We start from the raw sequence: 69,930 nt of genomic DNA on the forward strand, positions 1-69,930 counted from the left end.
CCTCCACGGTGGCTGATCGCCGGTAATATGTTTGGCCAAAGCATCTGTTGAATTGATCGTTGTCCACTGCACCGTGACTGCCTCCGTGATTTCGGGCTCTTCCGGCTTCGCGAAAGGACCAAGATGTTGCCTGCTACAGGCCTGAAGAACTTCACCATTCTGTGTTTAGTTAAGGGCAGCCACGACCACCGCAGGCAGCGAGGACCCGCAGGCAGCGAGGACGTTAATGAATGCTCGTTATGTTGAATGACAGCGATATGGTTACCACCTTGACATCATGGCATAATCCGTTGAACACGTGGGGCTGTTCTTTATGGACGGTTGGAAGTCTATTCACTACTTCGGGAAAGCCGGTCCGATTATTGACGTAGCTACCTGACTTACTAGTTACGTTACTGCCGAAACGCATTCCTCACTTGGCCGAGAGGCGAAAAGTGCGGTGAGTTGCAGTTGTTTACATGGCCGGGCCCAGCGGCGGCCAACGCGTGCTGACGGTCGTGGATGTCGGACAAATGGGCAACGCTCGGCCGGATGGGGATGGCGTGATAGACGACCATGTTGTGGCCGCATAACATGTCAATAAATGTCCAGTGGAACGGGTATGACCATGGCCAAATGCGTCATTCCTATGCTGTACGTGCCACCCAGAGCTAAATCGCCCCGTTCCCCCTTTTGTTCGTCAGGGCTTACCGGCGCGCTTCACAGTGCGTCTGACGCACTGTCCGTGACGTCTCATGCTGTTACTCATGACGTCACATGTGACGTCACTTATCCGCGGCGCCAATGTTGCTACTCATGTTGCGAGTGACGAATAGATCCGTGTTGACATGTTGGCGGTGGTACTCGTAAAGGCCCCCAAAAAGGCCCCCTTCGCTCCCCCTCCACACACACACTTTCGTTTGTTTCAGCGGTGTCAGAATGATTTGAGGGTACCCCGGCGTTGGGGAGGGTCTTTAAGAAGAGGGTCTTAACGCGCATGCACGCATTGACCGCGAACCCCAAACGTCGTCTTTTGCGTCGGCGCGCCCCAAGCCACAGCCGCCGCCACCCATTATGGCCCCGCGCTGTCACACCGCCAGCGGCCGTCACGAGACGCGCGTGCTGTGTCGGCACCGCGCGAGATCTGCGCAGGGCACCTCGGCTCAGGAGACGCGGCCCGTGACGGCCGGGGGCGCCTCGGGCCCGCGGGGTTGGAGGGTCGGCGGAGCGCGGCCGCGGCGGGGCGGGTCGCCGCCGGGACCGCCCCGCCGCTACCCACCTGTGAAGACGGCCGGGCCGCCATTCAGCGGCCGCTTTGGGGCGCCGTCGACCGGAAAACGGCGACCTCGCCCCCGCCCCGTTCTTCATTATCCCGCCCCGAGATTCTCTAATTGCCGGACACGGTCCGTTTCGAAAAGGTGTGCAGTCGGTGGAAAATTGGGGCCCCCGGCGGTGCGCGCCGCGGCCGGCGGACATGAGGCGGCGGGTTTTAGCGCCACTCCCGGCGTCGGCGGCATTAGCGAGCTGCCGTGTCGACGGCCGGTGCGGCGCTCCGGCGCGCGGCTCATCCCATATTGATCCTCCCCTGGTGCGGGTCTGATCCGCGCTGTGGCGATGTCTCATCCGCTGCAGTCCGAGCCGGCGGAGCCCCCATCCCCCCGGCCTCCTGCCCGCCGGCCCTCCACGTGAGTTTGGCCCGGCCGGCGTGGCACCGCCCCGTCTGCCGTAGCCAATTCGCCCCCTGCCGGGCGCGCCCCATACCTGGGCCGGGTCTGCTCAGCGGGTAATTCGTCATCCGACTCCCAGGTGGCGGGCCGCGCCTTCTCCGCCGCCCGCTTTTGTTTCACGCATAATCGCGGCCATCTCCGACCGCGATTGGTCGTGATTGCAGGCGGTCGCAGCTGATTGGCCGGCGCGGCGGCGGCCGCCGCGCGCGCCCAGATGTCACCGGGGTCGCGCGGTCGGCGCGGCGCTGGCCTCAGCTGACCCGTGGGTCGCGCGCCCGCCGCCACGGCAGGCGCCGGTCGTAATGGCGCGCCGAATTCTCAGCCGTACGGTCCCAGTCAATAAACCGAAATTAGACGGAAAGTTATGGTCGGCTTTTGTCCGCTCAAAATCGCTGCCCCAGTAATGACGGCGACTCTTCCGGAGATGGCCCCGGAGCGGGCGCATCGGCCGGCGGGCGGCGGCGGCGGCGGCGGCGGCGGCGGCGGCGGCGGCTCTGCAAGGAAGAGTGGCGCCGTTTTTGCTCGCCGCGCGCCGCCGACAGTTGCCGGCCCTTCAGCGCGGTCCGGCCGCCGAGTCATCGCAGATAATTTCCCCTCGGAGCTGTCAACAATGCGCGCGGCCAGTTCCTCATGACATTTGCATGTTCGCCTAATTGCCGGCACCCTTTAACGAGATTACAATTTCAACGCCCCGCATTGAAGCCTTGCCGTATTGGTTAATGATTTTCCGTCGGGATTTTATGCGCGAAAGTGTCTGTCATCGCGGTTCGATGCGACGCGGCCGGCCGCTAGCCCGCCCGCCTGCCGCCTGCCGCCTGCCGCGCGCCTGCCGCCGGCTCGGCCCCGCCCGTCCGTCTGTGCGCCGTGCGACCAAGGTGGGCCGCCACGTGTCAAGATATGGATTATTCGCGGCGCGCTGAATGCTGCCGGCGGCTGACTCGAATCCTGCGGTAATTAATGTCCGACGGCAGCTGCGCGGCGCCCGCGGCTGCCGGCGGCCGTCCAAAGGCCGCACAAAAGACGCCGCCGGCGGCGAGCGGCGACGCCGCGCCGGCCTTCGTCGCGCGCCCGTTGCCATTGGCCGCCGGCGGCCGCCGACATGGCGTCGCCGTAAAGTTTTATGGGGTCGGCGGCGCTGCCTCCTCCCATAGGCAGCAGCCGGTTTTATGCGGCGGGTTCTAACCGGGCGGGCAAAACAGACGGCCGGGCGCCGGTGCCGCCGCGCTCCCGGCCGGGGAGGACGGCGCGCCGGCGTCGGCCGGCCGGCCGGCGCGCCGCGGCCAGCTGCACCCTGAGGTCGCAGCGGCGCGGCGGGGCAGGTGTCCGCTGCGGGCACGGCGGCAGGGCAGCTGACGCGAGGGGCCTGCTACGGCCGGACAGCGGTCCTAAACTGGGGTTTACGGGGGACAGTTTTACTGAGCCGGGGTGGTAAACAGGGGGCGTGTATGTGCAGACAGGGGTAGATCGTGCGAGATGTGAAGAAGCTTGTCTAGTAGTTATTCGCCACAGTGAATTTGGTTTAGGCTGCACATGGATCAGGCCTTCGCCTGTTCTTAGTTGTGCTTTAATTAACTGCACCGCAGTGGAATAGAACACAATATTTGACCTTTCACTCTTACTACCACTCTCATGCCTAGTGCTAACAGTGTCTGTTTTGTTTGACTCGAACACGTCTGCGTTTCTACCAGTGAGATTTGTATGGTTTCCATATTACTCGTTTTACGATATATTTAAAAGGCGAACTGCAGCAGCAAAGTTCCCTCTGTTGAAAAGAGTTTCACGCCTTGCGTGCTTGTTCCCTAAGTTACATTATCATGCGGAGCTTCTTGTATGTGTCAGACTTGCATTTATCGCATTATCGGCCACTAGATGCATGCGTTAAATTGTGCAGTGTTATGTTAAGCTAAGTTAAAACGCCAAGTACATAGCCTTCAACATTGTTTGTACCCTTTAAGTCGTGGCACCGCCTTTTCTTACACGTTTTGCTGCCACTCCGTAGAGGCTGGAGCTCAGAGCCCAATGACGTCACAGTACCACCCTCTCCCTGGCCTGACCGCGACCGCCGCCCGCTTCTCCGGCAGCACGTACGGCGAGGGCGTGTTCCTGATCCTGCAGACGGCGCTGATCGCCGCCATGGTGCTGCACTTCAGCGGCCAGCGCCTGCTGACGCTGCTGTTCACGCTGCTGTACCCGGCCGCGCTGTACGTGCTGCTGGCCGGCTTGACGCCGCTGCACGTGCTCTGGACGCTGCAGTCAGCCAACGTGCCCATCATCGTGGCGGCGAAGGTGAGCCGCCGCTGTGCCGCGCTCGGCCGTGTATGGGGGTCCGGACGGGAGAGGGAGGGGGGGGGGGGGGGCGACCGGTTCGGCCGAGTGAGGCGAGCTGATCTTCCAGAGCTTGAGACGTCTCTGCCAAAACGTGATGTTTTGGTTATTTTGTGTGAGCTTTTTAGGACGTTCGCTTAAGGCATTCTGAAAGGGAATATTCTTCGCCTTGATGTCCTCTGTCACGAACGTGGCAAGTGATCAGCTGAGCCGGCCTTTCACGTCCTGTTAACATGCTCAACAACATGCCATGCCAAACAGGCTCATGTCCACGCGTCTTCCACGTGCAGGTCTTCTCAAAGGTCATCACCCTCGTCCCAAGCGATGATTTCACCAAGCTTGTACTTGTTTTCAAGACGATTGCCCTACGCTCGTGGCGCCCATAACACGATTCATTTCCGGCCGTGAGACTGCCGCTACTAAAACCACGCGCACTGTGCCGATGGCTTTGCGACTGCGAAGCCCCGTGCTCCGCGCCGCCAGCAGTGGCCGGCCGGCGGTGGCCACAGTCACGCTCTGTCAGCGGCCCTCCCCGCGCCCTCAGTGCCCCTAGTCTGGTCAGAGCATGGTGTTGACACGGCTCACTGCGCTGCTGCCCGGCGCCCTCGACGCAGCGCCGTCGTCCCGGCGACCGCACGCCGCCGCCAAGGGCCCAATTAGCCGCGTCTGCACGCGCCGCGGCGTGTCACGAAGGGGTCTCCCTCGCTGTTGTCGCTGCTGCAGGCGCGCCTCTGGCGGCGCCGTCGGTGGCCGCCTTGTTACGGCGCGCGGCGCGGCCGGCGGCGGTGCCCCGTGGGGCGTGCTTTATAGCGGCCGAACACCTCTGTGTTGGAGACTCGTGGCGGCTCGACATCAATTGGGCGATAAAACCGCGGCGTTGTTGTCATGACAACCGGAGATGTTACGGCCGCCGGTGTCGGCCGTGAGCAATTTGTTCCATCGGTCATGCCTGGCGGAGTGGGGGAATCCGACGTCATCAAAGACGTCCGGTTTTTCTAATGAGCCCGTGATTCGGTTGCATGCATTCGAACCGAGTGGTGCTCATGAGCACCGGTTAGCAGGAGATGAAGGCCGGTAAATTGCTGGGCTTCACCGCCCGGTCCTCAGCGACGAGCTGCAGCATCCCGATGCCAAATCAGCATTACTTGCACGAACAGCGGCGCGGGTCTGATCAATCTGGCAAGGTCAGGCTGCAGCGCTGCATGTGCCGCATGGAATGTTGCAAAGCTTCCGCAAGTGACAGTGGCTGCCCACTGCCGCTGATGTGACTGAGGCGATAAGATCATAGTGGTGGGGGCACACATCGACACTGAGCACGAGTGAGAGAACAAACTGTTGGACCCGACCTCGATACAGGGCAGCTAAGCGTCATTGCATTAGGTGTAATGATACATCTGACGCCCTGAATATTACAGCCCATCTTCAAAAATCAGCAGCCGGCTGAACGAATTACACGAAAATGCCGGCTCAGTAGGGAAAATACGAGCTCAATCCAGTTACGCTAAGCACAGTCCTGGCTGGGAGGCCATACCAACGTGAGCTGCTCCGTCAGCTACCAAACTACCACATGGACACGTTTTAAATCAAAACCCGTCCGAATGCCGCGGCGCGCTGCCCCGGCCGCCGCCGCCGCTACGCCGTATCCTGCCCTGCCCTGCCGAGCATCCGCGACCGGTGCCCCCGTGAGCCGGCGGCGCCCCCGCGCGGCACGCGCCGGTCAGCCCGGCAAACAAACCGCCGGACCGAGCGCGGCACGCCGCCAGAACGGGCCGACATGATTGGCCGCTTTCAATGGGCCACGCTCCATATTTCACCGCTTCCGTCAATGACAAAACATTTCACTCTCGAATTCAAAGGCTTGTTACACATCGCGTGTCGCCGCTACAATTACGGTTCCGAAGTATCCGACATAAATTACAGGCCGGCGATGGCGCGTATTTAGAGCGCGTTTCAGACCGGAACCGGGTCCGGATTTCGGCCCGGAACCGGGTCCGGATTTCGGCCTGGCACCGGAGCGTCGCCGCCCCCGTCCCCTCTCCCCGCGGGGGAGAGATGGACCGCCACGGGTCACCGTGGGAGCCACTCATCTGGGCTTCCCCGCGCGCGGCCGGGCGGCGGGGGCGGCGGCGACCGGCGCACCGCCGGCGCGGGCTGGTCAGCAGGCACATGAGGGCTGCCGTGTGGAGTCGCCACCCGTGGGGAGGGCTGCCGCCGGCGTCGGTCCTCGGCCCGTGTGAGGCTACCGGCGGTCCTGTCCGCTGCAGCTGATGCTGTACGAAGGGGTCGGTCCGGCCGCGTGCTGCCGGCAGACGGCCGGTCGCTGCCGGAACGACCTTTGTCTATCAGCTGTTCAGTACGTCAAGCCCCGACACCGTGGCCCCACATCGTCGCCCACGAGTGCGCCCAACGTGCCTGTTCTTCGGCTTCGTCCGAGATGCGACGGTGAACTGGCTCAGCGGCGGCTGACTGTGCCAACGTCAGTCGTGTGGCCCGTCCCCGTCCGCGTCCACTCGACACAAACAGCCGTTTTGTGGCATTTGCCGACGCTGAGTGTGACCGTTTGGTCGTTTTCCCTGCGGCGCTGTCGTTTGCTCCACTTAATAGAGCGTGGCATGCCACTGCGCCAAATGGTGATGATAATGTATATTTGATAAGGTGTTGCGGTTTGCGGCATGATGCGCGCTTTTCGCGGCCTGCTGGCTCGATAAACAGTCGATGCCGACCATTAGCGCACCCCTCCGTGCTCTCGCATATTCAGGGGGAGGGCGGCGCCGAGCGGCGGCGCGCTGTCCCGCTGTGTCGCCCTGCCCGGCGCTGGGCGGCGCCACTCCGACAAATGACCCCCGGGCAACCCCGCGCATGGCGACGCCGCGGTTGACGGCCCGGCGCCGTGGTCGCCCATTCAACAGGCGCTGCGACGTCGGCGATTACTTGCTGGGAACTGGGACGGCACTTGTAGTTGGAGCTGCTTGTGTTTTCGTTTCCTGAGTAGCCTCGATAAGTGCAGACCGGTCAGTCCGGCTGCGGATCATGCCATAGACCGGAGGGCCAGCTTCACTCCTACCCAGAGTGGCGCGGCGCGTGGTGCATGCATGCAGTCTATCACGAATCTCTCCGTTCGATGGTTGAGTCCCTTTTCATCAGCTGCGCCCTGGTCGGCGGAGGAAAGTTTCTTGTGTGCCTTCTGGGCCACCGGTGTCGACCCATGCCCGCAGGTCTTCTCTCAGAATGTAGGACCCAAAGCTCCCGAGCCCCCGAGGCCAACTGCGCAGTTCCCAAGCTGTAATTCCGAAGCTCCTGGGGCGTTCATGCTTCATCTCTTGGGGCCGGCTGCCGATCTCCCGGGCCCACGTCCCCATGCTCCAAGCATCACCTCTACGGCTCCAGATTCTAGCGTCCCGCTGCTTAGCACCAACTCTCCAGCTCTCTAGCACCAGCTCCCCTGCTCTCTAGCACCAACTCCCCTGCTCTCTAGCACCAGCTCCCCAGCCGCCGAGCTCCGGGTCCCAGCCGCTGAGCCCCGCCCCAGAGCTGCGCCTCCGTGGCCCCCGCCGTCGTGCCCCCAGCCGCGCCCGTCCGTCGGCCGGCCGCCGCCCGGATGCCGGGCATGCCCTGCCGTCAGTGCGCCGTGAGGCGATGGCCGGCATTTAATTAAAGCCTCTCGGCCGCGCCGCTCGCCGACGGCTGGTCGGCCGTCCGTCTAATGTCTGTTTTTACCGGCGCCGACTGCTACCTGCGACGGCGCCGGGCACGCTTAATGATTTAATGCCGCGCACAATGGACGCCCGTCACCACCCATACGGCAATTTGTCAATCACCCGGCAGGGCTGTCACTCAGCGGCGGCGGCCGCCGGCGGAACTGGACCGCTTCCGGCCGGCCGCTCGGCCGCGCGCCGCCGTCGCCGCGCCGAGGCTGCGGCGAGCGCGGCGCAGATGGCGGCCCGCGCCGCGCGACCGTGGCGGATTGCAACGCCGCGACATGTGGAGACGGAAAAACGCTCGTCCGCGCGGCCGGCGGCGGCTGGCGCGGTTTGGCGGCCTGCGGAGCGCCGCTGAAAACGGCGGCACAGCTGCGCGTTGCACGGTTTTATGTGCTAAGTGGACTGCGCGGCCTGCTTTGTAGTGTTTGGCGGCGCCAGTTGTGTGCGGCGGCGCGGGGATGGGTCCGATTCTCGGCCACATGTGGACAGGTGACAGCTGGGTGGCAGCGGGACGTCAAGACGCCGTATTTCCCCCAGCGGCATCCGAGCTGTTTATCGGCCGCGGCCTCGTTCACGCAGTCGTGGCGAGATGCACGCAAGGACGGGCTGTATTTTTAGTGCGGTCCCGCGCGCTTGTGCAAGGACGAGAAGAACGCACTCATTTGTGCCAAATTAGGGTCGGAAATGAGACAAAATTTAGCCATGGAGTTTCATAGACAAGTTCCATGTGCAGACAACGCAGGCCGATAGCATATGTTTTGAGAGGAAAGCACGTATTCAGAGATGCCTACATGAGGCTGTTCTTCATTGCGTGTACGCCCAGGAGAGTTTTGATACCATTATGATCTTGCCTGCTAGCTCACACGAAACAAAAATTCACCGTTCGGAGTGTGTGGAACCGAGGAGCATTGCCCCTTGTGGGGGCCACACAGAGTTGGCTCAGTTTCGGGAACATTTCATGCGTGCCACTCGGTGGCGTGGCATAGAAACTGTAGATTCTTGCGCTCTGTCTGGTAAAGGATGGCCTCTCGGGCCGCATGGTAGAGGCGGCGCTGGTGACTCGCTGTACCTCCGTGGGGATGTAAGGTCGACCCCATACTTGTGCTGGACGCTGGACGGGGTCGGAGTGCGCTCCTGAGTCTACCAAGTGCTGTGGAGGCAAGGTGGATTCGATTCCTTCCCAAGTGTGTATGGGAGTCGGACGTCGGTCAATCGTTTCGGCATGGATCGGCGCTGCGTCTACGTAAGAGGAGATGCAAGTGACAGGAGATGTCGTCCTGGCAGCTTGTTCGTGCACGTACAAGAAGCGGAACGCTGGGTGTATTTCTGGCCTAATGGCAGCTATGTCTCCTATGCAGTACTTCGTATAGCTCATGTACGGTTTAGTTGCTAAACTGCTGTCACTAGAAACGACTGATCGGAATCGGGTCGTAGACGGGCTTTCAGACAAAAAAGGAGTGGATTCCGGTGATGTGGAATCGAGCGCAGTTCTGATCTACGCTGAGGCGAATAGATCACGCTACATCAAACTTTACTCGTCTGCCTCTTCCCTGCGGAGACTTCGGTAAAAGTCTGCGCAGCTCCGTGTCTGCTGATGAATGTCAGCTGAAGGACAGTGACGCGGTGCCCGCCGTGTCTGTCATAATGCAGCCTTCAGGCGAAGTTCGAGGCCTCGGCGCCGTGTTGACAGGGTCACTGACCGTGAAATATGAGCCTAGGTCGCAGACTCAGACTCCCTGGACTCAGATTACATGATGCGTGCATGGCATTACTTTTTTGCAGAAGATAAATGTTGTTACCCCTCTGTAGCAGCGTCTATTTTCTCTGTAACGGCGTTGGGCAGATGTTGTGACAAGTGGATTACCTTCGTAACCTAGGGTTCCCACGGTGGCTGTCAGCAAGGGGGTTGAATTTAACTGCCTCATCTCCCGTCATGTCCTACGGGCAGCGGCTATCGCTCGACTCGCGCTTCGCTTCGCTGAACTAGCGCTTTCTGTCTTGTCCGCTCGTGACCCATGCTGACCTTGACCGCCGTCGGTGTCGGGCAGTGACCGGCGGCCGGGAGCGCCGGCTCCGGCCGCGCCGCCGCCGCCGCCGCCACCACCACGGTAGCGTCTCGGCGCGGCGTTAATCACCGCCGGCCGCATTAATCTGAATGGGCCGGGCGGCACCGGCGCCGGACAGTTTATTAATTACCCGGCGCGCCGGTCAGAAGCGGCCGCCCCGATTACCGGCAGCTGCTGCGGGCGCGCCCCGTCTCGGCTCCGAATGAATCAATCGGCGCAGCGGTGAGGCGCTGCTGCGGAGCTCGCAGTGCCGAAGAGGTGCTGCGGAGCCCGCAGTGCCGGAGAGGTGCTGCAGACTCGCCGCCGGCGACGCTGGTGGCGGGGTCGGCGGGCTCGGCCGCGCCCTCGTCGCCCTCCGCGGCCGCGCATAACCCGGTAGCTCGGCGGGTTGAACCCCGTCGCCGGCGCGCTTTCTGATGGTAAACACCCCCTGCCGGCGCGTCAAATTTGTCTCGCTATCGCGGCCCATCGGGGCCAGCTAATATCGGAAGCCAAGGATTCTCAGCGGCCGGCTTTTACCGGCCGGCGCGTCAAAGCGCCGGCCGCCGCGGCGCCGCTCCCGAGCGCAGATTATGAGCCCGATTGGGATTTTATGTATTGCGGTCGAGATGAGCGCGGCCCATGGGAACGGCCGGCGCCGCGTCGGCATTCCGCCGACAGGTGTCGGTGGCGGCGGCGGACCGCGCGTCCGGTACCGGGCCTGGGACGCGCCGCGTCCCGAGAGGTCCCGGTCCCGGCGGGACGGGTCCTCCCGCGGTTTCCGCCAGCACCGGCAGCACCCACAGCGTCGCCGCTGCCGCCGCTCCTGCCGCGTGACGGGAGTCAGCTCTCCGCTGGCTCCATCCGCCCTGTCGCGACCGTGCCGACGCACCGCCCGCTGGGATCATCTCCGGCCACGCCGAGAGGCTCGACCGCGCCGTGTCGCGTCGCGTCGTGACCACCCCCGCCCGCGCGCGCGCCCGCCGCTCCGCGCCCGGTCGTGCGCCGCCATCAGAGCCAGCGGTTCCCGCTGCCAGCGCGGTCGCCTCTGCCCGGCCGTCGCCGCCGACGCGTCGGCCGAGTCGGGCTGGCCGGCGGTCAATTTGTCGCGTCGCGTCAGACGCGTCCGTGTCCGAGTCCGGCTCGGCCCTATTATAAATGACCACCGGCTGCCATTTATCTTGCTCCGAGTCAATTACGCCGGCTTTAATACGGCCGGCAGAAGTAATGGAGGGATCGGCGCCCGCTCGGCCCGGCCGGTCCGTCATTAGGCCGGACGCCGTCAGCCGGAGTCAGCCTCTGTCAGCTGACCGTGCCGGAGTCAGCCTCCGTCAGCTGACCGTGCCAGAGTCAGCCTCTGTCAGCTGACCGTGCCGGAATCAGCCTCCGTCAGCTGACCGTGCCTCTGTCACCGTGACTCTGACCGTGACCGTCAGCCTCTGTCAGCTGACCGTGCCGGAGTCAGCCTCCGTCAGCTGACGGCGCCGGAGCCAGTGGGAGTCAGCCTCCGTCAGCCTGACTGAGTCTCCCCCAGCCACGCTGGCTCGCTGTCAGCTTAACAGCGCCGGCGTTAGCTGGGATCAGCCTCGTTCAGCCTGATTGGGTGCGTCAGCCGGGCTCATGGTCTTCCGCCTTGCCTGCAGACCGGGCCTCTGTCAGTGAGGTTTGCCCGGCTGTCAGTCCCGGGCCCGACCTTCTGTCAGTCTGGTTTAGCCTCCGTCAGCCCGGCTCGTCCTCGGCGTCCGCTTCGCTCGGTCATCACCAGCCGGCGGCGTCACGTCGATGCGACCCATCCTCGTCCGTCCACCTCTGTCGCCGTCACTCCGCCTCAGCTTCCAAGGCCTGTCCTAGTCAGTCTGCGCCATAGAGCGGTGGCATCGGTGCTTTATCTTCGGCTGGTCTCTCCCGGCAGGCTTGGATCCGTTTCAGGCGCTGGCTTTGTGATGCTTTGCCTTCGCCATCTTCCTTTAAAGTCCGAATGTTTTACGAAAATATGGCACTTGGCAGCGAAATTGGACAGATTCAGATTGGAAACATGCGGGCTTCTCGACAAAAGACCGGATGTTGGATAGAATTTATGACCTTCATTGTACAAGATTGAAGCATTTAATCTTCGACCCACGGCGTGCCGTCGTAATGTCGCCGGTACAGACCGTCTACGGCCATGGCCCGCTCATTAAAGTGATGGAAGCTGTAGTAAATTCATCGCCGCCAAGCGTGGACACGCTAATTTGGCCTTCCGTCTTCTGATTGCCCGGCCACAGATGCGCGCATTTTCCAGTCCTCACCTACCTTTCGTGGTAGATGGAATCGGACTGTGGTTTCCTCCTCCCCTTCCTCCTCCCCCTTCGCCAACTCTTGGTATGTTCCCTTTCGCGGCGGGTGTGCCAATTGGTAGTGGTCCTGGCGCTCGGCAGAGCCTTCGAGGTGAAGGGAGATCATGGCTCACGACGTTGTTCGAATTCACTGACGAGCTCGTGGTCCGCTGGCCTCGTGACCACGCCGCCGCGCGGCGCTCGGCATCGGGTTGCGACCGACGGCGGGGCTGTCCCACGGCTCCCCTGGCGAGCGGTGCTGGGCGCGCCCCTGCAGCGGCGCCTGCACGCGTCCGCGCCGGAAGCGGCACGGGCCGGGAGCGGGCCGTCACGCGCCCGGCCGGCGCGATGGGGCCGATAGGCGACCGCGCCGCACTGGAGGGTGCTCTCGAGCGTCCGCCCGGCGCGGCTCGGTCAGCGGCGTCACCGGCAGCGGGGACAGGAACTGTAGGGGGATGATCACCGCCTCTGAAATTACGTCGGAAAGTGGAACAGAATGGCTCCAAGCCAGTTCCAATGGCAAAAAACGCGCTGACAACATGTGTAGATGAGATGCGGCGTTGAGATGTGTAAAAGAGATGCGGCGTGCCGCGCACGTAAAGCACGTTTTCGCTGAGCACGACGTGTCATTAAGGCACGACCGCCGGGCGGGCGAGCCGCTGCCGCGTGCACAGGATGATTAAACGTCGCCCCGCCCCTGCAAGACCGTCCCCTCCTCACCGGGCAGGGGGATCGTCGGGCGGCGTGGCGTTGCCCGGTGTCACAATCGATGCCGGTCGTGGCGGGCGGCAATGGCGCCGCTGACTGTGCAACAAGTCGGGCCGGCGGCGGCCGGCGGGATGGCGGCTCGACAGCAGCGGGCGCGCCGGGGAGAGCGGAGCCGGCGCCGTCGGCCGGCGGGGTCGGGGAGACGTGCTGGGCCCCCGTGCGGCGTGGGAGTGGCTCGTGGCAGGTACTCTGTGTGTGCAATATGACGGCCGTGACCCCGTGCGGTGTTCAGACTAGAGCGGCCCTCACAGGTTTCTTTCGCTGCCTTTCATCTGACACTATTTTCTCTCCTTTTGAGGACTCCGTGGTCACTGGTTTTGCGTTTTTCTCACGCAATGTCGATTTCAAACAAAGAAGCCGACGTTCAGAAAGGTGACCCCTACGGCGCGCCTGTGCCCTCTCCGCACCAGTGCCGAGCTGTCGCCACCACGTCCGCAAACGGGGGGGGGGGGAGGGGGGGGGGGGTCTCCGACCGGCGCCGCTCATCGCCGCAGCCCCGCCCGGCCACCGCCGGCGTCAGTTATGCGTGCTGCGCGCGAGAGAGGCGGCCGCTGCCGCGCGGCCCGGCGCGACACCGGTCGGGGGGCGGCGGCGCGGGCCGGCGTGACGGCGCTAAACGCCGGGTGGCGGCCGCCGCCGGCGCGTGAGGTCGCCGTGATTGCCGCCCGCCGCCGCTAACGGTTCCACGCCCGCCCGGACGCCGCTGATGATGTATGGCCGAGCGGGTGGGCCGCGCCCCGCCGGCCCCTCCGCTGGAGAGTCGGCGGACTGACTCGTCCGCGAGGGACAGAGCGACTCACTTGCGGGCGACTCGGACCTCTGCAGCCTCCCAACATGGCCCGCGTGTGCCTCTGATGACGGTGCCTGTAACCCTCCTGTATTTGTTGTGGGGTCTCTTTTCCTACGGTATGGGTAGTGAGCCACTTCGTCCCGCTGTTCGGCGGTCTAAGCCGGACTCTGTCCTGCCGCGTGGTGCCTGGCAGTATCGTGCGGCCCCCAGCACGCGTGTCACCCGCGGATGACCTGAGTCCACCGGTGGCGCGCCTTCCTCTTGTGAGTCACTGATCGGTCACGGCCGCTGAGCACACCCCCTCTTCCTTCCTGCTGCTCACCTGCTGTGAGTCCTCGCCAGTGAGTCCTCAAAGTCCTCGAGTGAGTCCTTGCCGAGCCGTGTGCCTCAGAAGCTGGACTTTTGGTGAGTGCGGACGCCCATTGATCCCCGCCCTCCAGAAGCCCCCGCTCCGAACCAGAGTTAACCGGGGTTAACAGAGTTGTAGCCCGCCTCCCCTCGTTGAGCCCGAGGGCCGATCCATTGGTGGCACGCTCTCCGCTGATTGAATCGGAATCAAATGCTCAATTTAACTCGCTGCAGTTTTTCGCGCACCAGTTTAAACGATAGATTAGGATTACGGCCGAATGATGGCGCCCCCCGCCGTTTGCCATGCAGATCGACGCCGGCATTGTAGCCGGGCGGCGATTCTGCGTCGTTGTCGCCTGTCGATGGCCTGATGGGCCGTATTTTACTCGACTCGATGGCGCTGATTGCGGATCGAACCGCCATCGGCTACCCCTCGCCGGCGTCACCTCGAGCGTCGACGCCGTCGGCCGCGTCGGCGCCGACGCCACCCGGCCGTCGGCCGGACGTCCCGCCGGCGCCGCCTCTAATGAAATCGGACGCTCCCGCATGCATAAAACATCGGTTCCGCGTCAATTGCGCGCCGTGCGACGCGCCGTCTCGCTCGGACGACGCGACGCCGCCGACGCGGCCGACGGCGTCAGGACGCTCAGGCACCTCCGGCGGCAGCGCGCCGCGCGCCCGCCGCCTTATGGGATTTCTATTAGGTGGAGGGATTTACTGGCGCGCGGTCGACCGGTCACGGCGCCGCCGAGCGGGGTAACGCTCGCTGCGCGGGCGTGCCAAGCCGGCGCACGCCGCCGGGTCCAGCAGAAGGAGACGGGCAGACGCCGCCGCGCTCACCCGCGCCGCCCGCTCGAAGCGGCCGCTGAGCGCTGCAACAGCGCGCCGGCGCGGCGGGTTTAAGAGCGCGGTAGGACCCCGGGGCAGCGGCCGGTGCCGGAGCCGGAGCCGGAGCCGGAGCCGGAGCCGGTGCCGGGAGGGAGCCCGCCCCCGCGGACAGCGGGCCGCGCCGCCGCACGCCCCGCCGTTCCCGCGCGCCGCCGCCTCCAAATTAGCACGTATTTACCGGTGACAGTAATCAGTCAGTTCCGGCGGCGTTGCCGTGGCAACGCATGGCGATGGTGACGCGGCAGATTCGGCGCGCCGAAGCCGACGCGCGCCTCGCCGACTGCGACGGTGACCGGCGGCGAAGGGTGCGCCGGGGCTGTCGCGCGCGGCGCGGCGGGGCGGGCCCGCCGGGGATGGAGGAGATGAATGGTGTGGGTGACCCGAAGCCAGGTGATAACGCCGGTGGGCGGGTGTTGCGGTCGTGAGCGGGCTCGCTATCATTGTGATCTCCTCGAAAGCGTGCGGGGAGGTGACGCAGCGTAAGAGGTCCCATGCCCAGGCTGCAAATGGCTGCGATGACCGATGTGTGGTAAATATCTGAATTTCGCCGCCACGGCCATTGGCTACATGGAATTAGCGCCTGTTTCTCGTCCCGGGTGCGTCGAAAATAACCTGATTTGCATTTGAAGCGGGGCATTAATATCTGGAAGAAGGCTGTGCCCGACCTTCTTCAAATTCCTGACACGTCGGCAGGGTTGCTCAAATTGCGAAGTAACGCGGGATTTTGAACCCGGGTTGCAAGTAACCCTGCCTCGTTGGCAGTAAGCTGGACGCCCCGGAACTGAAATTTTCGCGCCTTTGATTTTTGCCTACATTTATGCAAAGTTACCAATGTTGCAGAAGCGTGCAGTTGGCACGAATGACTAGAATATAAATGATGATCTATTTATTTGCCAATTGAGGGTTACGATAAAGCTGGTATAATCACTAAGGTTGTTTCTTTCTCTTGTCATGGTTTGTCGTTCACGTAAATCTCTCCGTAATTTTAATGGTCTGTCTCTGAAGTTTTATTGTGTGCAATAATGACCGCTGTTTTAAAGTAGCAGGCGGCGTAACTCACTGGGAGCCTACAGACCACCTGTAGTTTGCAAGCCCAATTACATCAATACTCTGCTTTTCGAAATGTTGCAGTCGGAACTTCTCCCAAGCTTAAGATGTGTGCTTGAAGTTAAAGCTGTACATCGTCAAAGCTACTTGACTGTCAACAGACGGAAGGTCCTCGTCTCAACGCTCGTGTACGACTCGGCGTCGGCTCGGCGGTGTTTCAAGCCGTTTTAGGGCTAACACCGGGAGCTCCGTCAGCTCCCTCGGTCTGCTGGCCGTAGCGACTGGCAACGAAAGGCTAACGGCGGCCTGAACGTCGCAACAGTGTTGTTGACCTCGGGAAGTTGTGTTGACCTCGGGAAATGTTGACCTCGGGAAGGCGACAGTGTTGACCTCGGGAAGGCGACAGCCATGCTGTGTAGATCGACGCCCGGCGGGACGAGGAAGTGAGATGTTCCGCTAACGACTGACGTAGCTGCGCGATGCGCGCGGCGAACTCGAGCCGAGTGGACGCGCAGTCGCTATAGTACGAGATGTTACGCGTCCCGTTGTGACGTCACGCCGGATCTCTGCGACTCCGCGCCACTTGACACGTGCTCCGCTTGGGGCCCGGCTGCTGCTGTTTGGCGCACGTCGGTCATTACGCCGTCTCGCATTTGTGAGTGTTTGGCTATGGGGAGGCGGGCGCGCCGCCGCCGGTGGCCGATGCTTAACACTGGCGGCGTCTAACAAACAGCGCCCGATGTCGCGATCGCGCCTGTTTGCCCGGCTTTAAAGCGGGCGACGGCGGGTCGCCCGCCGCCGGCCAGCCACCCCGTCGTTCGGGACGCGGGGCCGCTGACTCGGGTTCCGAAGCACGTGCTGTGACCGCACCACCGCCCGCGTTGGTGTCCGGCCGTTAGTACATGGCTGAGCCGTCGGGCACTCTGTGGCGACAGCCGGGTGGCCGGCCGTGACCCGCGGGTCGCGCCACCCCCGCGCACGGCGTGTCTGTCGGTGTGCCGGGCGCCCCCCGGCCACCGCCCGGTGACCCGGCCGGGTCGCGCCGCTGCCCCGCAGGAGGTGTCCTCCGCCGGTGTGCCGTGCGCCCCCAGTCATCGCCTGGTGACCCGGCGGGGTCGCCCCGCTCCCCCGGGGCGGGGGGCGGGCCGCCGGCACGGAAGCGTCACGGCTGTCGGCCGCGCGCTGCGTGGGGCGTCGTGTTTATGATTCGCCGCGCGGCGGGGCGCCGGGCGGACCTCCTACGTGGCGGTCGCGCCGACGGCGTGTCGCGCCGCCGCCATTGGTCGCGCGCCGCGCCAGCTGACTGTCGCGCGCGGACAAAGGCGCGCCCGCGCGCAGTCCGACTGCGCCGCGCCCGCGCCGAATTCGCCATCCGCGCCGAATCGCGGCAGCGGCGGCGCGCGGCGGCTCGCTGCCGGTCGCGTTTGGACGGCGTCCGGGCGGAGAGTGGGCGGAGAGCGTCGGGCTGTGCCGACCAGCTGGTCCGCGACGGATCGCGGCGGGCTCGGCTCCGGGTGCGGCCGGTTTGGTTTGCTCGCCGGTTGGTCGGCTGCCGCTGCTCGCCGGCTGGTCGGCGCTCAGCGGCTGGCCGCTGCCGGCGGGCCTTTGCATTGGTCGGACGCGCCGTGACGCACCGGTGGCGGCGTTCCGCCGTCGTCTCAGAAAGTTCACAGTCATAGCAGCAGTCTTGGGAGTCACGAGTCATCACCATCCCTACTGCAGATGGGTCGGTTTTCCCGAACCTAGGATCAGATGCTGTCGACGAACAACCCGCGTGAGTCGCGGTGACCCCGCGGTCAAGGCCGCCCGGCTTCCCCGTCCGGCCACTGGAGGCGCTGCCGTCGGTCGGAGCCGGGCGTCGCCACCGACGAGGTCAGGTCGCCGGCGCCGACGGCGCGCGCGTGGCACCGGATCGGACCCGCTTTCTCCGGCTCGGTCCTGGCGGCGGGTGCCGGTGTCCGTGGCCGGCGGCGTTTCCCAGTGGGCTTTCCCGTGAAGCGATTCGATCGCCGATGAAAGCAACGGGACGCCGTTTTCCCATCGTAGCGCTCAGCTGGCGGACTGGGCGCGTCGGCGGGGCCGACTCTCGCCGAACCTCGCAGAGAACTGGTAGTCGGCTTGCGCACCATCGCCTGCCGTGTTTTGGCCGGCTGAAGTCCTCGGCTGAAGTGGGGCACAGGGTGCTCCGAAGGCTCTGTTGATCCGTCACGCACACACTGTATGTCGCGCGGCATCCAGCTCCGTAGCGGGACGAACTTTTGGCTTAGAACGGGTGGGACGTGCGCTATTACTCCAGACCTGAAATCTGGAATGACAGCCAGTCACCCCTGATGCTTCTTTCATGCATGTTTCCTTAATGTCAGGTTTACTACCCAGTAATTCAGCTGTGCCCAGCTACAGCACTGGGTAGTACAGCTCCCAGTCACATTTCTCCTATTTTTTTCGCCGACGGGTAAAAGCTTAGCCCACTGCGGGCTGAGCAGGTGACCGTCACCTGTGTGTGGACAGCTCGGTTAAAGCGTTGCTGGATGACCACTCTGTCTGTCATTGGCCGACGTCATCGGCTAGTGTCGACCCCTTCACCTGCCGCCGCTCCTGCTCGTTACACCCAGACACGGCCAAAGCGCATCGCTCTTCAAAAGCCGGCGCATCCGCCGGCGTCGCGAGCATGACTCGGTCGTCGCGCCGGCCGGCCGGGGCCGATGGGGCGGCCGGCGGCGCGCCGGGCCCAGGTGTGGCCGCGCCCGGCGCCGGCAGCTGCGCCGAACCGTGGGAACGCTTCAGGCCCGGTCAGACCGTCGGTATTCATGAGCCGGTGACGCGCGACAGCGTGCCGCGGCTAATGCAGCCGGTGCAGGCCGGTGGGATTGTGGTGCGAGATAAATAGGCCAATTTATGCCGCTGAATTGGATGATTTACCGGCGGCAGAGCCATTATCGGCCCACGCCGTTTAGGCTCCTGTATCGCCACGCGTTTATCACGCTGGGTTTATCGACGCTGTCTTTGAGCGCGGCGCGGCGCGTGCCCCGTTCGCACCGCACATAGCCGTTTAATGTGCCTGTCGGGACGTTTGTGACGCTCCGGCGCCGTGCGCTTCACCGCGCCGCCTCATCGCGACCTCGCCGTCACGGCGCATGGGGCCGGCGCTGCCGTGGGTCGCCTCACAGCCGGTGGTGTCTCGCCGGGGAGGCTCGCAGAGGACGCTGCGCAGCGTCGTGCTCGGTGACCCGCGATCGCCGGACGCGGGTGCCCGGCTCGCCCTCCCCGGCGCTCGGACACGCCATCCTGTGCTCGCCGGCTCGTCGGTCGTGATCCGTCTTGCCCACCTGCCGGCCGCCGGACTCACCCCGGCGAGCTGTCCGGCGCGGCGCCGCCGCTCAGACGGCTGTCCGTGCGGCCGGATGGAGCGCCGCTGGTGCGGGGGGAGATGACGCGTCCCCGCCGGGCCGGGGCGATGTGTGTTTGGCGTCGCCGAGCCAGCGGGCGACAAAGCGCGTCCCGGGAGCTGAGCGGGACAGAACGTATTCTTACCGACTTGAGCACGACAGAACGTTGCCCTGTATAGCTGGAGAGAGAAGAAGGCATCCCTCTCGGAGTTTGTAACGACAGAATGCACGCCTGCTGAGTTGGGAATGACAGGGGACTTGCTTGTACTTAGAGGTGGCATGGCAGGAGGCGTTCCAGCTGCGGGCTCGGCGCGTGTGGCTGTTCGCGTAGGGCGCCTGTCGACCTTTGCAGACAAGCCAGGTTAGTTCCGGATGAGCTGTTGGTTCGTACCACCCTGGCCACCGTCGAGTGACTCCGGTCACTGCCGAGCAAGCAGACGTTTTCAAATGGTCCTGGCCTCTGTCGGACGGACCTGACCGGTGGTGAACAAGTCCACCTCGCCTCTGGTGGACGAGGTGGACCTCCTGTGGGCTGGCCGACCCCTGGCGGACGAGCCTGGACTCCGCCGAATGCTCCCTGCCTCTGCCGGACGAGCCGGCGCTGTTCTCGGACGAGCCAGTCGGCCGGACGAGCCTAGCCTTTGCCGGGCGATCCCGGGACGCGCCCGGACGCGTCCGAGCGCTCGGCGGCCATTGGCGGCGCCCCGCCGCGCCGTTTCCGCCGCGGCCGCCGCGTGCGTGTCGGGCGTCATCTGGGGCGCGGCCGGGCCGCCGGCGCTCGTCACCGCGCGCCATCGGTCAGTGTCGCGCCCCCGCCGGCCCGCCGGCCCCGGCCCCGCCGCCGCCGGCCCGCCCCCGACCGGTCGGTCCCGGCCCGTCGCCGCCGCCGCCGCCGCCGCCGCCGCCGTCAGGGCGAGGGGCGGCGCGAAATGCGCGCCTGCGGACGAGATCGTGCACAGCGTGAGCGTTTGGACATCGCTGGTCGGCTCTTTCGTGGGTCGAGTCTTCAATGATGTGTCTTCGACTTCAGCCTCACGACACTGAGTCTCGGACTGCCGCCGACGGGACCGAGGTCCCTGGGACGCGGAGCCGGCCCGGACCCCCGGTGGCATCCGTGAGAAACCGATTAGGCGGCGCCGCCAGCTGTCTTCAAGCCGCTGTGACGTCACCGGGTGGGGGTAATGTTACCAGATCGCCGCCGTCGTTTAGTTGATGGGGCAAATCGTCGGCGTAATGAGAAGTGACTGAGTAATGTTCTCCATCATGAGCGCTGAATGGGCGCCCAATAGAGGACGCTGGACACGGCCTGTTAGCTAATCATTTGGCGATATCCCGACGCAATTTGCGTAATGGCCGGCGAAATATGGCGCTGGAGACGGCTGTGGCGCGCGACGAGCGGTGGCGTGGCCGCTGCCCCCGCCAGCAACCGGGACAGGTGTCTGCTTCCGGTGAGGCGGGCCGCGCCCTGGTCGAATCCCCGCCGCTCAGGCCCTGGCCCGTGTCCGCTCGGCCGCGCTGGGGGCGGCCCGGGCTGGGTATTGGGTGGCCACACTGGACGAGGGTCGTGCCGCTACGTCCTATTGAGATGGGGATGCGTCTTGCAGAGCGGACGCCGCACGCGTCTCGTCCCAACGCCCTGCCGTGGTCCCATGACTGGCAGGGTCAGGTCGCGCCGACAGTTTTCGCCCTGTCGTGGTGATCGCGGTCCCCCCCCCCCCCTCCCTTGGCCTCGGCCCCGTGTCCGGTCGCTCGCGCCACTCCGGGGCGAGAGTGCGGGTCTGGCGGGTAACCAGAGCCGGCGGCGGGGGCGCCGGCCGCCCCCATTGCAGGGGAGCCGCGGCCGACAAAAGGCCGCCGAGGCGCCCGCATCGCCAGGAATTTAAAGGCCTCTCGGCGGGGGCGGCTGTGTGTTTTAGATGGCACGCCCGGCACGGCCGAGGTGGCGGCGCGGAGATTTACCGCTGATAATGTCCGGCCCAGTGATTGCCGCCGATATTTACGGCGGCTAATGACTATCATACGGCCGGCTCGGCGACGTGACGGCTCTGACAGTCGACGACAGCGCTTCCAACGGCCGGCCGCCGCGTTCCGCCGCGCCCGCCGCCGTTCGTCAGGCGCCTGTCGAATCGGTTTTCCAATCAGGCCTCGTTCTCGGTGCGCCGCTGGAGCCGTCGAGATGGCCGCCCCCGCCGTGAGGAATTACCCTGACGAGCTCCCGTTTCGCGGGTCGCTTCGAGGGGAGCCGCGCGGGAGGCAGCCTCGCTACCGCCGCCTCGATTGCGCTCTGCTGGCGTCTTCTCGCGGCCGCGGTGCTGCTCCGCGCCGCGCGCGGCATCGGACGTACTCCTAGGCGCGCGGGTGCGTGTGCGCCTCGTGCTTTCGCGCCGTCAGTCCGTTGGCGTGGCGCCTCGTCGCAAGGGCGACGCAGACGTCGCCGTCGTGACCGCGGCGCCGAGAGAGGAACGGCCGTTGGCCCTGGCATCCGGCCGTCGAAATAAAATGGAATATACGATGATGACGATAAGATCAGACGGGGTCAAATACAGGCCATGAGCGGAGTCCGTAATTATAGACGTCTCTGGCCGCATAAATACGTCAGTCGCTAACAATGCGGGCCACCCGAGCGGGCCTGAGAAACTCGGCTGCCGCACAAAAGCCGAATCCGACGAAAAAACCCGGTCCGGCGAACGGGACCGCCGGGGTCGGCCGGCCGGCCTGGCCTGACCCGACCTCGCCGCTCGGCCCGGTCTCGCCTCCAGCCCTCACCTCTTGGACCGCCGCGCGCTATCGTCGCATCGCGGCCTGTTTGTTCCGGCGCGGCGTTAATAACTCCACGCGGCGGCCGGCGTGGCCGGCGTGGCGCACCCGGCAATTTGGCGGCGGCGTCTCTCGGCGGCGTGTCTCCGGCGCGCGCGCCCCCTGATTACCGCCAGATTTATGTCGCGCCGGCTGCCATATCGGGCGCCGCGGCGGCTGCCACGTCGGGCGCCTTCCGTTTCGGCCCGCCGCTCTTTGTCGAGCTGCCGCGCTGCGACGGCTGTGGCCGCGGCTTTCAGGCGGCGGCGCCCCGGCGGCCGAGAGAGAGGGCACCGCTTTGGTAGCCGGCCGTGAGTGGGCGGCGCCGCCGGTCGGGTGCGTGACGCCGTCCGGGTCACAGCCGTTCGGTCTGCCGCGGCTCGCTCGTCACGGCGACCGACCGTCACGGCGGCCGTGGCTTCAGCGGCAGCCGCTGCGCCCCGGCTGATCAGGTGGTAGGGCGCGCGTCGCTGCGCCGTCGGTCAGTCGCGGCCCTGGAGCGTGCCGCCCGCCGCGGCGCTGATCCCGGCCGTCGTGCGGGACATCCGCGCGCGTCGCGACGGACGGGCCGGTGCCGCTCGTGTTGCCCGCGCCGGCCACCGGCATTGAGCGGCGGATGGAGCGGCCCGAGCCTGACTGACGCGGGCCGGCCGCCGGAGGGGCGGCTGATGCACGGACGCTGTCCCTCCCCTGCCGTCCGCACGCCGCTGACCAGATCAGCGTCGGGATTACGCGCCGGGCACGCCGCGGCCGCCGCTGTCGACGGCAGCGCGACGCGATTAGCGGGCGAGCCGGTGCGTGAGGCGGCGCTCGGGCGGGCGCCGGGCGACGGGCGTCGCCTCGGGCGAGGGGTCGGGCCGCGGTGGGGCGGGCTGGGCTGGGCCTCGTGCCGCCACCTGTTGTGGGGCCAGACCGGACGCCGCTCCGGCTGGCGCGGCACCTGTTCGGGTTCGAACGCCGCCTGCGCTGTTGCCATAGCCTGCTAGATGACTCGGAGAAACGTGGCGAAAAGAACGGCGAAAAATCTAGAGTGATAGAGACTCGTTCTGTTTGCTGCGTGCTGCTCGAAACGGTACAGTTCGCGAGTTCTTGGTTCGCCGGTGATCTTCACGTGACATGCATGAATCGTCGGTCTGGTAGTTCAGTTCTGCTCGGGCTGTGATGTGGTGACCGAAGTCGGCAATTAGTCGCCAAATCAGTCGTCAAAGACGGGATCACTGACCAGTGGGAGCCCCTCAGCAGCTGTGGCGAGACCCTGGCTCAAAGCCCACCCGAACCAGCTGGGAACACCCCTTGGCCTGGGCCTGTCCGCGGGCACCCGTGTCCTGCCCCCGGTCGTCAGCTCGGCCTGGCGGCGCGGCCGCGGTGCCGGCTGACCTGGGACGACCTGTGCGCGGGCGGCGGCGGCCGTCCCGCGGCGCGCCGCCGCCCCGGCTGGCCGGGGGTCGGAGCGAGCGGCCCCCGCCGCCGCCCATTACCATCACAGAGGCGCCGCCGCGCCGCTACATGCGCGCCCGGCACCGGCGCGCTGTTCTCCGGCCGCGCGCTATGAGTTAATTATGCGCCGCTATGCGGGAGCGCGGTAATTGTTACAGTTCGGCGCGGCGGTGGCCTTTGCGGCGCCGGCGAGCGCCGCTGATCTGCCGCGATCTGCCGCCGCCGCCGCCGCGCACCGCCTGTTTGTTTTCGCGCGCGCGCGCGGTCGCGTCGCGGCGGCCGCGCGCGCGCTCGCCGCATTCCCGGCGGCCGCGCGGCGTGGTCGCGGTCGCGGGCGGGGGTGGGCTCGGCCGGTTATTGATGGCTCTCGGCGCGCCATCCCGCGGCGCGCCGGCACCTTTTTGGGCGCGCCGGCCGCCTGTGTGTCATCGCGGTCGGCCGGCCAGCGCGGCCGTGTATTTTGGCCCTGAGTTATGGACGGGGCCGGCGCCCGTAATGAAGGGGTTCATGTTTGTTTGAGATGGCTCTGATTTAGCGCCGCCGTCGGCAGGGAGGAAAGGTGCGAGAAATATGAAATTAAACTATTAGTTAGCCGACCGGGGAGCGCGCCGGGCCGCGCCGACATGAGTCGGCGCGCTTGATGCGGCGGCGCCGCGGCGTCGAACACGGCCGCGCGGTGCGCTTCACAGGCGCCGACGGTCGAGGAGCAGCGCGTCGGACAGCGGCCGGAGAGGTACGACCCACACCCGTCCGCGGCCTGATGGCGTCGTGACCGGCGCCGTGTAGCGGAGGGCGGCGGCCGGCGGCGGCGCGTCTCACTCGCGCGCCGCGCTCCGGCCGTGTAATCATTAGCCGAAGTGTGGCCGCCGGCGCGGTGACGGCTGCAGGAGGGTGTTCCGCGGGCGGTGTCCGGCCGCGGAGGTCGCCTGCCGTGTCGTGTGACGGTAATCCGGCTGCCTGTGGATCGCCGCCGTGTGCCCGGTCCGCGATGTGCCGTTCACGGCGCGTTCAGTCCGCTAACGATTCGCTGCGTGTTGGTTTGGCTTTTCATTGTATTCGTGACGGGCATCGTGTGGCGTCTTTCAGCGACTGGATGTTCCGTTCGTGACTTTCCCTTATGGACATGACATGTTCCGTTCGTGACTTTTTCTTATGGACATGATATAGCGCGGTCATAACGTTTTAGCTGCCCTCCGAACCCAACCCTCCCAGCTGCCGGCAGTTCTCTCAGCTCCGCTCCCGGGTGGCTCCCGCAGCTGCTGAGCCAGCCGGCGGGTTGCGGTGGGCTTCTGCGCAGCTCGCCCCCTCAGCACCGAGCCCACCGGTCCAGCCCGATCGGCTCTCCGGAGACGTCCGCAGCCCCAGCTAATGATGCCCTGGTGGAACGGGACTCGATCCTGCAATAAATACTATCATTAATCTGGCGGGGGGCGCTCGGTCTGGGGACGACGGTGGCCCTCTCGCCCGTGCTTTCGCCAGCGGCTCCTCCGCGGACGTCGCGCGCGATGGTGATAATTAGTTGATTCCATTTCGACCCCATTTCCCCATTACGTGGACAATGGAGTGGCTTAACGTGAGCATTATTCTTTGGGGAGTTTTGTCAGTTGAAATTATCTGCGGGAGGCTTTGGAATAGCGCAGGCATGTTTTCGCACCGCGACAGTTTTGTCTGTTCCGTCGAGTAATTCTCTGTCCTTCTTTCGATTGTGTCATCGGCCGCCACTGTAGCACAAAGAAGTTTGTGCATGCTTAAGTCATGAAGAAAACTGGTCAGTTGTGCATTCTACGCGAATGATTCCATCGAACACGGTGGGTGTTGTAGCACGCGTGTACTTATACATTTATATAGACTAAGGTAGCCCTGTTAACAAGCATGCATGCTTGCAAACCGACTTGTGGTATTCAGATCAGCCTGTTCGCCCGTGGCCGACGCTGACCGGCTCCCACTCCCCCTGACGCCTGTGTCCGGCGTTCTAAAGCAAGTGAAATAGCATACACGCTTGGCATGTACATGACATGGGGGGGGGGGGGGAGACAGTGATCTAGCCTAACGAGCCTTGCTGGCTCATTGTTTTCAACAGTGGCCTAAACATTGAGATGTTGCGCAGAGGTGACCAGTTTCTGGCGCGAAGGCTGACAAGGTACGATTGAAAGGGGGGCAGAAGCTGTGGCTCCGCGTTGTGCACTGCACCACCCTGGTACCTGAGACGCACTGTTCTAGTTTTGCGTGGCCGGCAGATGGCCAGAACCTGGCGACGCGGCTGCCCGCCGTCGACGTGCCGACGTGCCGACCTGCCGACTTGCCGACCGGCGGTCGGCGGTTCGGCGGCGTCGGGCCCGCGCGTGATTGAGACCGGCCCCTTGCGGCGGTGGGCGGTGCGGCGGGGGACGACGGGTGCCCCCCGCCGGTGGCCGCGCCGTCTCATTAGACTCCCAGATGAGCCGCGCCGGCCGGCGGCCGCTTTGTTTTAGCGCGCCGTCGCGCGGCCGCTGGTAATTCGACAAATTACACAGCGGGGCGCGGCCGGTCCGGCAAATTATAGTCCTAGGGGGTCCTCGGTCGGCGCTGGGTCGTCCGCTAAGCGGCCGGGTAGCGCCGTAATGGCCCCTCGACGCGACGGGTCGGCCCGACGCCGGCTCCGGCCGCCCGATGGTGACGTATTGTCCCGCCGGTGTCCTCCCTCGGCTTCGCCGCCGCCGGGCTCGGCCGATCCGCTCGCCTGTCGAGAGGGTGTCGGTCGAGGCCGGGCGTTGTCAGCCGGCCGCGTGTTACACTTGTCGGGCCTGTCGCCGTCCCCGCCCACCGGCGCGACCGGCTGCGCCGCCGCCGCCCCCGCAGACCTCCGCGGGGCCCTGCCGCCCCCGCCCCGGGCGAGACTGACGCCCCCGCAGATGCACCGCCCGGCGGTACCGCCCACGCGCGGCTGGGGCGCGGAACGGCGGACGGGCCGGGCCGCAGTGCGGACCTGCCCACGCACGTGTCTCGGGCCGGTGACAACGCTGCGACGCCGACAAAGGCGCGCTGCTCTGGCGTGCTGACTCCGGAGGGGTGTTGCGCACGTGCGACGGGAAACGGCTGGCAGGCGGAGAAGTCGGGCCCCGGCTGGCTGCTAGGAGCGCCCTGACAGGTCGGGCCCTCGGCTGGCTGGAGGGGACTTCAAGAGAGGTCTGGCCCCGGCTGGCTGCTAGGGACGCCCTGGCGGGTCGTGCCCCGGACTGGCTGGCGGGGATGCAGTGCTTGGTTGATGTACGGTCTTGAGACGCCTTATAACGTACTCGGCTCTGTCTCCCGACATGGGTAGCGGATAGCTGGAGGCTGGAGGCGGTTGCCCCTTTCCGGGCTTGGCACATTGTGGGATTAGCCGTGGTGTCAAGTGAACTAACAATAGGAACAGGTCGACCTCAACCGACTCCAACTAGCCCCGGTCGGTCAGTGTGTCTCGCGCGGCCACGCTGTTCATTGCTGGGCTTCGGTGTCATTCGGACATGTGTTGCTATGTATGTCATGTGTGCCTAAAACTTGAGCTCGTTTGAAATCCATCATTGGCTGTTTTTGCAGAACGGGTGTGAATCATGCCCCTGTACTCTCTCCCGCGACTATTCGATTCATGTGTTCGTTACTTATTGAACGGCGGGGATAGTCACAGGGAACCTTAACGAAATGTATGCGTGTCAAGGGCTCGTGGGCGTGTGTGTGGGCGAAACATTAAATGTGTTTTGTGGGGTGGCATATAAACAAAGAATTCTAAATACCGAATGTTAAACTCAGGGTGTGCGCCGCCCGCGCCACTTACGGGTGAGTGATAATTGCCGCACCTTCTCAGGAATGTACCCGAGAGGAATGAGTTCGGAATGCGCGTAATGGCACATACAGCCCTTTCTTCTGCTTTTTGCGCGCCTGGTCGCTACGGCGCTGAATGCTCAGTCTGTTGTATGGGCTGCCCGGATGTGGCTCGGTATTCAAGTGCGTTATGGGAAGTTCCGAGGGGTTCCGGCATTATCTATCGCATGACTTCCAGCCGTCGATTCAGTGCCACAACGGTTGGATAGGTAGTCGTGGGATGCAGCACTGATCAGAGGACATCGCGGCGCTCGTGCGGAATCCATGGGAGATCCGTGCGAGGTCCGTGCGAGATCCAGCACATTAACACGTTTGCTAGGATGACGCTGTGATTGGCATGTATTCGCATGGTGGGCGGTGGCTGGGATTCCACCAGCGATCCTGTGCGGCCGATGTGATGGCCCGACGCTGGGATCCCACCAGCACTCCCGTGCGGACGATGTGATGGCCCGGCCGGGGAATCGGTGTGATGACCCGGCTGGGGAATCGGTGTGATGGCCCGGCTGGGGAATCGGTGTGATGGCCCGGCTGGGGAATCGGTGTGATGACCCGCTGGGGAATCGGTGCGATGGCCCGGCTGGGGAATCGGTGTGATGACCCGGCTGGGGAATTGGGGTGACGGCCCGGCCGGGGAATCGGCGTGGCCACAGCCGGCCTGCTGCCGACCGAAGATCCGCCGAGGCCGTCCTGGATAGACAATAGCGCGGCGCCGCTGGGCGATTAATGCGGCGATTACTCAGGGAGTCTGATGTACGAGGTGGAAAGGACACCATGTCACCGGGACGGACGGTAGTCAATTTCGTTTCCCCACAACAAATCGTATCCATGCAATTGCTCCAATTGTGAGTTAAATGAGAATAGCCATTTTGAGCTGAATGCACTGTGTCATCGCTTTGGCCGTGTCCAACCTTCATTTCATCCATGTCCGAAAATTGATCGAGTTCCCCGCATGACACGACCTTCTCTGTGACGTTACCGCCGCGCTCATGTGTACGTCAGGGTTCGCAACGTCCAGACGCGAGGCGCAAGACCGCGGCACCACGTGACCGACAACCAGTACTAGATCAGCACCTGCCGCACTGGAGCCGCGCCGGGGCTGACAGGGCCGCGACGGCCGGGTTGAGCGTGCTCTAGCTTGGGTTGAGGATGCCCGAGCCTGGGATGAGCGTGCCCGAGCCTGTGTTGAGCGTCCCCGAGCCTGGGATGAGCGCCCCCGACCCTGTGTTGAGCGTTGATTGCTGATGTGTAGCAGCGCCAGCATCAGTCCCGTGACCCCTGGCAGGTCCGGTGCGGGACGGCGTGAGTCTAATGCATCTGGGGTCGCTCGCCGGCCGGGGCGCCGACGGGCTGACCCAGGCCAGGGGCGGCCCAGGTAGGCATGACGTCATGTCAGGTACGCTAGTGGCTCTGCTGGAGCCGCTTCTCCCGTGCGGCCGCGTCTCAGGGACATCTCAGGGGCGGCCCAGGTAGGCATGACGTCATGCCAGGTACGCTAGTGGCTCTGCTGGAGCCGCTTCTCCCGCGCGTCCGCATCTCAGGGACGACCCGGGCCAGGGGCGGCCCTGGTAGGCATGACGTCATGCCGGGTACGCTAGCGGCTCTGCTTGAGCGGCTCCTCCCGCGCGTCCGCATCTCAGGGACGGCCCGGGCCAGGGGCGGCCCAGGTAGGCATGACGTCATGCCGGGTACGCTAGCGGCTCTGCTTGAGCGGCTCCTCCCGCGCGTCCGCATCTCAGGGACGGCCCGGGCCAGGGGCGGCCCAGGTAGGCATGACGTCATGCCGGGTACGCTAGCGGCTCTGCTTGAGCGGCTCCTCCCGCGCGTCCGCATCTCAGGGACATAAGCAGTATTGCGGCGCGCGCCAGTCGTGGACGACGTAACGCTCGTGCGAGAATGGGCTTATTATATTAAGCCAAAGCTTGGCGCCTCTGGGGATGGCAAAAATATCAACTGAATTTGTATATCCAGTTCAAGGATTCTTGATCGTGCGTGGGCAGCTGACGCGTTGCGTGCTTAAGACTGGATCATTCGAGTCGTGCGAAACCAGATCCAAGTTCAGGTCCAGAAGCCATTACCAGATCCCGTCGCAACACATCCACGCATGGTTTCCGCAATGTTGCAGAAGCGCTTACGGAAAGTTTCTGCTGCCGCCCGCCCCGCCCACCTGCCTCAGTCCAACATGCGTCTCTTGCGAACCTCCCCTTGAATTGCGAGGCATGTCGGAGATCGTCGTGTGGGCACGTGACTGGGCCGTATCCGCGCGCGGCCGGAGCTGCGCTCGGCCGGCGTCGCCGCTGGGGGAGGGGAGGGGGAGAGCGAAGTCGTCCTGTCGCGGTGGCGCCGCCGCGCGGGACGGTGACCCCTGACCCGGCCGCCCTCGGCCGGCCCGATACGATCACGCCGCCGCCGCAGTGGCGCACCTAATGAATAATTAAGATTCTGTTTACTGATGCCGCCGTCGTGTACGATTAAACAAATTACACCAGTCAAGACTTTATGAGAAATGGAGTGGCGCGGGCACCGTGAAACTCGACGGTGGGCGGCCGGCCGCGTGTTGTGACTCCTTGGCCCTGGTAGCTGCTGATTAAACAACGGGGCCCGACTCGGTCATTTCGTTAATTATGGTCCGAGCTCGGGTGGCTCGGTCCCCCCATATTTTCCTCCATGTACCAGCAGTCTCTCCTAACTTTGGGGATGATCCCCTCACCCGGGGTGAAAAAGCCGGCATTAAATGTCGATCCGGGGGTTGAGGGCAATATATGCCCGGCACAAAAACGCTAATCCGCCTGTGAAGGCGTTGAGAAGACCCCTGCGGCGTCGCGCACTGCCTTATGATTGCACTATATGGAGCGGTTTATGTCAACGATAAACTTTATAGAGCCACACTTATCACCGTTGTGACACCACATAAAACGGCCGCGGCTGGCGGCGACGATTTAGTGGCTGTGATTTTCCGGAATCTGTGGCGGCGCGCGCGCGCGCGACCGTTGCACGCCCTGGCGACCGCAGCTGCGTCGCCGCCGCCGCTGCTGCAGTTTATTGATAGCGTCCATTACGGCCAGTGACACGCGCGGTCGGTCGGCACCGGTCGGCCAGGGGTCCGCTGGGGGTCGGCCGCGGCCGGCCGCGCCGTAAAAACGCCCGGCATCCAGCGGCCGGCCCCTCCCCCGCGCTCTCTACACCTTGTCTTATTATGCAAATGCGCGGGGTTAATCAGCAGATTTGAGGCCTGCGACCGACAAAGGCGGCACCGCCGGGCGGCGGCGGCCGCTCTGGACTCGGTGGAGGGGCCGGCCGTGTCCTGGCGGCGGTAGCCGCTCTGGACTCGGTGGAGGGGCCGGCCGTGTCCTGGCGGCGGTAGCCGCTCTGGACTCGATGGAGGGGCCGGCCGTGTCCTGGCGGTGGTGGCCGCTCTGGACTCGGTGGAGGGGCCGGCCGTGTCCTGGCGGTGGTGGCCGCTCTGGACTCGGTGGAGGGGCCGGCCGTGTCCTGGCGGCGGTAGCCGCTCTGGACTCGGTGGAGGGGCCGGCCGTGTCCTGGCGGCGGTGGCCGCTCTGGACTCGGTGGAGGGGCCGGCCGTGTCCTGGCGGTGGTGGCCGCTCTGGACTCGGTGGAGGGGCCGGCCGTGTCCTGGCGACGGTGGTCGCTCTGGACTCGGTGGAGGGGCCGGCCGTGTCCTGGCGGTGGTGGCCGCTCTGGACTCGGTGGAGGGGCCGGCCGTGTCCTGGCGGCGGTAGCCGCTCTGGACTCGGTGGAGGGGCCGGCCGTGTCCTGGCGACGGTGGTCGCTCTGGGCTCGGTGGAGGGGCCGGCCGTGTCCCGGCGTCGCACCTATGGCCTGCTCCCAGGCCCGTCCGCGTGACGGAGTCCGCTGTGGGCTGGCCTGCCGCTCTGGGCACTCCGGACCCTCGCGCTGGGCCGAATACGGGGCCCAGACGGCCCGAGGCTGCTGTGTGGAAAGGAGAGCCGGCCTACCCGGAGCCAGCGTGATGGCGCGGACATGATAAACTACGTGCCGTTTGTCACGGCCCGGACGTTCTGGCCTACCGCGTGACGATCTGGACACTGCGTCCCTGCGTGACAGCCCTGACGCTGCGGTCGGAGCGCTGTGTCCTGCGTGGCGGTCCGTTCGCCGTGTGTCCGGACCGCGGTCCCCGTGTCCTGCGTGGCGGTCCGTTCGCCGTGTGTCCGGACCGCGGTCCCCGTGCTGCTGCGTGCCGGTCCGTGCGCCGTGTGTCCGGACCGCGGTCCCCGTGCTGCTGCGTGCCGGGCGCCGGACGGAAGGGTGCTGCTGCCGGTCACACGTCGGCGCCGAGGCGCGCCGGGCCGCCGGACCACGCCGACACAATGTCACAAGCCGAGCCCACACGGCACAGCACACAGCACAACACACGGCACAGCACACGGCACAGTCCACGGCGCAGCACACACCACAGCCTACGGCACAGCACACAGCCCACAGCACGCAGCACAGCACACAGCACAGTCCACGGCACAACACACGCCACAGCCTAGGGCACAGCACACAGTCCACAGCACACAGCACAGCCCGCAGCACACAGCACACAGCACAGTCCACGGCACAGCACACACCACCGCCTGCGGCACAGCACACAGTACGGCCCAACCCAAAGTGCACACCACATCCCACAGAACAGCCCAAAGCAGACCCCACAGCATGATCCGGGCCGCGGTCGCCGTCCGGCCAGGCCGGCGGCGGGCAGCGTGGCGCTGCAAGGTGACCGGCCAATGTAATCTCGGCGGTGTGTCAGTCACACGCACACGCACGCACGCACTTGTCGCCCATCAGTGTCCAGCGGCAGCCCTTTACGGCCGGTGACGATCCGGCCCGGTCCTGCGCCGGGCCGCTGGCGGCGTCTACAGGGTACAGCATCCGTAGCATGGGCGCTGTGTGTGCCGTATGCGGGCAGTCGAGACCCGGCAGGCTTTTGTTGTGGAAGGGCGCGTTGGGGTAGCTTGCTGTTCATGCTTTATCGGCATTGCTGCGGTCGCGTAACTCACGTAGGTGACTGAAAAATAAACGGGCTGCTTCCACGCGGCGTCCGTTGCTGGTGTCCCTCGCCGTCCTCGGCCTCCAATGCTGCAAATGTGATGAGCCAGACGTGTATGTCGAGTCTGGCGGTCGCCGCGGTAACGGATCGGCCGGAGAATAATCTCCCCGATGTTGTTGTCGCGGGAACTCGCGCGGTTCGGGCGTCCACGTGATCAGAACACGGTTCGCTCTGAAGTGGAGCACTGCCGTCCCTGCTGCGGACCTGCTGTGTCCGCTGGTGTCCTCCCGTCTCCGCCACGGCCGAGGTTCGTCCGCCGCGTGTCCTCCGTCAGCGCGGCGGCCGTGCTGTGTCCGCCTTGTGTCCTCCGTCTCCGCTGCGGCTGTGTCCGCTGCGTGTCCTCAGTCAGCGCGGCGGCTGTGCTGTGTCCGCCGTGTGTCCTCCCTCTCCGCTGCGGCTGTGTCCGCCGTGTGTCCTCCGTCTCCGCTGTGGCTGTGTCCGCTGCGTGTCCTCCGTCTCCGCCGCGGCTGTGTCCGCTGCGTGTCCTCTGCCAGCGCGGCGGCGGTGCTGTGTCCGCCGTGTGTCCTCCGTCTCCGCTGCGGCTGTGTCCGCCGTGTGTCCCCCGCCAGCGCGGCGGCGGTGCGCGCCTGTCGGCGGCTGTCAGTCGGGCTGGCCCAGATCTGTCGGGCCGGGTCGGCCGGGTCGCCGCCGCTCGTCCCAGCCATTGTGCCGGCCGCCCGGCTCCGGCCCGCTCCATCAGACGGCGACGAGGCGCGCCCCCGCCCTGGGTCGGCCGGCGCTGGGTCAGGTGGGCTGACCTGGCGGGGTCGGGTTAGGAGGCCTGCCCCGGGCCGGCCGGCCGGCGCCGGGTCAAACTGAGTGGCAGGGTCATACTGATGATGTCTCACACTGGGCACCGTCCCCTGCTGGAATCAAACAACGCTACCAGCGGAGCCCAGTTTGCCCCCAGGATTCATGTTGTATCCACTCCACTCCTTCCACCCCACTCCTTCCACTCCACTCCTTCCACTCCACTCCTTGTATGTGAAGTGGGGCGCATCGGATGCCCACTACCCATTGCACAATCCCAAGGACGAGGATGTACCCTGTGACGTCGCGGGTAATCATATCAGGCATTATTTTTACGCCTGAGCTTAGGGCACCTTCTGGTGTAGATACCTAGGACGTCACCGGCAGCAACTCTAGGACGGCGTGTGCCTATGAAAGACGAGCCTCAAGCGAATAGACGCTGTGCGTGTGGCTGGACCGTCTGTCTCCGGTCGAAGAGCTGTCGCGATCGTGATTACGGGCCCGCGCGAGCCGACACTCTTTTTTGTCTGACACACACTGCCATGAGACATTGCAGTGCTTGAGGTATCATTCCTGTGGTGGTGATGCATCAAATGGCAATAGCAGCCAAAGGGAATCAACGCTGCCTTTTCTGTCAGATGGGATGCGTAGCAAGAAGGATGACTGAACTGTCAAACGTGTTAGATATGGAAGGTGGCGAGTTGGTCATTGTCCAGACGTGAATATTTACATTATTTTTTGTTGGCAATTGGTCTCAAATGTTCCCATATATGAAGTCACACACACAAGGTTGCGGGTATTGCTATTAGTTCCGTAAATGCCGATACCATTACCTTCGCGTATGCTGTTCAGCGGCAGACGTAATGCCGCCGCTAGCTCAGTCCGCTCGTGTCCGAAAAACCGGGTCAGAACTCCGGAGGCTTGTCCTCCTGTCGCGGGCACGCCCCCTCCCCTGGCCTCCGCGTCCTCTCTGCGTCTGGTGGGCCCACCCAGCCCGCATCGCGCCGGTAAAACACGGCGCCGGCCGCCGCCCGCGCCCCTGCTCCGCTCGCGCTCAGTTTGTTTTCTCGTGGTTGTTTTGCCTGCGGCCGGTGATCTGTCATTTTCAATTAGGAGAAGGGGCTGTGGAAATTGTGGCCAGTTTTCTGCGGATGAAAGCTGCAATTAGGAGGTGGGGCATTCCTGGCATTGCGGCCGGGCCTTGGAGGCTGCGATGCAGCCCCATTGTCCGAAATTCCGGCCGCGTTTGTTTTGTTCCCACCGGTGCGGGTCCTGTGCAGTAATTCAGGAATGCCCACCTTGCGGCCAGCTGTACCAAAGAGCTCTCCAAGCACAATGAGAGGTTGGTTCCTGGTTGGGAAAGTAACGCTTGATCACAGTTCCTAAATGAGTGGTGGTCGGCGTTTTGTGATGATGAGCGTGGTGTTGACGGCATCAAGGTCTACAGAAATGTGCAAAGAATGCAAAGTGGCCTTAAATCCAGCTCTCGAGAAGCGGTGTGCCCTGGACACCACGTGCCCACGCCGTCCAGTGTCATATATCGCGAGCTGTGCCGGCATAACGACGGAATCAGCTGTGTTCAGGGGCGAAACGCATCGAGCAGAGGCGCTGCCGTCGCCAGCCCGACGTCTGCCGACGCTGGTTGTGCCTGGTGTTCATGGCGGCGGTACCGGCGCACAACTGTGACACTCGTGTTACCGTGGTGTTGGAGTCGCAGCGAGGCGTCAGTGCCGCATCTGTGGGGCGATGGTGGCAGCGTCAGCGTCGCCGCACGGACGCCAGTGCCGCATCTGTGTGGCGACGGTGACAGTGCCAGCGTCGCCGCACGGACGTCCTTACTGGCGTCAGTGTGTGACGTCACACCGTTGTGCAGGCATGTGCTGACGTCACCGCGTGACGTGACAGTATGACGTGGTTGCCGGCGTCACAGCGCGCGGCGCGTCCGGCGGCGGCGGGTGACCTGGGCACCCCCCGGGGCCCGGGTGTCCGGGTGACAAATGGGCGGGCCACCCAGGACCGGAGGTGCCCCGTCGTGCGCCGTCCCGACCCCCCGACCCCCGACCTCCCCCCCCCCGTCCGTCGCACCCGATCGGTATCGACCCAACTCTGACCCCGCCGCCAGCCGCGGCCCGGCCGAGCGCTGCTATATCGGGAGCCAGTGCGGTGGCCCCCGCGCCCTGCCGCTTGTCGTTGGGCCCGGTCTGGCCGACCTGGCGTGACCCCCGGCGCGGCCTGCCGACGACCTCTGCTGCACGGAGACATTGTCTTCGGATGGCAGTAGAGGATAGGCCCAGCCTGCTTAACCCCTGGACCGACTCCTCATATACTGACCACGATTGCGGCGCTCCGCGGTCATCCTTTGGATCACGTGTGCGATTTGGCGGACGCTCCGTTTTGACCGGCTGTGCTGCGCTGTCGCCGCGCGGTGGGCCGCTGTTCGTGGTGATCGGACCGTCTTCGCCGGTTTCCTTCTCGGTGGGATTATTAAGATGTTCGTGTGTGTACAAAGTTTGACCCAGTCATTAAAAAGGCATTAGTTTGTATGGACGGTGTCGGGAAGCCTGTGGTCTCGTAAATTGAGCTGGCTTTTCTGCGCTTGGTTTTCCCTATCAACTTTTGTTATGAATTGTCTGTCGCGCATAATATGCGGTTACGCTAACCACCGCTGTTAGTTAACGATTCCCGTTGTGAAGATCCACCGCGCGGCCTTCTATCATTCCTTTCGTGGGCGCCGGTAATTTTTTAACCGCTCCCAATGCGCACAGTTTGGTGGAAAGTCGACGTCTTAATGCGGCTGGGTCGCGTTTCCTGTCGCGCTTAGCAGAGACTAATGTGTTTGATCATGACAGCGGGCGGCCGCCGGTTGATCGCCGTTCGTGGCTGGTTGCATTAAACCGCCGCCGAAAAACGCTGAATCCTAATGTTTACCGAGTCTGTTTGTCAAACTCGTGCCGCGACCGAATTTGTCAGAAGTGTGGTTAAATTTATGTTGCATACTGACCGTATAATCATGGGCAATAAGCTTTAGGAATCGATCTTCCCATTGTTGGCGACGGGTCGTGTGCGCTTTGTCTTGGGGCGCTTCGGCCGGCCGATCCCCGCAGTCAGAGGTCATGCACGTGCGCCGTGACCTATGACCCGAGCCGGTGCCGGGCGGGCCGCGCCCCTTTGTGGCGGCCGCCGGGCCGGCTGCGGCGTGCATTACCGCCGTGTTAAGTTACCGGCTACGACCGCCAGGCAGTGGCGCCCATCGGGCGAGCGCGTTTAATAGTGCTCACCGCTCGGAGCGCTCTCAGTCGGCGACGTCTATGTCGGCCGTACGTCACCGGCCAGCACGTACGGCCGCCGCGATTGATTCCGCCGGGATGCCAAGACAAAAGAGCGTATGAAAAATGTGCGCCGTCCTGGGAGAGAGAGGGGGAGGGCCACCGCGTCGGCGCGGGCGCTCTTTTGTTCCGGCGCGCGGCCGGCCTGTCGGGCAACTTGTTATTAAAATCGCGTCGCCGGTCCGGCCGGGGTGGTCGCAGCGCCCGGTGGTCGACCGCGGCCGCCGGCGGACCCGAGCCCGGCAGAACTCGGGGAGCTGCCGGCGCGCCGGAGAGACGCGGTCGCTCCCGTGACGCAGGCGTGGCCGCGGAAAGGGCGCTGAGTGCTCCGCCTTTTTGCAATCGGCGCACGTCACCAGATGATATAGTGCGAACGGAATGATAAAATTCAGCCTGTGATGAATCGCTTTGCATGGATATTGCTCAGCGGCAATCTATGTCCGTACAATCATTAACACCTTAAATTATCGTCAAATTGGCCATCACCTGGTTGCCTGGACGATTAATCATCTTGTCCCACATCATCGCGGCGCCATTAAGGCGGCGAAGCTCCCGCCGAGGCCCGGTCTCGAACCGACGGCCCTGACTCAGCACTCTGCGGTGGCAGCGGCGGCTGCACCATCCTGACCTCTCACTCGGGCCGCCGCCGACCGTCCTGCGCCGCTGGCCGGCCGTCCCGGCCCCGGACCCGCGCCACAGCGGCCGCGGCGTCAGCTGCGCCCACCGCGGCCGTCGGGGTGACCTGGTCCCACCGACCGCTTCCGCGAAGGCTCAGCTGGCGTTCCGACCTCAACTTCAACACCGCGGCCGGTTGATCGTTCCGGCGTGTCTCGCCCGCTGGAGCTGGTCAGTCGACACCCACCCCGACCTGCCGCTGTGCGCCGGGGCAGGTGTGTGGTCTCAGCCGCGCCTTTCTACCGGGAGCTGGTCCAGTCCTGCCGGACCTCTCAGGCGCAGCGAATCCCTGTGATGTCTTCTCCTGAGGCGTGGCTGGGGTCGTGCTGACGGGTTCGCACGAAAGCCGTTCGACATTAGCAAGGTCTGGCTTTATCCCGTTGGCTATGGTATATGATATGGTATGTTTGACCCACATTGGGGGCACGCCCACTCTTCTGCCGAGGCCTGTCCAGCCTACCTGTGACACCTGGTGCTGGTGACGACTGACCGCTCTCCGGTCCCTCGTCTCCACATATCCCTCTGTGGCCGGCATTACCATCAAATACCAATGAGATGCCAGCGAACGCGTCACGGCCCGTGGCATCTCAATCTCCCCGGCAAACGACCGCGACCGCACGTAAAAACCGGCCGAGCGTCGCCAAAACAAATGAATGAGCGCGCCGCCGTCATGCCAGCAGCGTGTGCCCGGCTGGTATCGGCCGGGCCGATCGAGGGCGGCGGCGGCGGCCCTGCGCCCCCGCCACCCCCGGCCCCCCGCCGGCCGTGTCATGGCCGGCCGGCGGGCGCACCTGGACCGCGATCGTATCGGGCCTGGTACACGCGGCGGGCGCGGCCGCGTGTCGGCGCCACCCCGCCGACAGGTGGACACAAATACCGACACCCGCTGCCGGCTGGGTGGCCTGCACGGCCGCCGCCGCCGCCGCCGCCGCCCGCCGCGCACGCCCCCGGCGGCGGGCGGACCGTCCAGGCCGCTGGTCCGCCGCCGCTGGACCGCCGCCGAAATACCGGCCACCGCGGGTCCGAGGACGCCGGCGATCGGGCCCCGCTTTGGGCCGGCGCGCGCAGCGGTAGGCGCGCCAGATACATATCTGAACGTATTGAGATATGAGAGCGAACGGGTGGTCCACGATGGCTGTGGGGCCGGCCGCCGGCCGAAATTGTCGCCGGCCAGGAATTCCTGCCGCTGGACGAAATGCAATGAGCTTGTCAATTTAATCCCAGGCACGTCATGAAACCAGGGAAGTACTGGACGCGCTTTCGTGCGCGGGCCACCCATCGCTCTCAGTCATGCCATGGCGTGACTCCTAGAAGCAGACCTCTGTCCTAGCGCTATCACATTCACACCCCTGCTCTGCCTGCAGCGTGCGGCCAGCGTTCATTGTCATCGGCGTCGGCCGGCCGGCTCGCGGCGAGCTGCCTGACCGCAGCCGCTTGCCCCGGCCGCCGCCCGCCGAATAGCAATGCAATCAGCGGCCAGTGACGACGCCGTTCGCGGAAATCCCGCGCGACCGCGCGAGCCGCGCGGAGGCCGCCGCCGAGCAGCAGTCGCCGCGCGGCGAGGCGGGCGACCCTCCCCGCAGCCGCGCCGGCGCGGCGTGCACGGCGGCGGGACCGCGACCCCGCGCGGCGCGGGAGATGTCGTTTCCGGCGGCGGCGAGGACGCGCGGTTCTCGGCAGCGGCGTGATTCAGGGCCGGGAGGCGCTCGACCGTGACGGACCCATTCGTCTCCTGAGCGGGCCGGGTGACCCCGCCGGCTGCCGCCGCCCGGCGAGCAGGCACCGCCGGCCGCCGGGGACGGGCGGGGGCGCCGCGTTAACGTGGAGACGTGGCGTGCACGGCCACATAGGCCACATAGAGGCCACATAGCCGGCCGAGGGCTGCGGTCTGTGCGTACTGTGCACGGGCTCCGTCCTCGCCTTTCGTCTGTGGAGGAGGCTGTCTTGTTCGGGGCTCCTGAGACCCGTCAGACTCGTCTCGCTGCGAGGAATCTGTCCCGCGAATTGCAGTATGTGGAATGGTCTCACTGAGGGTAGGTCGCGCTGGGTGCCAGCGCATCGCTGCATGAGAGCACCCTCCTCCTCCCTCTCCTCTCCTCCTCCCTCCTCCTGTGCCTCGTCCAGCTCGGACCTGACAGTACAGGTGATGAATCGTTTCGGGCCGGCCCCGGATAGGACTCCTGACTGCGACAAGGCCGGGCGTCCCGACATGTGACGCGCCCTGCAGCGCTCGCCGGTGCGCCGTCCCGTCCCGAGAGGTCCCGCGCCGTCAGGCTTCGGTTCCAGCGCGCTCTTCTCGCGCGACCGGGGTCAGTTTCAGAGCATAACTCCCGACATCAGACTCCGTGTTTGATATGTCGACTCGTACAACTGCTTCGTACTCGGAGGCAGCGCCGAGTCGGGGCTGCGTGCAGTCGGCCTCCGTAACGGTGAGCTCCGCCTCGCTCCAGCCTCGCCTCGTCAGCTGGACGGCCGGTGCGCCAGGAATGCCGGCCGGCTCTAATTCGTCGCGTTCTCATATAAATCAGCGGCGATGGCGGCGGGTGCCGTCGCCCGTGATCACCGCGTTGTTTATGGTAATTCGCGCAGATGATAGGGCCGGGCGCGTCGCGGGATATATCGCGCCGCACGCGGCGTCGACCCGCCCACCGCCGGACCGCCGGCGCCGCCGGCGCCCGCCCGCCGCCGCCGTCGACCATGGCTTAATCATTTCGTAAGCTTCGGCCGCGCGTCAGCCCAGAAGACATGGCGGTCACGTAGTCGAGCGTGGAAGCGCGCGCGGCGCGGCCGCCTGACGGGCGGGGCGGCGGGGGGCGCGACGCTGGTGGGAACGTCGACCTAGGCCGTGGGGTCGGTCGGAGCCCGTTCTTATGTGACGGATGACCACGGCTCTGCCGTAGCGGCGGGCCCGTAACGGGCGGCCGCATGCTGGACGCGATCGAGGCTGTCTCTGGGGCAACGCGCCACGCCAGCCGTCTCCATGCGGTCTGTTGTCGCCAAGTTGCCAGGCGCGCGCGGCCGGCACGGCCGGCTCGGCGAGGGCGCGCCGCCCGCCGCTGAGGCGCTGGCTTGCGCGCTTTGACGGACGGCCCGTTGATTTTGGCGCTGAGTGAGGAAGAAATGATCCTGCTTTGAGTACCGACGACGCTGAATGTCGCGCGAGGTGATCCTGCTGCGGCAGGTCCCGCCCAGCGGCGGGCGCTCGTAATGGCGCCACTCACGAATGCCCACAATTTGTCGGCGCCATTGTTTGGCCTGCTCGGCGTCGAATGCCATGCAAAACAGCGCACCACGCCCAGCTGTCGGTAATGACCCGCCGCTGACGACGTTGTCGTTCGCCCACTGGGCCTCAACTGGGCGCGCTCCGGCTCCTGCTCCAGCCCTGGAGGGCGGCTGGTGCCGTCGACGGCCGGCGGTCGCCGTCTGCCGGGGCAGCCGGCGGCCGCTGGAGCATATCCCGCGACAGGTCCCAGCATGTGCTCTGTGTTGTCATGCGGTTTGCAAGAGACGCGTGGGCGGGGCGCCGCGCCGCCGACCGATCCAACAGCAGCTGATATCGCCCTTTCGCGGCGCTGCGCGCGAACGCGCCCTCGTCCGCTTTATCGCCGCGAGCCCGCTGACTCCGCCGTCTGTTTGCAGCTGATCCAGGCCGTGTCCAACTTCCGCAACGGATCGACGGGCCAGTTGTCGGCGGTGACGGTGTTCCTGCTGTTCGCGGGCTCGCTGGCGCGCATCTTCACGTCCGTTCAGGACACCGGCGATACGACCCTCATCGTCACCTTCATCGCCACCTCCCTGGTCAACGGCTTGCTTGCCGCCCAGGTGCTCTACTACTGGAATGCCAAGCCCGCCAAGCCCGCCAAGAAGAAGGCAGGGAAGAAGGCCAAGAAGAGTGATTGATCTTGGCGGAGCGGAGCCTCGTTAGTCTGTATTTGGATTCGCCGAGTGGCGCGGGTAGGGAGCGCCTGGCGAATCTGGCCGCGCGCTGGGTTGTTTCGTCACGTTTTTCGATTGTTCGTTCCCATCGCGTAGGGTCGCGCACATATATGCAATGAATCCATGATAGCATCGGGGTGAACCAATGGAATGAAAGCGCGGACGGGGCCTGTGTGATCTTGCATGTACAAACGTAGGCGCTCCATACTCCACTACGAATGTGCAGCTTGTGATTTCGTGCATCGGAACCCGTGTCCAGTTCCGATGTTCTTCAGTAGCCTTTTAAAGGCGTGGAAGACATTCTGGTGGCGTCCATTGTGGCTGGACGGCTCTCGCCGTCAGCCGCCTCGCGCCGTGGTAATGCTCAATGATATGCTCCGTGTGATTTCCACGGCCCTCGCCGGCGCCTATTCTTGTCGACTCCTCTGTCGTGTATCAATACAGACCCGCTGACGAGCCGTGACGAGAGCTAGCGGTCTGGCGAGGCCGGCCGGCCGCCGGGGTCACTGGGCCGCGTCGTAGCGCACGCCGCTAAACCGGGCCCGGCGGTCACGGCGGTGTCGGAACCTACGGTCAGGTACGGCGGCGCTGCGCGACACCCAGCAGCGCTGGGGCATCCGACAACAGGCAGCGGCGCTGGGTCAGCCAACAGCAGGCACGGCGGCGCTGGGACAGCCAACACCAGACACAGCGGCGGCGCAGCGCTCGGCACCACCGGCCAGCACTCAGCGGTCAGCACAACGGCGCCGGGACACAGCGGCGCTGGCACTCGCAGCGGTTCGAAGACACACGATGGTACCGTCACACACGGCCGTACCTCGCGGTACCTCAGGCACCGTCGGTACCTGGACCCGGGTCGCCAAGGCCGGCGACGCGCCGTCTCCGGGCGCCGGTCTTGCCTTGCTAATTGCCGTGCCGCGCGCCACCAGCCGTGACAGGCCGGCGGCGCGCACAAAAACCCCGCCGGCCGCCGCCGCGCAAGAAAATGTAAATGCACTTCCCGCGCCCCGCCCCGCTGTCAATTACGGGGCCCTTTTGTGTATTTGATAATGACAACGTCGGTCGGGCGCCGACAGCGCTGTGGTTCGCGTCGAGCGCCGGGATGGCGCGAAACCGGTTATTTGGCGGGTAATTGTTTTCGGGGCGCGAGATGCCGGCCGGCGATACGGCACGTGCTGGCGGCGGGCGTCCCCCGTCGGCCGCGCTCTCGCCGCCACCTGTTCTATCTCGGCCGCGTCCCGCAGGGCATCGGCGGCCAGGAGCAGTGCCGAGAGCAACGGCGGCACACGTTTCTGCGGTTGACGTGCACGACGAGTGGTGTAACGGTGCGCCAATAAACCCCGCGATCGGTTATTTGCCGCGCGCCGCCGCCGCCGCCTGCGTCGTCTAATGAGCCAATCAGGATCGTCCCCCGCCGCGCGTCCGCGCTGCACGTCCGCGCTGGACATATTTGCCGTCTCTAATGACACGGCCTAACGACGGGCCGAATAAAACGCGCGGCGGCGGAGACGCGCTGCTGACCCGGGTATTCAGCCGGGCCCTTTCAGGCCGCGGCGCGCCGCGCCATCGATCCGGCTCGTGCTGTAATTAAGATCGTATTTGTGGCGGCACCGAAATGATGCTGCATATACGGCGCCGCTATGGAGCTGGCTGAGCGCGGCGTGCAGGAGCGCGCCCCTGCGTGGGGCGGGGATGGCGGCCGGCGGCCCGACGCACACGCCGCGGCGGTGCAGCGCCCGATCTGTTGTTCTGCCCGCGTTTTGTGCGGTGTGGATATTTGTGCGGGATTTCCGTGCGGAGCCGACGAAGGCCGCGTTTCGTCGCGGCGCGATGCGGTCGACGGCAGGACGAAGCGGGCTGGCAGCGCCCGGATCTGGCCGGGCGGCCCCGCGAGGGCGGAGGAACGCGGGTGGTGCAGCTGCACGATAAAGAAATCATCCGTGACGGCGCCCAGACTCACATGTTCTTCGCCTCCAAACACGGCGCCGCGCTATTTACGACGGCTGTAAGCTAACAATCCATGCTTCAGTTTTGCTCAGCTCAATTAAGCAGCGGCCGCCGAGTGTAATTACCGCGTGTAGAGCTGTAAAGGGTACAGGCCGTCCGTCGCCCCTCGGGAACCTCATTTGTAGCTTTACAAGTCACAAACCAGTTTCCTGGCCGGCGGCGGCGACGCTGCGCATAGTTCGCCACGATCGTCTTGGGAGCGCGTCATTAGGTGCCCGCTTCATCAGCTGGCGAATTAGTCAGCTGGCGGGCGCCGGCCGCCGCTGACGGCGAGATGACTGCCGGGTTTGCCTCCCGCTGTCCGGTGCCAGCGCCGGTGGCTTGCTGGCGAGATGGAACGATACGGAGAGGGGAGGGCGGGACGCGCTGCCTCCCGTCACAGGCTCGCAGAGGCCGGTGTGAGAATAGGATGGTGCATGGTACCGGTCTACCAGTTCATCTGTCTGCTTTGAGTTCCATATGTAATGCATTTAGATGCATTGCTTGGACACACACATACACGCCATAAATATATCTGCACGCATATGCATGCATATAGCTATAGTTAATAGCAGGCCAGCAATTGTTATTTCATACGATAAAGCAAATAGCTTTCTTCCGCACCAGTCATGGTCTCCTTCCTCGCGCCTGCATGTCTTGCCAGTTTGCCAGGCTTGGCGGATATGCGACTCACGCCTCTGCCTCGCCTCCTGCCCGATCCAAAGCGTGACGTCACGGTGCGTGACGCCATGCTTTGGATCGAGCGCATGACGACTGTAGACCGTGGCGTTGCTGACCGAAGGTTTAGGAGTCCGTGTCGTCAGTCGGAGCGCAGAGCGTATGGCGTGAGCAATAGAGCTTTTCCACAGCGTCCGTTTTGTTTTCTAGCATCACTTTTATCTGGAGCGGCAGTGGGCAGGCATTGCTTCTCTCGCTCAAAGACTGTCGACGCCGTACACTGTCTGGCGAGCGGCGGTGTCTGCTTGCGGGACTTTCGAAAGGTGCAGTGCCGGTTTCCAAAGACCCCGTCAAGCCTGTTTCCCCTCTGGGAAATAGCTTTCTCCACTGACGGTGCAAACCCGACCTGAAGTAAATGCCCGTTCAGGTCGGTGCGTTGTGAATAAGCATGCATCTGTATTGGCAGACGTGGTCATTCTTTTCAATACGGATGCCACTGAGACGTCAGCCCCGTCCGAGCTTGCTCCCACTAGAACACAAGACGCACTGGCGCTGTTCTCGACTATTTAGTAGCCCAGCCTGAGGCCCACTCGACGCTCCCCTGCTAGGGCCTGCGACCGCCCCTGCCGCCGCTGGTCATCCTGAGCACGCCGCTGGAGTCCCGGAGCGCAGCGGCGGCGAGTTCATCACAACTAGTGCCGCCCTGACAAATTACACCGTGATGAAACAATTTGTCCAGGCGTCAGGTAGCCGGCAAATTAACATCGCCTGTCGTTAAAAAATAAATTAACATGGCGGTGTAAAAAGCATCGGAGGCCACGTCCCCGCTGCTGAGCGGGAAGGAAGGTCGCCGGCGTCGGCGGTGGGTCCCGCCGGACGGCGTTCTCCGCTGGTGTCCTCCGGCGGTGGGCCCCGCCGGACAGCGTTCTCCGCTGGTGTCCTCCGGCGGTGGGCCCCGCCGGACGGCGTTCTCCGCTGGTGTCCCCCGGCGGTGGGACCTGCCGGACGGCGTTCTCCACTGGTGTCCTCCGGCGGTGGGCCCCGCCGGACGGCGTTCTCCGCTGGTGTCCTCCGGCGGTGCTGGCCGTGCTGGTCGGCCCCCGAGGCCTGCGGACGGCTCCCGCGTCAGGTCTTCCGCCGGTGTCCGGGCTGAGCGTGCCTCCCCGCGCTCCGCAGAAAACTTCCGAAGGCGGTCGCAGACTTTGTGGGGGTCTGAAGTTTGTGGGGTGAGGTGGCTTTTTTAAATGAGTCTGCATTACGCCAGGTGAAGCTGTCAAAGCGGGCATAACTGATGCGACTTGTGACATGAGGATGCGTGCGCAAATGGTCAATGCATTGCAAAGCTAAGCAAAAATTGCAAAACAAGTACAGATGCCTGATCGTTCTATGGTCTTATCATTCAAGCATGAGCGAAGAAGCTCGTCGTTCCACTTGTTCGAAAAATTTTGCCCGCACAAGCTCACCAGGTCTGTCCCACAGCCTAGCAAAAGGCCAAGGAGTCATTGGTGGGTCGGATCTGGCGAGTTGGTGGGCTAAAAATTGCGTCTCTAGTCCGAGCCCCACCGGTATAACCGGTCTCGCCCAATATTTTCTACCTTGCCCAGGTTCTCACCACATGCTGCTGGCCCGTACCTAGTACCTACGTTTTCCAACGATGCCAACGAACCATAAGCATAAAGTCCTCTCCATTCTCACCATGTGCGCCGCTTGCACACTTCTGTCGGCTGTCAGGGAGCAGCAGGTCAGCTGAGTGCCGCCGGACATGGGCTGCCGGTCCCAGCACCAATCGGGCGCGTCCGGTGACGCCCGGCGGCTCCGGCGCCGGTGACGCCGTCATCCCGACTCCAGCTGTCACGCTCCGGTAACAGGTGGTGGATGAGGGCTAGTGGTCCTCTGGCCTGACAGGAATGCTGGGCAGTATGTTGTGGTGAGGCGCATGGTGATACTGGCCGCTCCGCTCCACGGCTGGTCATGCAGGTATCAGCTGCCTTAACGCGGCGGGCTTACTGAAACAGCTGTCTAATGTAGTTTTTCAAGAAAGAGCCGAAACTTGGCTTCCAAAAGCAACCTTTGACTCGAACAAATCCAGATCAACCGAAATTATGCTAGGTAACAAAAATAATGTCTCAAACAGCTGGTTTGTATTGAACGGGAGCTTTCGGGATAATCGCTATCCCCTATTCATCCTTTGCCAGGCACTAATACGACCAACATTGCATCACTTCCTGACCAAGGCTGAAGAAAGGGTGGCGATCATTCCGAAAGTTTTCGTTCAATACAAACAAGCTGGTTGAAATACCATCTTTTTGCGTCGACTTGGTCCCAGCTCGACACTATTTTCAAGCATATGGATTTAACTACCTTGACACCTTACTTTCAGTCCTAACACTGTAGGCTATGACTGCATACGTCAAGAACCACTATTACGCACTAACCTCCTATAAGGTGCATGCTGAGGCTAAAGCTGCAGAATTAGTGAACCTTAATGGAAAATGCTCTGATCAGAAGCGTATACCAACGGAATCGGGAGCATATATACATGTGCTGCCACTTCCTATGCATTTGGCTGGAAGTGATACGATACTTGTGCAACGATAGTTCAGCAGCGCGGTCTCTGAAGAATTTTTAGTGGGCGAAAGGTAGATTTGTCACCATTAGTAAAGGGAAATACACCACAACTGATGAAGATCGCTGACTGACAAAGCGTCATTGACGGATGTTGAAAGTAAGCATTGCAGCGCTAATGATCGCCTGCGCAAATGACCGCTTCCTGTCGATACGGACACGGCTAAATGTGAGTACTTCTTTGAATACATGTTCGCATGTTGCACTGAATCGCAGATTGCTTTCAGCTTTGACGTGCTATGTTTGACGCGGTTATGAAGGATGTGGCGTGTGGTATGCGGCCAATGATGCGTGTTGCATTGTGTTGGTTTTGGCTGTTGCAGCCTATGCCTATGCTAGCTTTGCACATCACGAGCTTCTGCACCAAAGTATTGCTGGAAGATGACACTTGATATGCGATCTTTAGCGTTAGCCCATCGATAGATATATAGGTATATATATAAATATATATATATATATATATATATATATATATATATATATATATATATATATATATATATATATATATATATATGATCAATACTGGGATAACATGCTTTGTAAGGACCCGTCAGTGATGCAGACACTTCCGGGACAACCGTAGTAAGCCTATCGCCTCTACAGCTTTTGCGTCGGTCCTTTCAACATCAAAGTGTGATATTCCCAAATGAATGGCATAGGCTCGCCATATTTAACCCAGAATGATCCCGGGAAGACCTTCAATCCCGCCAGCCGCGCGGTTTCTGATCACGCCCAGACCGCGGCTGAACAGTGTCAGGACATTCTAGGCATGGCGTCGCGGCGCTGTCTCGGTTGCGGAGATCGGACATTTGTAGGCCGAGGAGGCCCTGATTGAGTGAGCCGCCTGCTTTGCCCTGGAACTATTTGATTTGGTGCTGAAGAGAACTTTTGCCTCGGCCGACAGAGCTACGAGCAGCATGACGGGGGGCCTTTCGCTCATGCTCTGAAGCCGATACTCAATGCGATTTTAGTCGGTCCCACGACCCACGGATTCCATGGATTCTGTCGCCGGTTCTGCTCCAGATGGCGGGCCAATTGTGAATGACCTTGTTACTGGCGACCGCGGTGGGTCAAATCACATTTCACCGCAAACCTGGGAGTCATAGACTTGTTCCATACAATTCCGTCACGTCCGCAGATTTTTCCATGTGGAATGTGTGGACGGTTTGGGTTATTCCAAGGCCACACTCATACACATACACGTGCGCGTATAGCTACACAAGTGTGAGTTTAGAGCTATTACAAAGAAGCCGCAAACGTGGCGCAGTTATATGCAAAATAGGATAATATATGCAAAATAGGAAATATATGCAAATATTATATATGATATATGCAAATATTATATATGCAAACATTACATGCTGTTCTCTTTAAATCTTTGCCTCCAATTTTGTTTGGTATGCTGGTTATCTATTTGTTCGTATGTTTCTTTATTCAGGTAGCCCTAGCAACAATTTCATCTGTCTCCATCGATATATTTCTTTTCTTTCCGTCTTTCACTGTCCTGTCTCTCACTCACCCCCTGGTGCCATCCCCGCTCTGACTCCCCGCTTTTCCCATCCCACCTCTCTCCCCGCACCCCTCCCGCCCCCTGCGTCGCTCCCGCTTCTCTCCCCGCTCGCTCCACTTCCCCGGCCGCCGCGTCAGATTGTGGGTCGCGTTGAGAGGTTAATGAAATGCATCCTCTTTTGTCCTGTGACACGGCACCCGACCCCGGCGCCGGCCGACGCCCAAATACAGTTAGCCGGCCGGGCCGATAGCCGCCGCTCCACTCCGCTTTCCAGCGTTGTCGCAGCGGCGGCGGGCGCGGGTGGCTTGCCGCTTTCCCGTTCCGCTGCCGCCCGAGTGCGCCGCCCATGTGCGCCATAATGGCGGCACATGGGCGGCGCCGGTATGTCATTAGACGACGCGGCCCGGCCGCCGCTCTATTAGACGACACACGGGCGCGTGCGGACCGTGATAAGATCAGTCACGTGTGCGCCCCCAGCCCGCTGGCTGGGGCGCTCTGTGTGGCAGCGCTGCCGGACTGTGCCGAGCCGGTCGACATGCGTGGTCATGCTGGAGGAATTCGGACGACTTGTCAGCCAGATGAACCATCTTTTGCAGCGTGCAACAAAACCGTCCGATAAGCTCACATCCCTGGCATTTGCCTTTCGGCCGGTTACCTAACGATGGTTATGGTTTTGAGGGTCTTATGAACGACTAAAATATGGCTGCCTACCAGCTGCTGAAGTCTCAGTTTTAAACCTCAACGGCCGAGATGCTCCAGTTGAGACATGCCGAACCGTCCCAAAGCTAACCCCGTGTTTCATTTCGGCAAGTTTTCTAGAGTGCTGTCGCAGCGAAAGAGCAGTACACTAATAACCCAAATATAAACAACAAATCAAGTTTTAACGCAAAAGCGATGTGCCTCATTCTGATCTGCTCCTTAGCATCTAATTAGTTTTGAAAACTCTGTTTTTCAGAACGGTTCAGATCGACTCGCATCGGACGAGGCTCATTGGCTAATAAAGTACCTTACGTTCTATCCCGCGACGCGGCACCCGACCACGCCCCCGGTTGACGTCCAAGTACCTTACGTTCTATCCCGCGACGCGGCACCCGACCACGCCCCTGGTTGACGTCCAAGTACCTTATGCTCTATCCCGCGACGCGGCACCCGACCACGTCTCCGGTCGACGCCCAGATACCTTACGTTCTATCCCGCGACGCGGCACCCGACCACGCCCCCGGTTGACGTCCAAGTACCTTATGCTCTATCCCGCGACGCGGCACCCGACCGCGCCTCCGGTCGACGTCCAAGTACCTTATGCTCTATCCCGCGACGCGGCACCCGACGACGCCTCCGGTCGACGTCGAAGTACATACTTAGTCGGACGTTAGCAGACCTGCCGACAGCCGTCGGGGGCAGTGGTAGCCTGAAATTCTCTGAAAAGAACCTTGCAATGCTCAGTTAATGCTGCACCACGTCTAAGGGTAAAAATGGCACCACACATGTCCAGCGTCGCTTGTTTCATGAATTTCTTATCTTTTGTGTTTTAAGACATGTGGATATTGCAAATTGCGTCAATCGTCAAGATTATTGTGTGTGGTAGTGGTCCATACGTATAGGTCGGGGAGATGTCAGCTCAAAGCTGTCGATCAGTGCCGGACGACTCGTATCCACAGTTATTATATACCTGCATGGGTTTGTCTCCATCGTCCTCAAACGATAGCTCTGCATGTACACCTACCCCACCGTGGTACTGGGCGTTTCTAGTTTCACTTATTTATCAGTTTTAATGGCCAGTGTAATGTAGATTGTTACATTGCCGGGTGGAGTAATTGCATGAATCATGAAATCATGGATCGTGTCAATGAATTTGAAGCACAAGACCAACTAGCCCAGTTTCATCGCGCTGCTGTCAGCCAATCAGCTGACTTGCGAAAAGCGACGTCCCCACAGCACTAAAAGATTGCAGGCTCTGAGGGCTGATTATCGGGTGGGCGTGTCCAAACTCGAGTCAGGGGCTGGTTTCCAGACAGTGACGTCGGCCGTTGTGAGCAGCGACAATGCGGACCCCCCATTCCAGCAGGGTAATATCCATTGCTCACAGAAGCACAACACAATCAAGGTAAGTGACCTCTTAATCTCGGCATGCGTTTTGTTAGGCATGCACACTGCATAACGCTAAATGCATTGCGGTCGTTGTAAGGATGACCAGCGAAACTAAGATTTATGGTCTGCTGTTTCCTTTCATCGTGCAGGACATTCATACTGGAACGGAAGTTTATGGGCAGCGCGGATACTGCACGGTCGATTATTGTTATTCTGAAGACGAGCTGTGCGACTCAACCTGAGCGACGGGACTGGCCTGACATGTGGTTTAATCTCGTCCAACCAGCCGGCGTGCCGCGTAATAAAGACGAAAGGCCGCCCCTACCCATATCCACTCTGCAAGAGCTCACACAGAACTCGCAGATGCACTCACGCAGAACCTAAAACGTTGTCGGCTTGCGCTTTTTCTCCAATAGCTTCTGCCATGTGAATCGAGTGGTTTCACTACAGCTATAAGCCAAAGTTTACCTTACAGCTTCGCCTGACGTCCATGCCGATCAAAGGGCCGTTTCGATGTTTGATTGGCTTACGACTCAACGGCTCGAGCTAAAGCCGATGCTAGTTTCACCCATTCGTCGCCTGCCACACGTGGGAGACGCGTCTGCCCATCCATCATCTGCGCCGAATTCGGCAAATGCGCCGCGCCGCTGGGGTGACAGTTATCGCGCCACCATCGGACATCTGCGACGCCGGAGCGTGGGGTCGCGCAGGGTCGCGTCGTGATCCCGCGACAGTTGGCGGCGCTTGGCCAGCGCGTCTGGCGGTGGAACTTCGACCATCTGGCCGAGAAAACTGCTTTCCCGGGGTCGCATGGCGTCAAAGCGGTTGTGACGGCACGCGTGCGAGCCCGCGTGCAGAGCATGCTGATTCAGAGGGTTTACCGGTGACGAGGGCCGGCTGGATAAACGGCCCGATCAACTCCCACGCGGCTAACGCGCCGGCTTTTTCTCTGGCGGTTTTGTGGCTGTCTGCTGCAGTTTTTGGGTGGCGCTTGCAATAGTCACGTGCTGAAATTGCAGCGGCACGTGACACCCCAGTTTGGAATACTGTGAACTGATTATGTCACAGACCGTCTGTTTGAACATGGTGCATGCTATGTCACATTAGAGCGGGCCAGCGCACCGCTCATAAATGTGACGTATCAACACGAACGAGTGCAGACACGATTCCGATCATCTCGCACATGACTGAGATTGGCATGTTAAATCGAGTTCAGTTAGGATAAACCTAATGATATTTTTCATAGTGAGCGTGACTGCAACACAATGCCGCAACACAATGGTCTCCCGAACCAGATATAGTCACCAGGTGTCCAAATACCCAAAAGAACTCAAAGCACCGCGACGCAAAGAATACGTGATCACAGGAAACATCAGTTTTATTATTTGTTCTGAAATGGGAATGGACTTCATTGTCACTTCCATTCGTCACAGGCATTGCAGGTGTGCAGGCGTTTCCAAGAAAACCTACGTCGTCTGCGAGAAAAGGCCATGATCTGCCGCTCCCATCTAGACTCAGTGCCACGGTCTGCACCATCTCCCGGATCTGCAGAAGTTCGTCATCTCAACGGGCTCCTGCCGGCCTCCCCGGTCCTCGCCCGCCTGTGCCTGCCCCAGGCGCACGGTCCTGCGCCCGTGGGTACCTGGGGGCCTCCTCCGCGGCTTCCGCGAGTGCTCCTGTGGGCATCCGTCATCACCGTCGATCTCCACGGGTTCTCGCCGGTCGCCTTGGATCTCCGCGGGTCTCCGCGCGCCCAGCAGGTCGGCCGTGAGAACGGGCTCTCGCGGCGCCGCCAAATTTCCTCCAATTTCGCCCGGAGCCGCTACAAATGCGACCTGTCACTCCGCGTTACCATAACCTTTTAGCATTCCGGGCATTCCGGGGCGGGCCGAAGGTGTCGCAGCGGAGCGGAGCCGGCAGGGTCGACGTGACCTTCGTGACAGGGAGTGGTTGGCTGTACCTGCCGTCCAGCCCCGGCTGCCGTGGTGAAGCCGTTGTGACAATCCTACCAGATATACGTGTGTTCTGTGAGGGGCGGGCGGGGGGGCAACGGAGGAGTGCGGGATGCTTAGAGATGATGGCTTTCTGATTGTCTTGAAGGCGATTAGACGCATCGGTACAGAGTTGCGTTGTAGAGTCAGCATACACGTATACGTATGAGAAACCAGGATTTTGAAGAAGCATAAGCGACACAAAGCCTCGTAGCAATGTGATAACCGACGGTTCATGACAGCAGGAAGCTTTGCTGCGATAAAACCGGGGTCCTTCCGCTTCTCGGCCCATCTTCCGCATTGGCGCAGGGAGGTTCGGAAGCGCTGCGCAGATCGCCCTGCAGCGCATCACTCGCCTCGCCGGGGTTAGCGCCGCACCAGGGCTTACGAAAGGGAGGGGGGGGGGGGGGGGGGGGGAGGCCGGAAGACGTGCTGATGACGGAGGCAGGGCTGCGCCTGTCCAGAAACGACCACGTGCACCGACGTCCGAGCGCCGCCAGCCACGGCACGGTGACGGCGCCGGTCTGGTAGTGCATGCCGATGCAGTGTCCACGGGGTCTCTGGTGATATCACTGGCCATTGGAATGGTGACGACAGCAGGGGGTGGGCAGGGGAGGGAGCAGCCCCATCCTCGGGAAAGTTTGACATTAATTCTGCGGTATTGGCCATGGGCTGGAAGGAAAGGCATCTTAATATCTCCAACCTCCCAAGGAAATCCGTCGCCACTGCCGCTCGTGTCCTCTGTTGTCAGTACTTTCAGGATTTTAATAATCCAAATATATGGCGACCATTGGACACATCGTTGGCGCAAACTTACCGTCGTTGTCAAATTGTTCCTAAAAATCGAAATGTTATTATCAAAACTTGTGATTTCACCGAAGGGGTGCAGTTTTGCTGGGTTTCTTGGCGGGGAGAGATCATCTATGTCTTTACCACGGCGCCACTGGGTTCTGACGCCTGAGCGGGGGGGGGGGAGGGTGCTGAATGCCGATCCGCACGGGCCGCGGGCATTGTGAGGGTCAGACTGGTGGGTTTAGGGTCAAGCTGTTGAAATAAAAGGGATGACCAATGCTGCCAGTGGACGTCTCGGAAGTCTCGGACGTCTCGTCTCCCCTGCTTCTAACCTGCCGACGACGCGCCCCGTGCACCAGCCTTCTCATGGAACGGGCTCTGAGCTATGATTCTGTGCAGGTTTTCTTCGTCACACTTTCAAATTTTGGGAAGAGCCCACCACAAAGAGGGGAGGGGAAGAGTATTCCGTTGGGCCCGCAGTCCTCTAGCTGTAGAAGTGGGAAACTACGCACCTAATTCAGAGTGGCGGAGATTTGCTCGAAAAAGCTGGCGAACAAGCTGGCAGGAGAGGACACCGCCCCATTCAACCCCCCCCCCCCCCGCAACTTTCAACGATTCGCGAGCGCAAAGCGAACCAAAAGTGGACTGCAAGATGAAATCACGCCACACCGAATGAGGCAAAACATTATGCGGTGTCATCTGCTGTTGGAAACAGGGACAATACCACAAAACGTGGCGTATAAAGCGTGCTGCGCGGATTGACTGACTGCCGTACAGGTGCCCGCCCCAGTGTTTATGGATGCCATGCACGGCCAGGTATGCGCCCCGGAAGCGGACGGTAATTGCCGCAATTTAAATGTGTCATTCCTAGTGTTGCCAGCGTTTAGGAAATGGTCCAAAGCCGGCGCGATCCATCACTGCTGTGGCTGGCGGACAAAGTGGTTCAGTTCGCATTGTATCCATTGGAACGGTTATTCATCACGGTTACTAATGTCAGGAGGATTGCATGCTCTGTTACTTGCCAGTATATGCATCGATCGAGGGCGGCACAAGACGCAGTAGCGCAAGCCCCAAATGCATCAAGTGTTGTATCCAGCCTGACTGCACGCAGGCTGTTGCCAAGCAGACCAATAGTGATAACCAACGGTGTATGTTTTTGTCAACATCGAATGACTGACAGAGTAAAAACTCGATTTCACCAAACCATACCACCTTCCGGTCTCAGTGTCTTACCCGTTCTTGGGCCTATGAAAATTTTGCTTTGAGTCTGAATCGGAGGCAAGTCGACCAAATCATCGTTGCATTGAGCGCCATGCAAATGTGAGGAACAAGATATGACAGCCTGCATGCGCACCAAATGACTCCCATCTACTCAAAAGATGCTCTGTTATGACAACAAATTACATTCATGTTTTATGATGCCCACAAAATGGATCATCTCGTTACCCGCTATCGCCGGAATCGACTTCATCGAAATGAGGTCCGGCACCGGGCCGCGTCGCCCAGAGCCGGAATCATAGTCAACTCAAAGCTGGGTAGCGCCGTTCGGAGCCAGACTCGAAGTCACCGCACGCGCTTGGCGTCAGATTGTGAACCTACCCTGCGCCGAGCTGCTACCCCGCTCTGGTCTGAGCTGACCCGGGCCGCCTCCTCGCGCCGGTGGCGCGGCCGCGTCGCCCGGCGGCCCTCGCAACCGTCCGGCGGCACCGGCGTCCGGTCCGGTCCAGTTCCTCGCAGCGCGCGGTCCCGCCGGGCCGGGCCGGACCCGGGTCCCACGGCGGCGAGGCCGGGCCATTTTTTGTGGGCCGCCGGACGGCGCCCGTGTCGCACCTCCGACGCCACCTGGTGACTCTCTCACGGCCCTCCCGACAACTCCAATCAGTCGCGGCCGCCGCCACCTGGCCGCCGCCCGATCGGTCGCCGTGGGACCGCTCGCCGGGTCCGGAGAGCGCGGCCCTGCAGCGGAGGGTCCCGGACGCCGGGCGGGGTGGCGAGGGCAGCTGTCACGGAGCGCTCTTCTCATTTGGCGTTTAGCTGCACGTCCAGGGGAAATGAGGAAGGTTAAATGAATTAATCATTGGGATTAATGGAAATACGTGGCAGTTGCTAAAATAAGTTTTTGATCAGGGTCAAATTCGCATATTTTCAGGTTACAAGCACCATCGTCATCAAAACTGAGCACAAATGGTGGTTTGAGCATGCAGCGTAGCAAAAGTCTACTGTTCGCCACCGAGCACGGTAGCTGCGCCCGATAACTCTTCCTGCCGCAGAATTCGGTGCGTCAGCTGGCCTCCTTTGATGTTGGCCAGCTGTGCCGGCGGCGCTGGCGGGGCCGCGCGCCGACCTGCGCCGACCGCCCGCGCTGCCATGCCCGCGGCGCCCCGACAGGTCACACCTGTGGAGACCACGTGCCCGGGGGCGCCGCGGGGTACGTCACCGAGCCGACCGCGGCGTCGGCGCGCGGGCGCGCCTTGGGCGGGACATGCCGGCTGCTGGTGGCTGATGTCGATACTAAGAGCTCGCAACTGGGGAAGCCTTGCTTGCCTCCTTGCGAATGATGTTGTGGAGTGTAAGCAGTGGGGGCATAGCGTTGGCTGAAGACGTATGCAGTAGGAGCACAACGTTGGCCGAAGACGCATGCAGTAGGGGCATAGCACTGGCTGAAAACGAGAGTTTAAAGCAATGGCGAGAGCAGCTCCCGTGGACTTAAACTTGTCTCACTTCGGAATGCATCACCGGCGCTACAGGGCCAATTTCCCTTGTTCTTCTACTGCGCGACAAAAAAAAAATAGCTGTTCGCCGCGGCGGAGGCCATCAGGACTAAGTGCCTTTTAAAATGGCGCCCTGGGCCGCGTCTGGCTGGAGGCCGAGCCGGGCCTCGGCGGCGCATCTGGGGCTGACGCTCGGGCGAGCATTTCAGCACGATCGTCCGCCGCCGGTGACGGCGTCTGATCCGCCGCCGCCGTCGCCCGGCGCGATGGCGTGTTTTGCTCGCGAGCCGCCCGGCAAATCCGTTGTCGGACGCGGAAGAGGCGGCCAAACATCGCTCACTCACGCGGCGCCGATGGGCAGCGCCGTGGAGCGCATTTCCAGTCGGCTGATCGGCGGCTGGCGCCGGACCGGTGCGCTGGCCCGCACCCCCCCCCCCCCCCCTCCGCTCCGTGTCCCCGGCCGCGCGTGGTTCGCTGGGTGCGCGCGCGGGGCAGCGGCGGGGCTTGGTAGGACTTGCTTGCAAGGCATCCTTGCAGGTGACATGTCGGACGGGTCTGAAGACGCGGAGGTGAGTTGGATACGCGATGTTTGCCGCATTTGCGCTGAACGCGCGCGCTCCTGCCCCACAGGACCAGCGTTCCACCCGCGGCGCTCCAGCCTGCGAAGCCGCGGCGCTCCAGCCTTCGAAGCCGCGGCGCTCCAGCCTTCGAAGCCGCGGTGCTCCAGCCTTCGAAGCCGCGGCGCTCCAGCCTTCGAAGCGGCGGTCAGAGCGTCACCGACTCGACACCGAAAGCCGCCACATTTCACGGCGGGCGTCTCGACCGGCTAATACAAACACTCGCGGCTGGGGGCGACCTGACCCGGGCCTGACCCGGCCGGCCGCCCGCGCCGCTGTTGTTACCGCACCAGCGGCGGCGGCGCTATAAGCGGGCGGCGCGGCGCCGGCGATACCATCTCGACGCTCGGGCATTCCGGCGACCCGGGGCAGCGGACGCCATCCCTCTTGTTAATGGCGGCCGGCGTCAACCCTTTGGTATTGAGGCGGCTGGAATCCGGGCGGCCAGACTGCGCGGCTCTCGGCCGCCGCAAAAAGCAGACCGGCGGACACAAATAAAAATATCGGTCCCCACCGCTGCCGGCCGGCCACCGGCGCGGGGGTCCGGAAAAACGGCGCCACCCGTAAAAACGGTAATCTGTTTAAGATGGTATTATTGCGATGGGGAGTGCGACTGGGGCGCGGCGCTATAGAATCATAACGACGCAGATGATGTAATGAGATGTTTGTTTTGTAACTTCTTTTAATTGGTGGCCGGCGGCTGCAGGTGGGGACCGCGAGTAAAAACGGTCAGCACTGTGGCCCGTCCGCAGCTGGCCCGTTCTGCTCTCCTTACAGAGCAGGCGACTGGGCGTTGCAGATGCATGTCACGAAGGAGAGAGACGTCTCGCGAATGCGCCGCATACATCCCCCTCCGGAAGGGCGGGCCAGCGGCCATGTTAGAAGGCTGGCGATGGTGGCCAAGTGCTGAGCCGGCTCGCCGTTTCCCGCAGGCTGGGGGCGACGTCCTCAGCCTGATGGCGCGCTGGGGTCAGGCTGACTCGGGATTCGTCGCTGGCCTGAGAGCTGTCCTCAGCCTGACCCCGTCGAACAGACGGCAGAGTGCCTCGCGCTCTCGCCGCAGATCCGGGCAGCTGTCCTCAGCCTGACGGAACGGGGTGCGGGACAGCGGGACAGGCGCGCCCAGTGGCGCCGGCGCAGGCTGATTCCGGCTCCACGACATCCGGGCACGCTCCGTTGGGCCACACACCCCGGCAATAGCCCGGCCGTGCACTACGTGCCGCTCACGTGCCGACCCACAGCCGGCCGTGTCCAACGGACGGCTGCTATAACGCCCCCCCCCCCTCGCCCGCCACATACCCCCCACCTCACCCCCGCCCGCCCGCCACACACACCCAGCCAGCCAAGCCAACCGAGGCAGGACGTGGAGCCGGCAATGTGCCTATCTCGCCAGAGAAAGAAGGCCAGGCTGCGAAGCCTTCATTGGCGGCGCTGCAGGACTGGGCGGTGGATGCTGTTGCATGGAATTATGAATTGATTCTTACCTGTGCTGACATTTGATTAACTGAAGTTGACAAGCCTGTCCTTTGGTAATGTTTCAATGCGTAGGTTTCTGTGTCAGTGTCTCTGTTTGTGACCGGCTTCCGCTCGCACCTCCACCAACGCTCGCTCCAAAGCATCCAGCTAGCGCCTCTCCTAGATCTCCCGCTAGTTATCCCAACCAGCTGTCCCTCGCGAATGGCATTGTTTTTCGGCCGCCTCCCAGAAAAAGGTCGGTGCCACCATTCAGCGCGGCTAACCGGGTAATTTTCTGCCGAATATTTCAGCTCGGCGGCGGCGGGGCGGCGGCCGGGCGGGTCCGGACCGGCCCCACATTCGTCTCAATCTCATTACGCGGCGTTCAGTGCCGCGCGCCGCACCGGATTTCGTCTGGCCGTCGCAGCCGGGCCCCGGGGCCGTCCCCCCGGTCGGGCGAGAGAGCGGTGTTGTCCGATCCGGCGGCGCCCGGTGTCCGGTCGGCAGGAATGCGCGGACACCCGCTCGGCGCCGGATCACAGGGAGGGCCGCCGCCCGCCGCCCAGCGGGGCTGCTGGCGCAGGGCCGGCGCTGCTCGGCCGCGGAGGCTGGGCGCGCTGCTCTGTGAGACGGTCACTCGTCGTGCGCGGCTCTGGTGGCCGTGTGCTTATCCATATATGCGTGCCCTTATCTGCATGTGCGAGGGTTTTCAGGGCGCGTCGACTGCTTGGCTATCTGCGATGTCATCTCTATGTCTGTGATCTTGAAAAAAAACTTTGAACGCGGTGCGTTCAAAGTTTCGACATTCACCAGGCGCCTGGCTGTCGCTTTTGCTTTATTTAAGATCTGGATTTGGCGCGTCCCTTATATGGTTCATTTTTCAAGAGAGCAGAGAAACGTATCAAAGCTAAGAAACACATCTTTTCCATACCTTTTTTCTAAACTAGTGATTGCCATACATCATCATTGGACTGACAAAGGGCTAATGCCCCGACGTCCCTCGGGCATCCTGCGTCTACAGCCACATACATTTTGTCCGATAAATGTAACACTTCTTTCAAACCAAAAGTATCTTACTACGCGTTTATGCTTCAAGCATAAACATCACGTAAAACTTCAGGCAGAGAAGCTTATATGTAATGCAAGCAGTGCATTTCATGTACTTCTTCTTCGTTTTCTTGATTACCTTTGAACTTAAACTCTACGCCAGCAAAGCAACTAAACTGTATTTGTCCCTGTACACCGTCATTCGCGCACGTATTTGCGTTGCGTGAGGCGGCTATTAAGGTGACGGTGGCGTCGGTCCGCCTTCCTATGTCTGCCGCCGGTGTGTGTCTGCCGCATGTGTGTATCTGTCGCAGTGTGTGTTTGCCGCCTGTGTGTGTCTGTCGCAGTGTGCCTCTGCCGTCTGTGTATGAGCGTGTGTGTCTGCCGCCCGTGTGTGTCTGCCGCAGTGTTTGTCTGCCGCAGTGTGCGTCTGCCGCCTGTGTGTGTCTGTCGCAGTGTGTGTCTGCCGTCTGTGTATGAGCGTGTGGGTCTGCCGCCTGTGAGTGTCTGCCGCAATGTGTGTCTGCCGCCTGTGTGTGTCTGCCTCAGTGTGTGTCTGTCGCAGTGTGTGTCTGCCCCCTTTGTGTGTCTGTCGCAGTGTGTGTCTGTCGCCTGTGTGTGTCTGTCGCAGTGTGTGTGCCGCCTGTGTGTGTCTGCCGCAATGTGTGTCTGCCGCCTGTGTGTGAGTGTGCGCCGGCTCGCCGCGCTCGGCGTGTGCGTGTATTGATCAGCGCTGGGAGCGGCCGGGCAGGCCGCTCCCAGCCTCCCGCCGCGCCGCCGCCGGCCGAGTCCACACGAATTTTATCGCGGCGGGAGACGGCCCGAGCGGGACGCCTCCCGCCGCCGCCCAGCCTGGGAACCGGACCGCACCGGCGACCCGGCGACGCCGCCCGGTCGACCCACGCACCCGCCGCCACCCGAAACACCGGCAGCCGAAATCACCATCACCCGAAGCCGCCGGCACCCGAAATCGCCAGCACCCGAAACACCGGCAGCCGAAACCACCAGCACTCGAAACACCGGCAGCCGAAACCACCAACACCCGAAACACCGGCACCCGCCGCACCTGCCGACAAATCCTCCCGGACGACCTACACACGCGGCGGCACCCAGTGTCCCCAGCACCCTGCACCCCGCAGCCCGCACCCAGCCGCGCTCTGGTGACGTCGCCCGTCGCTGTGAGGCTCCTAATACTGCCGCGCTGGTGATGCTGGTTCCTCAGGTGCGGATCACAGACAGGAAATCGAACCAGCGAAGGAGCCATTTATAAACCAGGCGGCGTGGCTTGTTCAAAGATTAGGTTCGCAATTTAGCGAAGACCGGAATAATGGCTTGGCAACACGCTGTTTTTCTGGAAGACGCTTCCCTCAGCCGCGTCCCCATTGACTGAGACAAGCCTCCGACGGCAGCGTCCCCTGATGTCTGGTCACGCGCTGGGTGCAAAGTGTCAGTACCAGTGTCAGTGTCAGTGTCGGCGCTGTCGCGCAAGATACGGTGCGTTACTCCACTACCCATCATTTGTCCATATGCCGACATACTAGCCTTCAGTACATGTCTCCCCGAAGGTTGAAAGTGCGCGCAATAATATTTCGGTTACGCCAGATGACTGAGGCCTTCATCACGTTGTGTCCTTGTCACAACCGGTACATGAGCATGGCGGTTTCCGTAGTCACATGAGCCCTCTGCGCCTGATGCGCTCGGCCTCCGCGCACCCTCGTCAGCCCCGTTGAGCGACGTCTCAGGACCCAAGCGACTGGGTGCACAGCGTTGCGTGCAACGTTCCGCCCGCTTGGGGGTTGGAGTCTCCTACAGTTTTTGGAATTCCATTTACCACCGCCACTCAAGAGCGCTCCAAATGTGCAACGCTTCACCATCCTACTCATCGTCAATCACGTGACGCCAGCGCCGTGGGCGACCTCTTTCCATCCCACCATGGTGACCTCCGTCCCACCATGGTGACCGCCCGTTCCACCATGGCGACATGTTTCCCCCTGCAAGCAACCCGTCTGGCGTCACCATGGCAACCCCTCACGGTCCGCCGTTGAACAGCCCATCCCACCCCACCACGGCGACATCCCGCGTCCCCTCCCGTCCCACCAGGGCGACACCTCCCGACCCGCACCGCCGGTCGGGTCACCCGTCGTCAGGCGGCCGGCCCGCCCGGCCCAGACGCCGCAAAGATGTCGGCGGTCCGCCAGCCAGCGGCCGCCGCCGCCGCCGTCGCAGCATCCGCCGGCCAATCAGCTGCCTGCAAGGAGGAGCTGAAACAAAAGCGCGCGCCGCCGCCCGCATGCCAATGAGAGCCGGGGCGTTCAATAAAAACGGCCGTAAACGGGCGGGCGGCCGGGCGGCCGGCAAGGGCCGAGCCGGCGGCCGGGCCAGGCGGGCAGGGCCGGAACGGGCGGGGACGGCGGGACGGCGGGGACGGGACGGGCCGCCGCTGCGCCGACCGGGGACGAGGACGGACTGTTTCAGGGGAGCTGCGTACAGTGCCTGATCTGAGCAGGTGTCGGCATGTATGTGTGCTTTGTAGCTGGTAATATGAAAGTCAACTGAAATGCCGCGTGGCAGTATATAAAAGTATAGGCTAGACGAGATTTATAGGACAGGCATATAAAGCCATAAAACACGACTTGGAATCAAAGTGAAAAGTACGTTTTGGCAGTTGAATTGAAGTGGCTCAAAAATGAAACTTGCAATCTTCTATTTTTTCAACCTTAGGCTGACTTTCGTCATTGCGTCTTTTAGTATGTAATGCCTTTTAAAGAACATCTTTTACGAAGTCCGTCGGCATCTTAGTACGACGGAGGATTGCTCTACTTCTTTTTGCTCAGTCAGTTGTGTATACGAGTACAGCCTGGCGAATCCTTCGAAATCTAATGGTATCGTTCGTTTCGATTTGTCTGCTGTTAATAATCCCAGTCATGGAACATTTACAATGCACTGAATATAACAATGTGAGGCAGCGAACAGGGCTGACAAGACCGAACATGCGCAGGCTCACTAGACATCATGCATTCTAACTTCCAACCGCTAGAAGGCACCTGTTGATTTCCGCCCCGTCCAGCTGTTCTGGGAGCTGTACAAGCCAGCTGCTCCAGGATCGCCGTCAGATAGTGTGCGGTCCAGCCGCGTCCGTCGCCGTCAGGTGCTCCGAGCCAGCTGCGTGGAGGCCCCTGTCAGGTGCGAGCCGGCTGGGGCCGCATCTGCCGGCGGTCAGGAGCCGCCACTAAAACCTGCTCTATCAGCCGCATCGCCCACCGAGCCGCGCCCCGCCAATGAAAGCTTGGCGCGACCCGACGCCGTCCTTGGTGCGTTTTTGCTGAGCTGTGTGTCGTGACAAACAAGCAAATATCCCGCACGCACGCGCGCACACGTATTTCATCCTAAATCATTTCGGCGGACGTAAGTCACGTCACCGGGGAGGACCGGTAATGGCCGCCCCGCTCCGTTAATCAGCAATAACCGACTGATAGCATCGCCATGCCAAATAATTCAATTGCGCACGTCCCGTCGGCACGGTGCGTAGTGGACAGGCTTTCATCCTGCAGCGGAGATTGCAGCGCGGGTCGAGCCGCCGCCGCCCGGTCCTTTGACGCCTCGACATGAATGGCAGAAGCGCGCCTTTGTCGGTCCAGAAGTTTTGTTTGCAAAAAGCCGGGAGTTGTGACTTGCTCGCGGCTATTCAAACACGCCCTACCCCAAGCAACTCGGAGACCGCAACGCAGCACAGGCCGGCAAGCAGCTGCCTGCCGTATAGACTGCACCGCTGCCTTGGAGACTGCACGAGGGCATCTGAAGGAGGAGGGTATCTTGTCGTTAACTTGTTTCGAGCTCAACCGCGTATGTGGCAGAAATGAGCTGTATTGCGTACGTGGGTAAATATGTAGATACCTATATACATATGAGGCCACTCATGAGGGTATTTTGAGAATGGCACATGTATAAAGACACGACTACAAATAACTTGTAATACTGGCCACTAACAGCAAGTTTCGTTTCCGACTCAGCAGCTAATGTACCTTGCTTAAGTTAATGTACCCGTTGCCGGTCCTTTCTTCAATCACTAATCTGTGACAGCGAATTTCGGGTGAGTTTTTGGATGAGCTAGCATTCACAAGACGTTCCAGTATCCAGCACAACAAACCGCCTACGGAACAACCACACACCAGCTGCCACGTTATCATGAGGATGTTAAATGAGCGGGCGCTTCAATAAGTTTGCGTGTTTTTTTTGGCACCGCGCACGAGCCAGCTGTCTCGCCATTAATGGTCGTCACCGATTCAACAATGCTGCACTGGATCCAATGCCAATGGTGAGCCTGCGTGAGCACTCGGCTGCACTGTACCGCACCGCACTGACCACACAAGGGCGGCGCATCCTGTGCCCAAGGTCATCACCGAAAGCCGCTAAAAATGGCAGTAAACACGCCGAAAACAGCGTTTTGTGGTCACCGCAACTGCGCGTTCGGCTTCCACCAGCGGCCGCTCATTGGACAACACCAGCGGATCCAGCGGATTAAACATGAGACTGGGAGCTTCTGGGCTGTGGAGGTAAGGATTCAATCACGCGCGAGGGCCTATATGGCAGCGTCCGTTCCAGCCGCGGTGGTCAGAGCATGTGTGCATGGCACGAGGCTGGTGCTCGTCGCCAGCATACACATACACGCACAAACAGGGAAGAGGTAGCAATCCATTGAGTTTTGATGGCTGGTGCCACTTTCAAGCGCTATCTGCCTGCTGGCAACGTGCCAATGGCTTTCTGGCATGTCTGGTGGACCAAGACACGTCCACTTGCTAGTGGGTGGCTGCGGTCGGACAGTTTTCCGTGTTCTCCGCAGTCCGCGCCGGCTTTGTGGTCACCGCTTGCCGCCGCGCTGTATATCCTGTGCTGGCAATGGCAGGCGCTTTTCAGCGCTGTAGCGTTGCGAACCCTTGTGGTGGCCGGTCGCAGCGGCACCACCAGCCGTGCGCCGCGCACCAGCCCAGCGATGACCGATCACGCAGCGACCAGTGTCGCAGGAGCACCAGCAGAGTATGCCGCGCACCAGCCCAGTGGTGACCGATCACGCAGCGACCAGCGTCGCAGGAGCACCAGCAGAGTATGCCGTGCACCAGCCCTGTGGTGACCGATCACGCAGCGACCAGTGTCGCAGGGGCACCAGCAGAGTATGCCGCGCACCAGCCCAGTGGTGACCGATCACGCAGCGACCAGTGTCGCAGGAGCACCAGCAGAGTATGCCGCGCACCAGCCCAGCGATGACCGATCACGCAGCGACCAGTGTCGCAGGGGCACCAGCAGAGTATGCCGCGCACCAGCCCAGTGGTGACCGATCACGCAGCGACCAGCGTCGCAGGAGCACCAGCAGAGTATGCCGTGCACCAGCCCTGTGGTGACCGATCACGCAGGGCCCGGCGTCGCAGCGGCACTAGCAGAGTGTGCCGTGCACCAGCCCTGTGGTGAATACCGATCACGCAGGGCCCGGCGTCGCAGCGGCACCAGCAGAGTGTGCCGTGCACCAGCCCCTGTGGTTGAACACCGATCACGCAGGGCCCGACGTCGCAGCGCTGCGCGACAACCCTTGCGGCCGCGAGCCGACGGCCGACCTGTCCAGCCGCATCTCCCGCCGGCCGCGTGCCGCGCCGTGCAGCGCCCGCGTGCACGGCGCCCGTGCACGCGGCTCGTGCACGGGCGGCGGCGGCGGCGGCGGCGGCGGCGCGTTTTTGCCGGCCGGCGGTCGGGCGGCGCCGGCGCGGTGACACACGCCGGTGTAACGTTTCGGTTCCGCCCGGCCGGCGAGCGGCGGCCGGAAGCCGGGGGACACCTGTTCCCCGGCCGGCCATCCGGCCGCCGCGGCAGCCCGGATCAGATTGGCGGCCGTATCTGTTTTTATATCGGCACCGCCCGCCGGTCGGGGCCCGGGCCGCGCCGCGCCGCGCACCGCAAGGGCGCGGTGCCTCCGTGCGGCCGGGAGGAGACGCCGGAACGACGGCTGGGGGTCGTGACCCCAGCCCCTTGGGACGGCTGTTTTGGGGGACAAAGCGCTGGAATTGGGGAGTGGCTGTCGCCGGGAGTCCGTCAAGCAGGCTTGTGAGGCCATTTTTGTCAGCCGCAATCGTGGCAATGGCATTTTAGATTAACTTCATCGTTGTTGTGGCATGTATAGCTTCAACAAAACAAACGGAACCGAAAGTTGTATGGCACTGATGATAAGAAAGCAAGTGATACTAAAAATTTCGGTGTGCATGCGTGTGGAAATTCCTGCACGAATGCATATGATAAAAATGGGGAGTGGTAGAAGATAGAAAGACCGGGAGAGGGAAGCAGAAGGAGACAGAAGGGGAAGGATGGTTGGTATCGGGAAGAGAATCAATAAATGAATAGGAGCGACTGGAATAGACTGGATGGAGAGGAAAGAAAGAAGGAAGAGATGGGTTACAAAAAGAGTACATGGATGAGGGGGTAGAGAGAGGGAGAGAGGAGTTGGTTTGATGTTCCGGCCTTTTCGCTGAGCGTGATGCAGCATTTCTCGGTGATTGCCTCCGACCTTGTCCACCTGCCAGGGGCGACTCTTCAGGTGTGAAGAGTCCTCGGCAAACACCACGTGCTGAATGGCCACGAATACCGGCGCTGCGCCGCGCCGCACCAGCCGGCTCCGCTGGCCGGCGATCTGCCAGCGCCAACAGACGCCTCGCATCTCCACACATGGGCCGCGCGATACTTGGCGCAGAACGTCTGAAAGGAAGCAGGGCGTGACCCGCAGTCTGTCTGGAGCGTCGTGTTTGCACTTCGACTACCCGACCGTTCCAATCAACGTCTCCGAGAGACGGCCCAGCACGCGGTCTGCTCTCACATGGTCGGGTCTGGCGAACTGGTCCGGTTGCTGAACTGAACTAGTCCGACATCGCATTCGCAGCACCGTAAGTGCTGCGGCCGTAGGTGGATGCTCAGCTGAGGCAGATGATGTTCAGCTGACGTGGATGATGCTCAGCTGACGTGGGTGATGCTCAGCTGACACGGACGATGCTCAGCTGACGTGGATGATGCTCAGCTGACGTGGATGATGCTCAGCTGACGCGGACGATGCTCAGCTGACGTGGACGATGCTCAGCTGACGTGGATGATGATCAGCTGATGTGGATGATGCTCAGCTGACGTGGATGCTGCTCAGCTGACGTGGATGATGCTCAGCTGACGTGGACGGTGCTCAGCTGACGTGGACGATGCTCAGCTGACGCGGACGATGCTCAGCTGAAGCGGCTGATGCTCAGCTGACGCAGGCGCAGCTCAACTGACGCGAACGCTGCCCAGCTGAGGCGGCTCGCGGACGGGCCGCGAGGTCGTGGCGTCATCGTCCGCGCGATATACTGCGGCTCGGTTTCACGCGTGGCCTGGCGGAGGGCTGGTGCGGCGCACCACTTCCTGGGGTATCCCTCTCTCCCCTCCGCCCGGAAGTAACGGCCGACGCCGACGCCGATTGGATAGCTTCCTAATTTATGGACAAAACGTGATGAAAATGAGCAAGCGGTTTCTGATAGACTGTCAGCGTAATTTGCACTCTTTGTCTGCTTTGAGGATTTCAGGTGAATTTTGCCTGCAAAGCAGCGTATCTAGTTAGCAAACAGCAATGAGACTGAGTTACTAAGTCCCTTTGGTAGTTATGGACACTGAATAACCTATATTGGATTAAGTTTGAGCTAAGCCTTAAAGCCCAAGGACAGCATCGCCTGGGGCAATTAAACATCGACTAAGTAGAAGCCGCAGAACCGGCTCGTCACGAGCAGATTAATCCAGTAATGTGTCCCCAAGTCAGGCGCGCAACGCAGACAGGGTCCAAAGGCTTCCTTCGAAATCCGTCCCCCGCCCCCCTCCCCCTCCCCCCAATATCGGCACCAAGTCTGACGGCCGCCCTTTCAAAATGACATTGGGATATGCTGTCCAATAGCACATCGGCCTGACATGCTCGTAATCAGAGTAGCAGCCATCTTAGCCGTAACCTGCCGTCGAGCAGCACTCCAGCCGGAGCGGTACTCCAGCCGCACTCCAGCCATGGCCATCGTCGGGCCCTAGCCCCGTCGGCACCGTTGTCGGCGGCGCGATGGCGCCCGTGCCTCGTCAGCGCCGGCCTCCGCCGCCAGAAGTGGCCCATGGGAACGGCCGACTTTCGGGCGCGGCGCGCCGCTGGCCGGCGTCCCCGAACCGCCGGCAGCCGGCGCCGTCAGCAGTGCGTGAGTCTACCGTGTGAAGCCCGCTGGGGTGGGTGGCCCCGGCTGCAGGACGGGGCGTGTTATCATGCGGCTGAATGAAGTATAGCGTCGCATTTTAAAGTAGCATAATTTGCATCTCAATTCTTCTTAAGATATTCGCCGAATGAGAGCGGACACATTAACAAGCAAATTGTCTAACCGAGTAGTTGCATATTGCATAAGTCAACAGCATTGCACTGAGCGTGTCCACCGGATGTAACGCAACAGGCTTGGCTATCGCAAACTCCTGTCGTGGCAGAACAATGGCGCTATTATGCACCACACGGATAATAACAGGCAAGGGGTGTCATTTCCCGCTATTTAGCTCTCGATGTATTCGTCGTTAAGTAATGTGAGTGTTTCTTCAGAGACATTCTACAGCGTTTAGCAGCCCATACGCTTATGAAGACAAATATACAGACGAGGAGCTGTCACGGTGAACTGCGTTCCCAAGTTATTAGAGAATGAAAATGGCACACGTGAGCACACTTATTGGAGTGCTTTTCATACTTACCAGCAGGCGGTACCCGTTGTGCGATGCTGCGTAAAAAAGTTAGACAAACTTACCACCAGTGCATCGCCGCACAGGCCAACCCAAGATGCCGCACAAACTCACGGAGTCCGATCTCAGAATGAATGTCTGTTGTGTGCGCCCGGGAAAGGGGAAGGGGGGGGGGAGGCCACCATAGACCGGGAGTACCATCGGGTGTGTCCCAGAAGGACCGCGATAAATGACTGCCGACACGGAAGAGGAACATTATCTAAGTTTTATTTCTCACTGGATTAACTTGGCCATTCGTTATGTTTCAAATTAAAGCGGTTTGCGGGCCCGGGGCGATTTTTATGGAGTGTCGTGCGGCGCCGTATCGACCTCCTCGCCGTCCCCCAGGCCGGAACCGGGCCGGTCACGCTCAAATGCCCCCCGGCAGGACACGCCGCGGTCGAGAATTTATCATTAAATGGCGCCGGGCCGGTTGGACAATGGCAGGATATGAGCGGATTCAGTATTGGTGCATGACGGCGGTGGTTATCTGAGCTTCAATCGTTCCCGAGTGCGTTCACGGTCAATGTCGTTAGAACACGGCCGGCTCGGGCGCGTGGTTACAGCTGCTGTCCCTGCGCTCGGTGGCAGTCCGTCAGGTAAAACGCAAGGGGCTCGTTAAAAATTGTGCCAGAATAAAGCTGCTCGAAGAAAGTCGGCCGCTTCTTGCCTCCATTGCACTGACGGGATAGTTACGCGTAGTGCCTCTGTTGGCCACGGTGATCGCAAGGTCAGAGTAAGGTCATCAGACTAGCATCGGATGGCATGAACATAAATTTTTCGAGGTCGGGAGAAATGTGTTTTCAAAATGTGTGTTCTATGGGCCTACGGCCTCCTGCCGAACTAAACGCGAAAGACACAAAAAGCAAATAATTTTAAGGAACAAAGAAATGTAATTGCGTCTATCGCTCTACTCACGTGTTTATAACGGAGTTTAAGGATGCTAGTTGCGTGTCGTGCGTTCCGAAAACTTGACTTGCGTAGTCCCTGAAGGCAACACCCGCATCGCTTCTGGCTCTCACACCACTAAATTCCTTTTAAATTGTATTTTATCCATCCTACAGGAGAGTAACAGCATCATATGTGCAGTATTTACATTCACATACTTACAAACCATAGCCGAGCGAAGGCTGAGTGCTTTGATTCGGTGTCGAAACATAACATACATATACGTCTCGTGACATTCCAGCAGAGGTGAGAGGAGGGAAAGAGGGGGGAATGACCCAGGCCCGGGGACCTCCCCGGTCCAAGGAAAGGGGGGGGGGGCTACTCAGCTGGGGGCGAGTGAAACGGTGAGGAAAGCCGAGACGGGGGCGTGTACGTCGGGCGTAGCATAAGTGTAACATGGAGCACAACACAAAACACCGTGTCCGGTACATTTAGTACGCGCACGCACAGGGCCCGTCCGCCGTTGAGATCAAGACGCCCCAGACGCTCTTCCGGCGGGCGGGAGGGCGAGGCGCTTCGCTCGTGAACAACAACAATGAGGGGCGCACAGCCGGCCTCCGCCTCGGGCCGCGGCCGACGGTCACAGTCCAACACGGCCGTGAGTAGGCTCCACCGCGACGTGCAGGAGTCAGAAACAGTTTATAGCGACTAGAAGTGTCCTACCTGCCGCCAGTGCCTCAGGCCTAGCTGTGGTACGTATCGGAACCCATCCGCAAGAAACGAACGCGTGAATAAACCGTTAAATTACTTGGCACACGACAGTAATATGCAACAAATACTAATTTAATGAATACGCCATTGGTTCGCGCCGGTAGATACAAAACCTTATTGTACACATAATTATACTACAGAGTTCACTCCCTTTACGCAGGTGATATGCGTGTATGCGTGTGCGTATATACTCAAACATGGCATGTACAAACAACACAGATTACAGCAATCCCAGGTATGGGCACATCACTTCCACACACGTTTCGGTGCACATGCTCTGCTTCCACACCAGAACACTCACGCTCCTTTTCATCGCGTGTTCACGCATCCTCTCGTTCTCGCCTTCTCGGTGTCAGTTTACCCTGCTGTCCACTGTATGGCCTCTGGGGATTGCTGCAGCTTGTGACCCTCAGCCCCTGCCCCGCCCCCGGGCCCAAGTGACCAAGGCGCCTGTGTCACCCATACGTCGCACCTGTCCCATGCGTGCACCGCGAGAGGTCACGGCTCTCATCGGTGTCTCCGGGTTCGTGGCCTTTCTGGTAAAGCCCAGTCAGAACAATAGAGCTTCTTGTTGGGGCAGTGCGTATTGCGGAGCTCTTCCAAAATTGGAAGGATTTTTCACTTCTTCTAGTTCTAAGTTGGGTTGCAACAAGCCAACAGATCTTCATAGGTTTCAGAGGTAGTACCATTTTGCTAAGTTGCGAATATTCCGGGTTTGTTTGGATTATAGCCCTATCGACCAGACATGATCATTTCAGAGCTATGGGATGAAAGGAGAATGGATAACAGTGGGGCAGGACCACATGTGCCTGGGAGGGCCAACCGCCGGGC

General features: G+C 62.0%; 1 protein-coding gene across 1 annotated transcript; it reads left to right on the forward strand.

Annotated features, from left to right (window-relative positions):
• Window positions 1-3,725: 3,725 nt before the first annotated feature.
• Window positions 3,726-41,608, forward strand: LOC119097445 (mannose-P-dolichol utilization defect 1 protein). The gene is made up of 2 exons (XM_037220477.1): window positions 3,726-3,992; window positions 40,854-41,608. Exons 1-2 carry the CDS (start codon window positions 3,726-3,728, stop codon window positions 41,112-41,114), a joined length of 528 nt encoding a protein of 175 aa, XP_037076372.1. The 3' UTR covers window positions 41,115-41,608.
• The last annotated feature ends 28,322 nt before the right edge of the window (window positions 41,609-69,930 follow it).

The sequence above is a fragment of the Pollicipes pollicipes genome, unplaced genomic scaffold, assembly GCF_011947565.3.
Source record: "Pollicipes pollicipes isolate AB1234 unplaced genomic scaffold, Ppol_2.1 Scaffold_4295;HRSCAF=5057_pilon_pilon_pilon, whole genome shotgun sequence".
NCBI lineage: Eukaryota > Metazoa > Arthropoda > Thecostraca > Pollicipedomorpha > Pollicipedidae > Pollicipes > Pollicipes pollicipes.

Coding starts and splice junctions, on each gene's coding strand:
- LOC119097445 (XM_037220477.1), top strand. CDS start 3,726: ATGACGTCACAGTACCACCCTCTCCCTGGCCTGACCGCGACCGCCGCC. Junction 3,993..40,853: donor CCATCATCGTGGCGGCGAAG/GTGAGCCGCCGC, acceptor GTCTGTTTGCAG/CTGATCCAGGCCGTGTCCAA.